Below are 72,089 nucleotides of genomic sequence, written 5' to 3' on the forward strand. Positions count from 1 at the left end.
TATCTCAACCGTTTGCGTGTTGGCCACCTATTGAAGGGTTCGGATCCTTTCAGCTGTAAGAGTTTTGGTGCAACGGCCATCCGTGGTGGGGCCCATTAGCCCACTTGCAGATTACAAATTGTAAAGCTGAGTAGCGTCAGAATGTAAATGGTGCCCTGATGGTTGCTTTCTGTGCTAGTAGATCCAAACCGTCAATATAATGTGTACACCGTTGATTGACTATATCACTTTTTTGTTTTCTTCTTCTTTGGATTGGATTATTGTGACTATCCGATCTGTGACCATTATATCGGACATCTCCTGAATCCGACGGTTATAAATTCTTCTAATTTGGAAATTTTAGACATCAGTCGTTGATCGTGGGTCCATCCGCACCAATGTCTCTGATCACCGTAATTTGTGTTCGACGTGCATTCTATCCTGGTATACCAGTTTCTGCAAATGCGGCCCTTCCAAAACGTTGATCTGATGGCGGGATACCATCTTGGATGGCGGATTGGGTGGTGACACCAACACCGATATCCCTGATGACCCGACACTGTGGGCCCACCGTGATGTGTGTGTTTTATCCACACCGTCCATCCGTTTCACCAGATAATTTTGGTATGTGGTCTCAAAATTGAAGCATATCCAAGGCTCATGTGGATCACACCACAGGAAATAGTGGGATAATGGTGTCCAACATTGAAGCTTTTTAGAGCATATTGTGATGTCTGTTTTCCATCTAACCCGTTCATAAGGTCACAAAAACCTGGATGAAGGGAAAAAAATAAATATCAGCTTGATCCAAAACTTTTGTAGCCCACAAGAATATTTCAATGGTAGGCGTTCATTTCCCACCTTTTCCTGCGGTGTGACCCATCAGATCTTTGGATATGCTTTAATTTTGGCCCCATCCCCTAAATTGAGCTATCAAAATAGATGGACGACATGGATAAAACACATACATCATGGTGGGCCCCACATAGTCCGGTCATCAGAGACATCGGTGGTGTAGTTGTGGTCACCACCCAATCGGTTTCCCTTGGTTGGGGGGATTCATGTAAAAAAAAAAAAAAGACCACAGGTTGGAAGATATTGACCCTCGAATCGGTGGCAGTAAAATACAGTTAGAGTGAAATGCACAACAAAGGCCAGAGAGCGGATATCCAGAGACTCCTGTCATGGAATATTCAGGAGCATCCGCTATTTGTGGTGGTGTTCATTAATTCAAAGGTTATTATTTGATGCATCACGACCCTATATTTCCTCTTTAGATGATCCCGCTCTCGAGTTGCTGACCTTAGAAATCAAACATGGTCAGATTGCAGCGGAAAATCTCTCTCAATCCCCAAGAGCTGATAAGCAAACTAATCACATTTCAACAGGTAATGCTGCAACTGATGTTTTAGAAGGCGTTGAATCACCTCCTCTTCTTCTTCTTTTTCTTCTTCTTTTTATTTTTATTTATTTATTTATTTATTATATGGCAGAAATTAACAACCGCCGAAGTCTCCAAATACGAAATATTAGTTATGAAGTTTGGAGGATTAGAGGCGCGGTTTGGGTAGATCTTTGAATCCATCGAGGTCGGTGGATTCTTAGCTGTGGGGCCACTGTGATGTATGTGACTTACATCCACACCGTCCATCTATTTTTACAACTCATTTTAGATCATGATTCCAAAAATGAAGCAGATTCAAATGTTAGGTGGACCATACCATAGGAAAAAGTCGTGATTGAATCCCCACCATTAAAAACTTCGTGGGGACACCGGAATGTTTATTGCCTGTTGATATGGTCACAAAGACCTGGATGAAAAGACCACACATATATCAGCTTGATTCAGAACTTTTGTGGCCCACAGGACGTTTTCAATGATTGATTACCAATGTTTCTTGTACTATGGTCCACTTGAGATTTAGATCTGCTTCAGTTTTAGAATCATACCTTAAAATGAGTTTTCGAAACGGATGGACAGCGTGGATATAAGGAAAATACATCACCGTTGGCCCACGGTAAAAGGAGCAGGGGAAGGCGGATTGGCCGATAGAGCGAAACAGAGAAAAAGAGAAACACTACAAGAGTGGAAGTGCTGTAGAAGCTCTGTTCAAAGGGTCCTTGAAGCCAACTTATCTGCGACACGTTCCTGCCTTTGCAAAAAGTACACGGTCAAATCCACTTCTACAAGAGGCTTTTCCCTGCCTATTAATATGTCCAAATAAAGTCAAAAGCCGAAAAGAAATACGGTAGATGATTAGTAGGGTTGGAATTCAGGACATTTAATTATTAATTTTGATATAAAAATGTGTCTAATTTTTTCCTTTCCTTCTTACATATCAAATTAAGAGGTATTTTACTCCGCATATACGCTACTCATCAACAATATCTACATCTAGAGCTGGGCATTAGACTGAGTCGGATCTGATTGGGTCTAATTCGACTTGGTCCGAAATTTACATGACCTGATCCGGACTCGGTCCGGATCATCTGACTCGAACCGATCAGAACCATCGCTGGCCTGATCCGATCCGAGTCTGACGCGATCAGGAAAATCGAGTCGGATCAAGTTCGGCAAGGTTCACATTCATTTTCAGTGAAAATTATTATCCTCGTTGCTATTTTCGGTGTGGTCCATTTGAGCTTTAAATATGATTCATTTTTTTTTAAATGCTGTAAAATAATCACGAAAAATGGATAAACGGTATGGATATAATAAATACATCATTGCGAGGCCCATGTAATCTTGATCTCATTTGACTCGTTTGTACAACTCGGAGCTTGAAGCGCGTCTCCTATCGTCTTTGCACGACATGTTACTGTGTTGATGTGTTGGCGTGTGGGCGCGGATTAGATACTGACAAGGTCAGTACCAAATTGCTAACGTCACCAAGCTCTGTGGACCCTACCATGATGCGTGTGTTGTATCCATACCGTCCAACCATTCGTAGAGATGGTTTTATGGCATGGGGAAAAAAATGAGATAGATCTAAAGTTCAAGTGGACCCACCACAGAAAACCATGGGATCAGTCACACCCACCATTGAAACATTTATAGGGCCTACCATGATGTATTTTTCAAATCCAACCTATTCATGAGTTAACATAGAGATAAATGAAGTGAAAACAAAAATATAAGCTTGAACGGAGACTTCTGTGGTACCTAAGAAGTTTTAAACTGTGGATGTCATTGTCCCCACTATTTTCTATGGTGGGGTCAACTTGAACTTTAGATCTATCTCATTATTTTTCTCATGCCATAAAACGATCTCTTCAAATGGATGAACAGTATGGATACAACACATGCATCATGGTGGGGTCCACAAAACTCGGTGACGTCACTACCGACTTTGTTAATATCTAATCTGCACGACACGTACGTACAAGCTAAGGCTACATGATACAATGTTAGTGGCGGTGAGGGAAACCATAGAAAGCAGGAAAGACACTAATGAGATGTCTGCTATTTATAGCTCAGATTAGACCTGTGTTAGTTTTACACCATTAAGAAAATGATGGTGATTATCTAGAGCTTAGCCAAGTGAACACGCTTGTGCAACAAAGCTCACCCCATATGTACTAGCATGACATGATAACTCCAAGATCTAGTCCATTCATCATAAAGGTATTGCTATATTGATGCCCCGGCCTAAGAATCATCTTAATCCAATCATCATGTGGGCCATGAATTGCAAAACAAAGATTTGGCTATGAAAATTAACCCATTGGCTTGTTTCCAATATTGGGCCCTCAAGTTGAGTGTTCCAAATTTATTTTTTTTGTGAAAACACAGACAAGGTTGGACCAACCTAATATACGGATTGGATCTTGGTGCCATGCTGGCACACGTGTGTCATCTAACACATGCCTCTACACTTAGCAAAACTAGACTATCCAACTGTACACATGGCACCGTTGTGAGGTAATCTAAACCATCAAAATGAAACTGTTGTGGATGGAGCATGACTGAATATTTGAAACGAAGGTAATGTCAACCATCAATTTGATAGATGTTAATTGGATGGTTAGAATAACTTGATTGGTGTGACTTCATAGATATGATAAGACCGACAATTTGGACAATGGGGATAGCTATGCATTAGTGTCACATGATATGAGATGAGTCACCATCACTTTTTAAACAGTGCAAAACTAAAATCAGAGTATTTCAAAACTAGTAAAAACATGCGAATTGTCTTTCACTGGTGTCCTGACGCTGATGGAATGGGATGGGATTGGGAGGATTTAGTGCTCGTCTTCGCACGACACATATCTACAGGCTACAACAGCTATATTATATAGCTAGTGTGTGGTACACCGGCCAATTTGTACTGAGTAAACTCTGTTGGGGCTCACCGTGAATGCATGTGTTTTATCCACGCCGTCCATTCGTTTTTCTATATCATTTTAGTGGTTGAACCCAAAATTGATGCATATCCAAAGCTCAAGTGGACCATACCAAAGGAAAAAGTGGAAGTATTCATAAGAATCACTTCGGATCGGATCGGTCCGGATCCATTCGGATCGGGTTTTTGGATCAGGTCAGTCCAGATTGACCATGACCCGATCTCAATTCGAAAAACTGTCGGATCTGGATGGCCTTACTTGATCCGCACTAATCAAGGCCGTCGGTTTAGTTTGAAACGAGTCGGATCGGGTCTGATTGGGTCAGATCTACCAGATCGGGTTAGACATGGACAACTATATCTACATCTACTCATATCTTTTATGTTTTCATTTCTTTAATTTTCACCTACCTAAGTCCTAAAAAACTTAGGTAGTATGTCTTAGTACTATCTATATATCATTATTGCTATTTTTTTGTACTTTATTTTACCTATCCTGACCTTACGGCCCAATATAATATGACTTAACTCTATTATATTGGAAGTTATTATAAATCTCAAAAAAAACCGTACAGTTTTATAAAGTAGAGACATGTTGTACGAATAGAAAATGGTACCTAACTTTTTTTTTTTTTTTTTTTGTTTTCCTATAACCGAGACCCTTACTCGAAATCTATAGTTGCATACGAATTACAGAAGTCACTTGAGTTGCAAAATTTTTTGATTCCTCACCTTTAAGCGATTCTGCAGTTTTTTTTGTTGGTCGTAAATACCAAACTTTTTTTGTAGTGATAGTCACTAAAAGTTGAACACACTTTTACGCCTGAGTCAAACTTGCATTTCAATTAAATCAAGTCAGATTCGACAAATGAAAAAAGCTAAAAACGTGTAGGGGCATTATTATGTGCCGCCTTTGCGGGAGGGCCTTCACAAATGACTGTAACGAGTCTTCATGTACAACTATAGCTAAGGTTAAGGCTAAAACTAAAAAGGGTTTCAATTCTATCTTGGTATCCATCCCCAGCCAGGGTGGCTAACAGTGAAGTGTGAATTGATAGTGGGGTATACTAACAAGCTAATTGAAGGCCTTCTTTTTTCTTTTTTTTTTAATCTCCTTAAAAGGTGAAGCGTTTTGAAAGAACAAGGAAGCGAGGGTTTAGTAGGAGGTGATGACATGTTGCTGATTTGGATAAAGGGTAGAGGTAAAATACGGCATGGCTTACTATGATTGACTTTTAGGGAGTGTTTATTTTCTTAATTACAATTGGCAATAAAAATAAATAAATAATCATTATTTTCCATGTGAAATACATGTTTGCCGACCATACACAGTGACCTTTGATTTGACTTGACACTAATACTAAGGAAAAAGTTCAAAATTTTGTGGGGCACACCATAATATATGTGTATGATCCAACCCTTCCATTCATTTTAACAACTCATTTTAGGGCATGAATTCAAAATTGAGGCAAATCCAAAGTGCAAGTAGACCACAATACAAGAAATAGCAGGATTAAACACCCACCATTAAAAACTTCTTGTGGGCCATAGAAGTTTTGCATCAAGTTGATATTTGTGTTTTTCCTTCATTTGTGTCTGTGTGATCATATGGTTAGGTTGGATCATATATACACATCAGTGTGAGACCCATGGATGGCTTCACATTTCAATGATGGACGTCAATGATATGCAGTGTGGTCTGCTTGAGTTTATAATCTACCTAATGTTGTTTGGCACAAGCCTTAAAATGATACGATAAAATAGATAGATGGTGTGGATCAATCACATATATCATGGTGGGACCCATAAATTTCACTCACTCGTTTCCATCTGCTTTTTTCAAAAAGTAAATTTATAAGAAGATGCCTAATTACCCTCTCTATTTCTCCTCTTCCAAACAATGGGAATAAGTTATAATTACTTATTTACCACCATTTACGGTGCTACATAAGAAAACAAACCGCCCAAGGCCCTAGTCACACATGTGATTTTCTCTTTGGTTAGCAAGGTTTGATAATATTGCATCCTACCCCACCCAGCTTTAAGTGGCTACGGTCATATATGAATCTTGTCAACACCCGTCATACATTTTTTTTCGTATCAATTTAGGGTAAAAATTCAAAACTAAGGCACATCCAAGTCTCAAATAGACCACACCATAGGGTAAAAATTCATAAAGTTACGTAGACATTGATGAAGAGAAACACGAACTTCAGCTCCATCTAAAACTTCTGTGCCCCAAAAAAGTTTTTCAACGGTAAGATTTTAATACCCGTTGTGTTGTCTACATTTGTCTGGGATCTACCTCAATTTTGGCTTATATCCTAAAATGATACGGGGAAAATGGATGGACGGTGTGGACAAGACACAAACAATCACGGTGACCACTCAAAACTCCTGTCGGTTCCCAGCTGGAGACGGGCAGGGGTAGGACGCAATCCGCGCGTTCCTTTTACTATTGGTGGGGCACAGATACACGGTAAAGAAGCGAAACAAATGAACGGTCTACATTCAACTGAAGAAAATCTAAAGATTTTGGGTTATGATCCATCTATGGAATGTCAGAGCGGACCAATAGTCCGGATTACTGAAAGATGGGCCCCATTTGTCAGAACTAAAAACCCGCGTATAATGTAGAAAGACTCGGGTCGCGTATCACGTAATTCCTCTTCGGCTCCGACCGAAGAACTGAGGCTAGCTTTTGTAGTTCAAAGCCCAAATGAGGGATATTTATGTAAATCTGATTTTCGAAAACCAAAGGGGTGACTTGCGTCGCGCTACTAAAAGAATCCAACTGCTCCCTGGATTCTTTCGTCGAACAGAGGCTGAAGGTTTCTGAGAATTGATTTCTTCTTTCTTTCTCCTCCGCTGCAACAGAGTAATCTCTCTCTCTCTCTCTCTCTCTCTCTCTCTCTTAGTGATCTCATTTTCGAAATTCAACCCACGTGAATACCAAAAAGAAGAGAAGATCATCCCATGAGTTTCTTGTGTGGGGAGGTAGAAATAGCTGTGATGAAACTAGCAATCGAAGCCTTTTCTTTTCTTCTTTAGATATTTTAATCGTAAGATGATTTTTTAGCCAAAAACAGCTTTGGAAGCTAATTTTGTTTAATGGGTGTTGGTTTTTTTTTTTTTTTTTTTATTATTATTAAATTGCTGATTAGAATCTTAGGTTTTATCAGATTTTATTTATTTATTATTATGGGTGCTGGTTTGGATGCTTGAATATGAAAAGAGGAATTTCATTGTGGATTTTTAATTAACTTTTTTTTTCCTTGGTTTTAACGTGGAATTGTCCGGAATTTCTAGATTTTTTTTAAATCTGGGGAAGCTATTTTTGGATTTTTATTTTTTATTTTTTAAAAAAAAGCAGCTTTGGTAGCTAATTTTGATTAATTGGTGTGTATTGTTGGATTAAGTCAGTGTTAGAATCTCGGGTTTATCATTGATTGCATGATAGTTGAAGTTAATTTGATCAGATTCTATCTTTTTTTGTTCTTCTTGTTGTATTTAGTGGTTTCGATGCTTGAATCTGAAGAAAGGAATTTCAATTTGGATTATCAATTTTAACTTTTATTCATTTATTTTGGTTCTTGGTTTTGATGGGAATTGTTTGGAATTTCTAGACTTTTTCTGTCTAATTTCTTGAGATTAAGAGTGTATTTATGAACTATGGTCTAACTGAAGGTATGGCCCTTGATAGAGTGGAATGGTGAAGAAGGATTCATGTAGCTGACCCCAATTAGTCCGGATAAGGCTTAGACGATGATGATGATGATGACTAAGGGCATGTTTGGTTGCACCAAACTAGATTGATGAATCATGAAATATCATGATATTTGGTTCAACCATACACGCCCTAATTAATGTCAATGGATTTTATTACTATGTGATCCATGAATCGAGTTATTATTATTATTATTTTTTAATTTACGGGGAATGGCTGAAAATTGTACCATGAATTTTAGGAAATGAATTTGCGATAGGGCCCTGCACTGACTGATAGATACCCCCATCCATTCGACATCTGGTTATATAATAGTACAAAAACTGTTCTGTTTTATAATCAAAACTTGAAAGGTTGGGTGAATTTTTGTGTCGTAGCTGGATTTGAATTTCACTTGGTATGCTTTACATCTCCCTGATTTTCTTGATACTAATTGGAGAATGAAAGATTGTAATTTATGAGTAGAGATTGATGGACTTACAAAGTATGATTGGAGAAAATCCCCCAATTCTTTTAATTGATTGAATACGTTGGCTGATCGAGCAACTTGATTGAATGTGCAGATAGAAACTAGCCTGGGAACAAGCTCAGAGATGGTGATGATTCGAGAAAGGGTTGCAAGATTGTTCTTTTGATTAGCCAATCGAAGATCATTGGCGTTTGTTCTCTCGCTCCTGATTCAGGAATTTGAGGTATTTGCTTGTAGTAGATGAGTCTGAAAAGTAGAAAATCTGATAGATCAGTTTAAGGACCCCTACTAATCTTATTTGATCCAGTAAGCTAAGGGGCGATTTACCCTTTGATTGGCCACATGGGTGATCAAACCCAGAAGAAACGGCAGCTATAGTTGGCATGTGGAGCTCGACACCTTTGTAAACCAATCAAATGGCGAGTTGGGCCCCTCTTTTCTTACTCAAGCAAGTAAGATTAGCATTAGATATTTCTTTTAAGCTACGGCGACTGCTTGAACATAACCATTACAACCACTTGAATTTTTATTTTATTTTTATAGCAGAAGAGCTGAGATCCAATAAAAAAACCTTTGTAAATGTACAATGTGCATCTAAGCATGTCTAAGTGCATCTAGGCACGTTTTAAGTGCGTCTGGATGTGTCTAAGTGACTCTTTAAGTATGTTGACAAATGCACTTAGACCACACTCAGACACAGTTAAATGCACTTAGATGCACTTAAAGACATTTCAATGCACTTAGACTCACTTCGTATGCATACAAAGCTTTGTATTGGATCCTGTCTCATAGTAGAGTAGAGGCTAAGGCAAGGTTCTCTTATACTATTTTCTTGCTTGCACCTTTGGTCCAATGACCTGTTGTGACATTCTATTTTCATTTCCTTTTCTTTTTTTTCAGATTGCTTTCTTGTTCCTGTGAAAGAGTCATATATCCCTAGTTCCATTGTGAACTGTAGAGTTTCATTCATGGGTTCATTAGAGGAGACGAGAACTGAAACAAGTAGCTCTAAACCCTACGGAATTCGCTTCTTAGAATATGTCAAAAACTCCACTCTCACATACAGAACATACCAAGCCATTGTCCTAATTGTAACATTTGTTGCATACGCAAGCTATCATGCCACCCGAAAAACCACAAGCATCGTCAAAAGCGCCCTTGATCCTGAGACAACTGAATTGAGCTTCTCCCCATGGTCCAGAACTCACTTGCTTAGATCAACCCCTCAGATGCAAGAGAAACGAGTCCTCAAGAGTGGATGGGCCCCATTTGATGGTTCAGATGGCACTGCCATGCTTGGAGAAATCGACGTGGCCTTCCTCTCTTTCTACTCAATTGGTATGTACTTTGCTGGGCATTTAGGTGACCGGTTGGATCTAAGAGTCTTCCTCACCATTGGAATGGTGGGGACGGGTCTGTTCACTGCACTCTTTGGTGCTGGTTACTGGTTAAACATCCATAGTTTCTACTACTTCTTGGTAATTCAGATGGTAGCCGGTCTATTTCAGTCAACCGGATGGCCGTCAGTGGTTGCAGTAGTCGGGAAATGGTTCGGTAAGAGGAAGAGGGGATTGATAATGGGAATTTGGAATGCCCATACTTCTATTGGGAATATCTCTGGTTCGCTGATTGCTTCGGCTTTACTGACGTATGGGTGGGGTTGGTCTTTTGCCGTTCCTGGTCTCCTTATTGCCTTTGTTGGGTTGATGGTGTTTCTTTTCTTGCCTGTTACTCCCGACAGCGTTGGAGTCGACAACGATGAAGATGAGTTGTTGAAGTCGCCCAAGAAGAATGAAATTACAGAGCCGCTTTTGGGGGGAGACCCGGTGGTTAAGGATAAAGCAGTGGGGTTCATTGAAGCATGGAAGATTCCCGGCGTCGCCCCTTTTGCTCTATGCCTGTTCTTCTCCAAATTGGTGGCTTATACCTTCCTCTATTGGCTTCCTTTCTACATTACCCATACAAGTACTCTCTCTCTCTCTCTCTCTCTCTCTCTCTCTCTCTCTCTCTCTCTCTCTCTCTCTCTCTCTCTCTCTCTCTCTCTCACACACACACACACACACACACACACACATTTAACGCTCATGGGCTTGTCATGAAAGCTTTGAAAACCAAAATACTACCAGATCCAATGGTGTTGATCTTGCGGATCTTCATAAGCCATTGTGATCTTTTGAGGCATGTCTACGTGATAGGTGTGTGCGCGCACAGAGGCACACAGAGACAAATAGACAGAAGTAGCTGATTACATCCCCACTAGATAGCCTGCAATATGTTTGAAGATGGAATAAGAACACTTGTACTTCTTCATTTTGTGTGTGTGTGTGTGTGTGTGTGTGTGTGTGTGTTTTCTTCATTAGATCTTTGGCAAGGAACCATTGTCGCATGGTAGCATTTGCACCAACCACTCGCAAGTCCACGTAAAAGAGGGTTGATGTCAGGTGGGCAGATGGTTAGCAAATTCTAGCTACCATGAGAAATAAGCTGCACACAAGTAGCTGGGACTTGGCTAGCAACTTCATAGTCGTTCCTTGGTCTACCTTGACCAAAGAGATCAATAAGAAGATTCATGGGGTGGAATCACAGTGAATTGGAATTGGTTCCACTTGATATATCCGGAATTTGTATTGTTATTTCGTGGCCCACTTGCATATAACCTGAAAATCGGCGCTGGTTCATAACCAATCTGCCATGTGCTTTGGGGTTGTCCTGGGAAACAGGAAGCACACCAGGCAGGTTCCAATTTTCATGTGAGATAAGAACAGATCTAAGCTGTTCTCAGCATTCTCATCTCACTTGAATTTTTTTAGTGAAACGTACTCATCCATTGAAAAACGGAAATTTTCCATCAAGCAAGGGAAAAGAAGTGCATTTGGACTCGTATTTTTGCAAACTCCAAGAAAATTTTAGTTGCTTATTTCTTTTCCTGTTCCTTCACTTTGGTAGCTGATACCCTTGCTGCTATTGTTGCTAATCATGCCACATTGTTATGTTGCAGAAATCGACGGTAAATATTTATCTGATGCAGCAGCTGGCAATCTATCAACCATGTTTGATGTTGGGGGTGTGATTGGTGGTATTCTTGCTGGTCATATCTCTGACCGACTCGACGCCAGAGCCATAACAGCAGCAAGCTTCATGTACTGTGCAATCCCAGCTCTCTTCTTCTACCGGATATATGGAGAAGTCTCCTTGTACGTGAATGTCGCGCTCATGATCGTTGCAGGCATGTTTGTTAACGGCCCATATGCGCTCATCACGACTGCAGTGTCAGCCGACTTGGGCACTCATGGCTCGTTGAATGGGAATTCACGGGCTTTGGCGACGGTAACAGCAATCATTGACGGAACAGGCTCTGTGGGTGCAGCCCTCGGCCCATTGCTGACAGGCTACATCTCTGCAAAGAGCTGGACTGGGGTGTTTACAATGCTGATGGTGGCAGCACTGATAGCTGGGTTGCTTTTGACTAGACTAGTAGTGGCTGAGGTGGCGGCGAAGATTGAGATGTCAAGGGCGCAAGCCGGAAATACGAATTCCCCAAGGCCACCAACAAGTCTTGAAGTGTGACATGTTTAGGGGGTGCTATGGAGGGAATCATGTTGTTGTTTTGATTTGGTGATCTGACTTCAAGGGGGTTTGGATTGAAATGGAAACATACCCTTCTCTCCATTTATTTAGAAGATGGGAGGAGAAGGTTTCCCAGCTGTTTTATACCTCTACTTGCTTTTGAGTTTGTGAGAGAGGGAAGCTTGAGGGAATTGTCTGTATGTACATTTTTTTGTAATTTTATCAGCTGAAGTTTGAATCAACTTTTTTTTTCCTTCTCTTTTTTTCCCCCTTAATAGCATTTGAGAGAGAATTGGGCCTGATAGATGTTGGGATTTAATTAAAATCAACGGCTGAGAAGGGTACCTTGATCACGTGTGGAAGTTAAGCAGCCCTTTTGAAGGTCAGCAATCAGATGGATAGGATTGTCTGGCCCACTTGCTGTAGGTTCGCAAGCGGGATGATCGCATGAAGAGTAAGAACAAATTCCCACAAGATGATAACAAATAGAAAACATGGATACATCCTGGTGTAAATCATCAAACCTTCTGAAACTGATTGCAAGCCATCTGTACATGAGCTTAACATACATCCCCTCCCATGGCCAACTTATCACTAAGGTAGGATATCTGAGACGTCCAAGGTGGGCCCTACAATGAAGATTGGGCAGGTTCGCTTAACAAGCGGGTCACACAAGTATGGTAGAATCAGACCATCAACAGGTTGAACTTAAAACCATCCATTGTTTCCGTCCAGGGTGGCCCATCTGATGATTGGACCCTTACTGAACTTTTTGCCGGGTGGTTGGGCAGCACAGCTGGGATGTCATGCACACATGAAATACTTTATTAATTTTGTTGGTTAAAAATGAAATTGAAGATGGATGCACGTTTTGTTAGTTTTGTTCGTTGAGTTAATTAAAAGGAATTTCTAAATCCCAGTTTCTCCACTTATTGATTAATGGATACTTGATTATTAAAAACCCAGACCATGGGCTACTTTTAATTTTAACCGTCCGTTAGATGTTCACCATATCTTCCAGTTAAGATATCAGTTCAGTACAATCTTTTTGCTTATCACCCATCTAAGGTGATTTGCACGATCTGGACAGTTTAATTTGAGATAAATGCATGCCAGGTGTTGGATTTATCAGTGCATGAGCATAAACACGGTTTCATTATTAGAATTTTCTACTTAGAAGAAGAAGAAGAAGAAGAAGACAGGGCCGCCTCCTATGTTTGTACAACTTTAGAAATGGTAGTGAGACATTGCAATGCCTATCGAATGGATGGTTAGGAGTATAACTAGTGTGGTACAAATTCGAAGGGAAAAATCAGATAGATTGTATGATCTTCCGAGCACAATTGCGATTTGGACAGTTCACATTGCAGTAGGCATGTGGACGGTTGAGGAGCCTCTCCCATTTCTTGAGTTGTGCAGAACATAGCACGCTAACCCAAGAAATTCATTTTGATCATTAATAAAGTAGGCCTGGCAATGGGCGGGCCTCAGTCCTACATTTTGACCTAGGCCGTATGGGCCTATTCAAAATATTGATTATGCTTGGACCAGCCCCATCCCATTGCCAGACCTACCATAAAGTAACCCAGCATTGTTGGTTACCTAGCTCATTGGTTAGGATTAAAAGAATGGCCCCTCGACTGACTCCTCAGGTCTCAAGTTGCATGGCAACTCCTGAGTCGGGTGAATTGCCGGACTTGCTCTAGTCACGGGGACTCATCTGGGTGACTCCTTGTATCAAACTGGATAGGTTCTGGTCAAGTCCAAGTCGATTTGTGTAAGTCACAGACTCACATAGGACTTGTCCATGTCTTAAAACAGGTAATCAGTAGTCCCTGGCCAAGTCGAGGTAAGCCCCTCCAGAAAATACAAGGCATAGCTCAGGCCCGGACTGAACTCGAAATGCACAAGTGCCTGAGCCCAATCTAATTAAAAGATCGTCAAGCCCAACTGAGCCCATTAAGCAATTTCTGCATGTTTATCAATGGAAAAAATAAATATTAATACATTCATATACTATATTGTTATGTGGACTGATCCCTTGTATACTGGATGAGGATTTATTTATTTTTTTCCAATAAGCAGTTGTAAAAAAGATGTTCAATGAGAACAATGCATAAGGGTTATACAGTCCTCATATACTATCAGAACCTTCAATAGCATACCGATGCACCCATTTTGTACAAGTGGGGTCCAAGGTTCGTTGATCCAGACCATTGACCTATGGGACCCGCCACAATATGGACCAACCCAAAACTCATCAATTGGAAAGATTATACATAAAATCATTGGCATTTTTTTGGACCACCGTTTTTTTTTCTCCTGTCTATTTGCAGGCCACTAATTGAAGGTTAAGAAATTCTAAATCTAGGAGATTTTGGGAGTTCCCCATCCACAGTAGTGCCCATAAGATCAACTGTCTGGGTCACCGAAGAATAAGATACCCCACTTGTACAGATTGGTGCATCAGGACACTTTCACATTGTGATGCATCACCTTATAACTCCTTTGTGACCAAAATAGCAGTGCCCCTGTAAATGTTAAGCCATAGAGAAGCACCATTCATCAGAAGATGAAATCACTGAGCTGGCCGGACAGGTCTTGTTGGCTATTTCTGCTGATAATATATCCACTGCCTTCTACATCTGCGCTCGGGCAATTCATTCCGTGCCTGCACACCATTCACATCACCAGCAACAGTGATTCATTCATTAGGATTACAGAAAATGCATCATAGTTACCAGAAGGCTGCAGAACGTACCAAGTGAAGTGCTCCTCGCAGCAAATGGAACCATAGATAATCGAGAGTGCAGCTCTTTTCCTGTGCCAAGAGACTTGTAATGGTTAAAGGAAAATCTTTCCCTCTTCCCCAAACATACACCATGGTATTTATTAGGACATGAAAGGGTATCAGATGTATCACATAGAAGACAATGTGAGTGGTTTGTCTACTCGTCCAACTGTACAAGCAAAAATCAGAAGAGCAAAAACTTGAAGCAAATTTAAGCAATTAAACTTGGCTATTAGTGCATACAAGCAAAAGCATAAACCAACAAAAACTAATGAAAGATTCTGTTCTGGTCACTAATGAGAGTGATTTGCTTCTTTGTTACGCGTATGAATGGAAGGGCAGAATTGAGCTTCTTGCTAAGTTGGCCGTGTTGTGTCATGATCAGGAGGTCGTGGGTTCAATCCACGACCACCAAACTATATATATATATATATATATATATAGGGAAATGCTCACCTGCACACCAGTTCGCACGGAACTGATGTGAACTTTTTTGAGAACCCATCATACGTGATGTGGATCCAAAATCTGAACCGTTCATGTGAAGCAGCACCTCGTGAAACCCCCCGGGCCCAAGTTTTACTTTCATCTAAAACTTTGATGGGCCATGAAAAATGAAAACAGTTTCCTCCCTTGATGTGCATTTCTCTTTGCTATGGCCCACCAGAATTTTAGATCAGGGTGAAAATTTGTCACACGGGGTTTCATGGGATTCCACATCACATGGCTGGGAATATTTTACAGAGCTTTATAAATATGAACTACCATAAAAGTTGCAGGGCTGGGAATATTTTACAGAGCTTTATAAATATGAACTGCATTTGGTGACCTTCAACAAACCATGCATGTTGTTGCTTGTTACTTGGGGCCCATTCATGTGCAGCAAATGTTTTTGCGGATAGCTATCTGGGAACGTGTACAATGGCATGTCTGGCACATGTGGGCCACTTCTAGATTGATGTGGCATATGTAGCGAAAGTGCACATTGACACAGTGGCACGTGTAGGATGCTTGAAGGTTGAATGTGGCATCAGTGGGGGGGTTGAAGGTTTACAGAGGCATGTGTACAAAACAACATACACCAGGATGTACCACAGTGAATTGTTATCCAATATATGTGATACCGCCTTTTTCTGAAGGATAGGCTATCCTTACTTTTTGGGATAAGCTATCCTCGTTTCCCTGGCAACTTTGCAAATAAGGGTGTTGACAAACTAGGGATAGAGCTAGTTGCGCCGTATAAGCTAAAAGGGATAGAAATTCTGCTGCATCTAAACGGGCCCTTACGAAATGGAGGCACCATAGTCTCTCCCCTAGAAACATTACCAATATTACAGCCCGCTTTTAAGAAACTTTTAGCATTTTAGAGTGTGTTTGTAAGTACCATCAAACCACATACCCATCAGAAATGTTTTGAGGCCACCTGCCATTTTTGACACACTGAATGCGTAGTGTGCTAAGCAAAAATCTGCATTAAGTGTCTTGAAATGGATGGACGATTAGTTTGGGAAAGAACATAATTCCACCCCTTGAGATATCCAAACACACCCTTGATCATTTCAAGACGCTTTAATATAGTTTGTCTGTGTGTGTGTGTGTGTGTGTGTGTTTTGTCCAAAATTGAGGGTGTTCGATTGTTTCTTAAAGTATGCACAAAAATCAGAAGGTATTTTTGAAACTTCCATTCAGCTCATAGCGAGTATACAAGGATTTCTCAGATGGAAGCCTTGGGCAGAAAAGACTGATTATCTGACCAGCATACATACCATGTGGCAGTGTACATATCATAGAACTTGTCAAACGCTTTATCAAAGCAATATTGGCAAGATAAAAGTTCCTTTATGTCGGTCACATTGCAAGTTGGTTTACAGCATTTCACCTGGACCAGAAAAAAATAGGCATATTTCAAACATGAGAGACAAAAATGAATAAACAGAATAAAGATTGCAAATGGAGTTCTATGTCAGGTGACAATCTCAAATTTTGAAGCTAGTTATCCTGCATCGTCTTCCCTCCTTCATCTTTCTTTCTGTCAAAATAAAGAAATGCCCTAAACAAGTGTCTCTTTTTTTTTGGTTCTTTCCTTTTCTTTTTTTCTTTTCCTTTCTTTCTTTCTTTCTTTCTTCCTTTTCTTTTTTTTTTTTCCCTTGAGCAAATGCCCTAAACAAATGTCTAGATTCTAGACCATCTCTTATTGTTGATAAAGGTCAATGGTCAACCCTATCATAGAAGTACTTTTCTTTTTCCTTCTTTAAACTAGTCATGTAGAAGCCACTAAAACTGCATACCAGACGCTTGAGCTTGTACGAATAGAATCGCCGATGGGAAGGGTGTGAATCAATATGCTGTTTCAAATGACCTGCACTGAGAAGGAATAATAATTCAATTCATCACCCAGTTGTAGTATTAAAATAATCCACGAGATCCATCACGAAATAATCACTACTGAATATTAAATATTGTTAACAATTGCAGCCACATACAACCTGTAATGAAGGCAGCAAGAGGTTCTGATGCTAATTAGTCACTTAATTTTCACATGACATTTGGACACACTGCAGTTAAAATATAACCATATTTAACCATTTAATCACTGTGTTTATTGCACAATGTTCAAGGGTCATCAGTTAAAATTAGCCTACAGCCACAAATCAACAATCCTGGCTCATACAACTAGGAAAGCTAATGAGAATCAACTGGTGACAAACAAAAGAATGTTAGACATTTGTCCAGTGTGAAGCCAAAAGTAGGAAAGGAAACGATGGTGCATGGTATAAGCATGTGGCAATTCAGAAATATCGATATATCAGAGGGAAAAGGTTCCAAGTACTGATTCTGCACAAAGTTGGTGCCCACATGTCTCCCTCCATCCAACACACGTGGATTGGAATCCATGGTTCTGAATATTGGTATCAGTGCCAAAACCGATACGATACGGCATTGTGTATCGGTATCGGGCCTGTATTGGCCTGTATCAGACAAATTTTTTAAAGCAAAATAAATATGGAAAAATATTAGAAAAATAGGGGGGGATATGAGATATGCAAGAATCTACACCTTTTTTTGTGTGTGTTTTGATCATATATTCAATGGTGTATCAGACCATTCTTTGGTAAGAATGTTGTACGTTGGATTGAAAAAAGAAATGAAAAAATAAATCTGAAATTTCAGAAAATTCGAGCATAAATAGGCAAAATTTTAGAAGAAAAAAAGAATCTCCGAACCAAGAAAAAATTTGTAGATCTATAGTACTAGAAAGGTATTCATGCACCATTACACCATTTGATTGAAAAAAGGAGAAAAAAAAAATCTGAAATTTTCAGAAAATTCGAGCATAAATAGGAAATAAAAAATAAAAATCATCAAATCTAGAAGAAATGGTATTCATGCATCATTACACCATTTGATTTTAAAAAATAAAAAATAAAAATCTGAAAATATTCAGAAAATTCAATAGGAAAAATAAAAAAAATAAATAAATCCCCAAATCAAAAAGAAATCAATATATCTATAGTATTAGGAGGGTATTCATGCATCACTACATTTGATTGAAAAGAAAGAAAATAAATAGATCTGAAACTTTCAGAAAATTCAAGCATAAATAGGAAAAAAAATCCCCAAATCGAGAAGAAATATGTAGATCTATAGTATTAGAAGGGTATCCATGCATCATTACACCATTTAAATGAAAAAGTAAAAAAACAAAAATAAAATAAAAATAAGAAAAACTGAAATTTTCTGAAATTTCCAATGTAAATAGGAACAAATTAAATAAAAATTCCCAATCCAGAAGAAATCAAGCATGATTCCTTCAATTTGAGTTTATACTCTAATTTTGACTCAATTTCAGAAATAATAAATGAAAAAATAGGTATTTTACATTTTTCCCCCAAACCGGGTACCACCTCTTCAATTTGTAAATTCAATCCTAGTGTTTTAAATAATGTGTAGCGTATAGCGTAGCGTTTGGCCCTCTATAGCGTGTAGCGTAAGTTACACAATACTTAATATCTTTTAATTAAAATAATGGAAAATTATGATAAATTTTACAAAATGCATAATTTCTATGAGTTCTTTACTACGAATCTGGATCATCAACCATATATTTCCATGCAAAATCTCTCTCTCTCTCTCTCTCTCTCTCTCTCTCTCTCTCTCTCTCTCTCTCCCTCCCTTTAGACATCTCTAAGTGTGACCTCTTTTTTATTTATTGAAACATCACAAATTCATTATATGGATCACAATTTGGATGGTCCGAATTAGTTTAATGTAGTGCCGCGTGTGATGGGGATAAGTCATCACCATTTTAAAATAGGTGTTAAAGTAACATAGAAAAAACACTTTAAAAAAGGAGATTTCAGGTAGCTTACACTATCTACACTACATGTAGCGTATGCTACGAGAACTACAGAAAACATTGTTCAATCCAAAAAGCCAAGTTTTGATCTTCAAAACTTGTGTAGATCCGGTCAAAAATGGATTTCAAACAATCCCTAAGGTGAAAAAGTTTGAAAGAAGTAGAGAAACAGTGGGCCAGTCCGTGCTTTTAATTTTACATCCATATCGGTCCGACCGATACGGGTACACTATCAGCGCTGATATAGCTTGTGTATCGTCTTGTGCCGATACGGTCATATCAGCTAATACAATACCGATATTCAGATCTATGTTGGAATCTTAACACGTGTTCAAAACGGACTCTTGAAGATTCAAATTTTGAAAGGTTTATAGCTTCCCACCATCTTTAAATGGTGGGAGATAATGAGCACTCCATCTGTCCGTGCTCCGTATTAGATAGTTAGATGCATCTTGTTAGATACATATAAACATGGTCCCAAGCTCAAGAAGCGATATCCCCACCCTTGCACCCACTCAATTCCATTTGCTTCCAAGGAAACACCTCCATATTCAAGCAAATAGACAACAATATCTTAGATTTGTATGTACCCAGCAATTTACAAGGAGTGGTTGGTTTAACTAAGGATGTGGTCCTCGATACAGTGGAATGGCAGCATAGGATTCGCGAAGCCGACCAAGTAGTTGGGATAAAGCTTAGATGATGATGATGATTTTATAGGGAGAGGTAACATAACCAATGATTTAAGCACATAATGTCGAAACTGAAGTTGTCTTTAACAGCAGCTTATCAACATGGAGGAAGAAATAGTCTCCAGGTTTAAGCAGTCTCTCAAATAGAGAAACTTCACAATAACCTACCAACAGGTTTTAGAGAAGCTGAAAGAACTTCGATAGGCAAGAGGTGTAAGCACCGCGAGGTGTGAAGCGATCTCATACTAAGCGAAACAACTTTCACTTTCCATAACCAAAATTCAAGAGAGTTGGGCAAGGGTATCCATGGATTTCATTGCAAGCTTGCCTAAGGTGGGGGAGGATGGACCACCTAGTAAAGGTTGTACTAGACATGAATTCTATGCCATCTTAACCCCAGCCCCTACTAACAGTACTGCAGAAGACAGTAGCCGGCTCCGCCGAAGATTCAGTAGCAAACTTCTGAGCAGTTTCGGTATTCAGCCCCAACTCTAAGAAAAGGTAGTGCCCGAAGGTTCCATTGAACTCGGGGGTTTACCATTTATCTATAGCCAAAGGTAGCTGAGATCTGTAGTCGTAAACGGGTGCAATTTCCATCAACCTAGATTCCCTCCGGTCGACGCATGTACACTTCTTCTTTCAAGTCCCCCCCTTATAGTCAGTTGAAACGCATTCTTCACGTCGAGTTGATGAAGACCCCATCCTTTCACAGCAGCAATAGACACGATGCATCTGACAGGCGTCGCGAGTGATGGAGGGTCTTGGGTGACGGAGTGAAGGTTGGAGGGGGGTGTTGGAATGGGAGTTGGGAGATTGGCGAAGAATGGGAGAGAGGGTTAGGAGTTGGGAGATTGGCGAAGAATGGGAGAGAGGGTTGGGAGTTTGGGTTTGTCAAGTTGGGGTTATCGGGAATGGGAAAGACAGTTGCAGGGGGGTTGTAGGGGGGTTAGGTTTGACTGGATTTGAAAAAAGGGAATGTTGGGTGGTGAGCAGAGTGTGCTCTCTGAACCGAACGTGAAAGTTGTTTTCCATCAGACGGTTGTTCCCGTAACTCCAATCTCGACTTGGATTATATATCCAAAAAGGTCTGCTCTCGGCCATTCCACACGTTGCCTAGCAGAGGCATGGTTATCTGAAGTGGATTCTTCTCTTTTATAGTAGATGTCGAACCTATTGCGCTTTCCGTGCACTACCTGTAGTCACGATGTCTTACGAGCAATCTTTCTCTTGCTTACGTTGCTACTGCAACCAATTTCAAGTGGGGGTGTCTCTACTGCACACGATCCGATTCAACGATGTTTCAGAATCAAGTACCCATTTGCTAAATATCCAACGTACAATCGAATTTGTGAAAGTTGTGAGTTTGGCAAACATCATCGGAATTCTTTGAAGGCTAGATCATGGAGAGCAAGTCAACCACTCGAGCTAGTGCATGCCGACATATGTGGTCCAATGCAAACGTTGTCTCTCAACAAAAGTCGTTCTCATCTTTATTGATGATTTAACTAGGCCCTAGCACATATGGAACCTGAGGCTCGCACTGACTTACCACTTGCTATATTGAGATAGGATAGACTCATTGCGCATCAGGTTCGCGGCTAGCTCTTCAGTTTCGGGAAGAAAGAAGCAAAAATCCGTTTGTTTTTTATTGGCCGACGAGGCGGCCCTTTCAAAATTTCGCATAAATCTTTCTCACTATCTATCACATACCTATATCTCCCATTGGGTGTTACGTTGAAGTGGAGGCCAACTTAAGTGGTAGCAAACCTATCATACTTGCCTCCTTGTGAGATTCCCCCTGTAATGTCCTCTGCTACAGTTTCAGGCTGCAAGAAGACTATACAGGGCTCCGCAGGAGAAGAAAGAAGCTCCAAGTCTACTTTAGAAGAAGCAAAGGTCCCCCCTATCTAGTAAAGTCGCTGCGAGAAAGGGTTGGTTAAGAACTCTTGACTGTAAACCATAGCAGTTACAGTCACTCAATGGAGATGTTCGCCTTTGGAATGAAGATGGATGAGCAGGCACTTGAGCTTGGAACTGAGCGTTTAAGGGTTGTTGGTGAAGGGTACCACCCTTCACGTAGTCTCTCAATAAATTCAAGTATCTTATCTTTCTTAGCCCTTTCTTACTACGTGTCCACTGACGATGGGGTTAGGGACGGTCAAGTCTTTTCGATCTAACCGACACCGCCTATCCGGAGTGGAGTGTGTTCGACGAAACGCCTAACCTTTCCTTTCAGTGACTCAACAATTGCACCGGGGGCCCGCCCAGGCTTATTATTTCGAAATCATACGGCCGAAAAGCTCACTTTGGCAAGAAGTCAGTCGCTGCTCTTTGCTGTCGAGGCCTAATCTCTCGATCCATGTCTTTCTCTTTCCGGTCACTATCAAATCCACTTCGACATGAACGTACGCCCTTACTCTCTCTCTATAAAAGTGGCCCCTTTCCCCTTTCTCTAATAATAAGGTAAGCTTGTTGGGGCAGAGTAGCAAGGAGAAGGGCTCTTCGGAATGGTTGGAGAGAGCCCCACCTCCTCTTGTCAGGCACCAGGCCCGAGGGTGATGAGACTACTTCCTGAAAGATCGTTTCGTTTTGGCCGGCAAGAGGGCCCCTAATCTATCAATAGAGGGAGCAAAAAAGGGGCTTTACTCCCCTTCACAATATTAAGAAAGAAATAAGGGTCGAAGTTTAGACCGCTCACACACACACACACACACACACACACACACAGACCAAGCAATACATCATTTAACCAGGCGTCGGCCCTAGCACGCACACACACACACACACAAGCAGGTTCTCATAGTTGAGCCAAGCAATACATCATTTAACTAGGGGTCGGCCCTAGCACATATTGTACCCATTATCGTGTGTGTGTGTGTGTGCACGCGCGCATGCGTGCGTGGGTGTGTGTGTGTGTGTGTGTGTGTGTGTGTGTGTGTGTGTGTGTGTGTCAGAACTAGAGGCAATTTGAATCAGAACCTCGTCCAAGAAGACAAGTTGAGCCAAGCAATACAGGTATGAGCCATGCTTTATACTGCAGCACAAATTCATCATTTAAGTTCAAATATATCTTAGAAAGAGTGAAGAATCCAACAACCAACTTCTAGTGCATAGTTTCATATTTTAACATCAGTTGAAGCCAATCAGCGTATGTATGCTAGTAAAAGAACAATAAAAAATGGAAAAAAAGAACTCTAAATATGTATTGTTGGAGCTGGAACTTAAACCTGTCACAAAGGATAGCACTACAATCGAGACACATTGACAAACTTGAAGAGCTACGGCAGGTATTACATTTTGCATATGACGAACTTTTTCCTATTTGGTGGCACCTGCACATAAGGAAAGACATCAAATAGGGCTAGAGGAAAATCCCTTATGGGCAAAAAAGAATAATAAGTGGCATGTAATGATGTGCATGGTTTTAAGCATGAATGGAAGAAATCATCCATCTAGAGTTCCAACAGCAATCAAAAGGCTTATGTAAGAGTTAGGAATGCTCGTGTAGCATACATGCCAAACAGAAGTCAAAAGATAATGGTGCAACATGTATCAGACATTACTTTTGCCGCTAATAGTTTGAGTTTTGATTTTGTAGCCTTACCATGCTAAACGTACTCAGAAATGGAGCGGCGATCCCAAGACTAAAGGGTCTCTTAGATGCATCCGATGTAGGATCATTGCAAAGGGACTTCACAATGAAGTGATAGGAAGCATGCTTTCACTAAATGAGGACTCACATTGCATTAAGTTCACTCTTGTACAATTTCTTCCTATGAAGGATCCACATGCTTAGAGAGAAAACACTTCAGTAACAAAGAACCTCCTGTCTGCGTGTCCAAAACAGAAGGAATAGCCTATGGTACCCAGATACTTCAAAATATGACACATCCAAGTCTAAATATCAAGACTGCAAGCAATGTTTATGTAGTGTCTGTAACATATCCCTGCTGTATATGGGTTACAGAAAAGAGAGTCTCGTCATGTCATTTGAGCTCCAGCCGTTTAAACTGCAGCTCTGGAGAACCTTCCGAACAAGGGAGCCTCTTCAACCATTCAATGACTGATACATTAAGATGTCAGGCAGAAAGTGGCAACGACCATTCTAGCAGACAGCAAATATAATGAACCAGGATGCTCGAATTGCTCAAGACCATTACCTCTGACCTCTTACCATCAAAGGAGATTCTTCCAATGCTGTTATGTGGGAAAAATCAACCAAGGGAAGTTGCAAACCTTATGGATGAATTTGACGACATTTGCAAAAACCATATCGTTGCATATTCCCACACGGGCTCATTTGGGAGCTTGTAAATGGAGGTAAATGGGAAATGGAATTGGAGGTAAATGAATTGGGAGTAAATGGCTTAACTCAATTTTGTTTGGATGAGAGTAAATGAAATACATTTGAAATCTAAATATTCTGTTTGGATGGGAGGAATTGGAATGCATTGGAATTTTTCGATATATTCACAGGAACATGTGGTATCCCAAATCAACTTTAACATATCAAATTAGTGTACATATGTGATATTTAACAAAATGATTGTAATAAGCCCATCGGAATATATACTTTAGACAAAAATGAGAAAATTTTGGGCTGGGTCACAAATACAATGTAAGGATCACGAACAAGCAACTTGCCAACGCTTTTTAACCGTCCATTTAGATGGCCAACCTTTGGACGGTTTGGATCATTCTATTGGTGTGATTTTAGTAACGTAGCCGGTAGTTGAATTGTTTTAGAGTATCACTAGCATGCCATGTGTATGGCGGACATGTGGGCAGCACCACCTTTGTTTACTTGTGTGACTCTCCAAGGGAGCTCAAAAAGGCATTTCACCCCCATTTACTTGCAAATCCTCTCTTGTAGAGAGGATTTCATTTACATGCTCATTTACTCTCATTTCATTTCTTTTACATGCATTTACTTCCCATCCAAACAGACCTCAAATACCATTTACCTTCATTTACTTCCAATTCCCACATTTACCTCCATTTACTCCCAATTCCCCCCATTTACCTCCATTTACTCCCATCCAAACGGAGTGTCAAATTATGAGGCAGACAGGTTGGCCAAAATGGGATTCTGAAGAAATGATCTTCTTATTTCCGCGAGAACCCCAAGTCATGAGTAGCAGGTGCTTGCTTGAGTTGGGTTAACGATTGTTGTTTCTTGGTGGTGTGTGTGCCGGGAAGTTGGCCAGCCTGTTGTATGCTGTTTGCTCTTCCTTTTTAATCAAATTTTCAAGATGGAATTTACTAAAAAAAAAAAGAGTTTGATAACAAAACACTGCATGTCCCAAGAAACTTAAATAAGATTTGGAAAAAAAAAAAAAAAAAACTACCAATCAAATCATAAAATAAATCAGTATGACCAAAGAGGCCTCATCAACACAAAACAATCAACATGATGTAACACTCGATCCAACTAATGCTACAATCTTTTGAAAATGTGAGAAAAGTCCCTTTTAAACTTCGTTTAGGCATCACTTGGTGCTTAAAGAGATGTTTATAGGAACATTTCGCAGCATGTGATACCTTTGGAGCTTATGGTGACCCAAGGAAAAAAAAAAGGACTCACGTTATAGATTTATGAGAATTGAAGGAACAAAACCAAAGGAACAAAGAAGCCACATTAAAATATTAAATAGGAGATACTTTATCAACTTGTAAGTTATAAGGAAGATAATTCGATGGGCAAGACACAGTTCATAAAAGTGTTTTTTCCTGATATCTGAGGCACACGGTTGCAGTTCTTCAGCAAGCATGGGATAACAAGTAACGTGCAGCACATAAGTAAGCATGCTAAGATAAATAGCATATGACAAAAATATAGAAGCACTGCACATAACCTTTTGTAGAGAGCAAGAATATCTTTAGATATAAAACCGGATTTATGGTCTCTCTTGGATACCTAAATAAAAGAAGAAAACACATTACTCTTACTAAAATATGAAGTACAACATCAGATGATGTTAACAACTTTAGAATTTTGGTTAAAATGAGAAAGGAGAAGTCGAACCGGGTCACATGATTGATTCGTGGAAAGGTGTGGTGAATGAAATGTCACTAAACAATCCTCAGCAAGGTGGCCAGGCTTCCGGCATTTCCAACTATAAAGGCAAATTTTATAATAACTATAAGAACGGTTTAACTTGGAATGTTGAGGGTGAAGAAATTAATATACCTATAAACAATTTTTTTCAGTAAAGCAAGTGCAAAAACAAGAATAAACTAGCACTTAAATAAAGTGTTCTCCTCAATAACAAGCCAAGATAGATCTTTGTAAAGTAAATTTTCATGGTAGGCTTTGTTTGGAAACCCTCAGAAGATACATCATGATGATGGAAACAGTCTGACAGAAGGCCCCCATACATGCCATGTAATCCACTGACATGGCATGGATAGAGGACTCCTGACAGAGAATGCCCAGTGTCGTGATACATCTTCCTAGGGGTTTCCTAACAAAGCCTTACCAATTTTCAGTAAAGCAAGTGTAAACAAGAATAAACCAGCACATAAATATAAAGATTCCTTAATTTCAGGCCAAGATATATTTTTCTCCGTTCTGTTAGAGAACCAAGCCTGCCTTGTTCCATTTAACCTATGGCACACACAAGTCAGGTTCACATAAGAAGTTTTGAGCTAGATTGGTAACATTTGCACAAGTTACAACTACAGCATTGGGGACAAGGTATTAAAAAACAGTTATGTAATGGTAATGGTGGGAACCATTACACATTACGGGGAAAAATGGTCCATTACAGGGCCAATCCAGGTTTCTTTCAGGAAAAAAAAAAAAGGCCTCACTGTTACCGTTATTAAATACCCTGTTTGGAGGTCTGTGTTATCCCTTTTCATTCCTAAAACTTTATAGTGCACTAAATTTTTTTATTACTTGCTCAACTGAGTGGTCCAAATTTAACCGGACCAGCAGCAATGGGCTCATATTTATAAAATGGACATAGATTGCAAGCCTTCATATGGACCATTGCCCAAGAATGTGGCCAATTGGCCATAAGTACATTCATGACCCATCAACCCACTTACGTATAACAGACAATGATGGCAGTTACAAACAATCAAGTTGAGGAGAGAGGTCTACAAGGGTGTATCCAGCAGTTCTCTCACATCAACTCGACTGTTCGTAATTGCTATCATTGTCTATATTATCAGAGAGAGGAAAACAAGAGAGGCCTACAGTCATGTGGAGAGGTCTCATTAGTGATCAGGATTAGAAAAGCTTTGCTCAAGACTGATTTTCCATTGCATATCTACTCTATAGTTGCACGAAGAGTGAAGCAAAGCAGCAACGGATTCGGGTGCAGGGAAGCATCTATTTCAAAGTGTTAGCAAGTATAAATGGCTAGGAAGCAGGAGTACAATTCTGAAGTGCGATTCGAAGCAGGAGTGGCACCAGATTAGAAGGATCGTGCAACTAATCTACTCCTGGCTAAGAAGAAATTGCATAGTATGAACTCTTCACCATTCCAGACTTGTCCATTTTCTCATCTATTAGCCATCATAATCCTGACTGGGAAGGGAGGAAAAAAGGAAGTTCAGGTATAATGTTGCTAACAACAAGCTAACGGTGTCACATCGACATCTAATTTTTCATCATTTAGAAATGGTCTGATCTCTAGTTGCATGAAGTGCGACACAAAGTGGAAAAAAGATTAGGGTACTGGAGTGGGGAAACATCGGTTTCAAAATGTTAGCAAGCATAAACAGGTGGAATTTGAAGCAGGAGCTGCAAAAAAAGGAAGCTCGGGTATAATGTTACTAACAACAAGCTAACAGTGTCACATCAATACCAAATGCTTCACCATTTAGAAATGGTCTGATCTATAGTTGCACGAAGTGTGAAACAAAGCGGAAAAAGATTAGGGTGCTAGGTGGGGAAACATCAGTTTCAAAATGTTAGCAAGTATAAACAGGCGTAATTTGAAGCGGGAGCTGCACATAGTTCGAAGGATCATGCAACTAACTGACATAACCCAGTGGATCAATCTCTGCCACTACTAGCTCCCACTGGTTCTATTTCCAAAGGAATCATTGCAGCAGATTCTGTGTACCTCATTAACTGCTCATTTTAGGCAGCTGTTTCTGTCCTCTCATTTAATACAAAATTTTACCGAGGTAACAGCAATAAAATGACTGGTCTGTAATCATATTTTGGAATCCGTCATCCCTTTGTATGTTTCTAACCTAGTCAACAGTTGATTTATGCTGACTAGGGTGACTTATAACTTAAAGTACTTAACGTTGGTTACAGAAGTGTTTTAAATAGTGAATAGCCTGTCGTGTAGCATTTAACCTTCTAAAGCATGAGGCATCAGCTACATAGCTTGTAGTGTAAGCAACGTGCTACTGTCATCATATTATAAGTCCATTCCATACCAGACCAGACCAGAATAGGGTTATGTACATTCTCATTATGAGAAGGGGTCATTCAAGCGTATGCTACATTTTTAATTAAGGTTGCACTTGGTTGCATCAAATATCATGAGATTTCATAATATTTTGCACTAAATTAGACTTACTAGTAATGGAATTTCATGATATTTGGTGCAACCAAACACAATATAAAATAATAGAAAAAATAGGGCAAAGATAAACTATAAAGATAAACCAAGAGCAACAGAATTGGTTTAATGCTGTTAGTTTTATTAATTTTACTAAGATCACTGAAAAGAAAAACTAATTTTTATTGAGAAATAGAAAAATGTAACAAATTGTTGAAAACATAATGATTTTTTTTTTAGTGAGAAATAGAAAAACGTAAAAAAATGATTTTTGTTTTAGTGAAAAATAGCTTGTAGTGTAAGCTACGTAGAATGTAGCATTAAGTGTATGCAAATTAGACTTAAGCTATTTTCGTGAGCTACGTAGTGTTAAGCCTAAGCTACAGTACGTAGCATAAGCTACATGCTACGTAGCATAGCTATTTAGAACACTGGGCTACAGTTAGGAGCTGAAGATCTGAATATATCAAGATGCTTCACCTGCTCCACTTTCATAACTATCTCAATGCTTCAATTATCGCCATGAATGCAGCTCTGCATACGTCAAACTTTTTAGAGGATTGATTATTCTATTTTAGATCATAAAGTTGAATGTTAAGGCATAGTTGAACTTCACAGTATAGCAACTAAGTCTTTTCATTACTGTTTTTCCATTGAGGATTGTTTTAGTCATATGCTGATATGCCCTTGGGAAATTCTTGAATATGCATATACATATATTGTACACAGAATATACCATTCATATGTACAGAAACTGGAATTTTTTTTGCTCCACCGGTGCCTGTCAAAATCCCAGATATCTTCCTTAAACTCGGGCATCTGCAGTGCATTCATCTTAAGCTCAGCCATCTGTAACACACCTTTAGGTCTTTCCAAGCAGACAAGAGAATCTTGGTGGCTTGAAGCTACCTGAGAAGTGTTGCACAAATAGCTTACACAATGCATTTCTTAAATTTTTGTCCAGTAGACAGGATCAAAATTGAAGAAGCAATATCAAAGTGAAAAGCTGACATGTAGGCAAGAAATACCTCGACCGGGTCAATATTTCGAAGTTTTGGCAGCTCAGCTTTGCAATTGATACTGCAGATATCCTCGCCTGTCTGTCAAAATGAACCATTATTCATTAAGTTGTATGGGGGTGAAGAGGAATATAATGGAAATGAATATCCAACAGTTTGCAGAACTGACCTCTTTACAAATATACTCCCCATATCTCCCACATACCACACAAACAGGCTCCCCAGGAGCAGCGAAACGCTGTTCACCTCTTTCCTTGATCCGATCACTTTCATCCACATGAACTGAAAAGGAGTTATGTAAGATTCAGGGAGTGAAATACATGACACACACAAAGCCACGTGCATACACACCCCAAAACGAAAAAAGAAAGAAAAAATCTAACTAAGAAAAAAGGAAGCATGCAATGTGTCCCTCTAAACATAAAAGAGTTTTCAACAATTCCTAGAACAGTAGTATGAATTAATACTTTTTCACAGTTCCAAGTTAAATACACCTTTCCACATCCATTCCCCTCCCCTGCATTCACATAGAGGTAATCAAAGTTTAGGAGAGGATCTAGAAACTAACCAGGACTTTTTCTATCCAGTTTTTCTTCACATTCTTCTGAGGAAGTACTTTCATCCCCTGAGATTCCATGACAGAAAACTATCAGTAGTCAGTACACTGCAAAAAGACATCCAGCTACGGCAGTATGTCCGATGCAGGCATTGAAGCTTTCAGGAAAGATTCAAAAAATTATAATAATAAAAAAAGGCATTGAAGCTTTCTACATTTAGTCCAGCTTTTTTCGCAGAGGAAATTGCAAAAATGAAACATCATCCAATGTCAATACTTCAAAAATAGACAAATCTGCCAACCCAACTATATCAAAAAGTTTCAGGAAAGATTCATAAAATTTCAAATAGTATGCACAGAAATGAAGAAAAAGTAAACGATAATACTGCATATATTTGGCTTTGATATTGAGCAAGCAAAAAATCTATTGGAAACACGAGAACTGGGTAAACAAGCACTCTTCAAACATAAGCTCTGCTTGGGTCTGCCTGAAATATATATACAAGCCATAAGCTATGAAATTATGGTAAACCAAAATCAAGTGAAACTATCTCTGAACAAAATCAGTCATTTAATTATTTGTGGTACACAATAACTCTATAAGCAAGAGCCTATGATGTAAGTGTTGCAATTCATTGTGGCAATTGTATCACAGGAAATTTCACTACTGAGCACAATCAGAACATTCAGTTGTAGGTTCTCAACCAAGGAATCAGAGGCTACCAATCTTGCATGAATATGAGGCAATGTCTCACAAAAATGAATCCACATCCTGTAAAAACCAACCAACCGACGAAATGAATAGAATCTAAGTCCATATTCAAGGAACAAATCACAACCTCTGAGACATTAATGGACTCTCCGGAAGCCAGATCACTTGTTGCAAATAAAGAACCTACTTACCTACCGTATCAACATCTTTCTAAAGTAGGCTGACAATGGTGATGGTTCAATTCCATTGTATAAACTGTGGCATCCTATCCATGGTACATGTGGCCCAACTTGTGTGAGCATCCAGACCATCCAAACATAGACTGATCATGGTATGCCAAAACAGTTACGTAATGGCCGTAAAGTGACAGTAACAGTGATAACAGTTACACACCATGAGGCCGTAATGGCAACGGTGGTAACTGTTACACGTCACGAGGCCATAACAGCCATTACAGAAAAAAGACCTATAAAGGTCCTGAAACTGATTTTTTTCAACAAAAAAAAAAAAAAAAAGAAAAGAAAAAAAAGAGAGAGTCTATAATTAATAGCCGTTACGAGGGCCATACCAGCGGTTATAGCCAGCATTGTAATGGTAATGGCGGTGGCTGTTACGGCTGCTATTACCGTTATGGAACGCCTTGAGACTGATAGACAACATAGTGGATGAACTATAGCCAAAATTCACCATGATTGAATGATCTTATTCTTAACCATCTGATTCCACTCAATGAACTCGACTAATGGCCATTATATCATAACCATCCATTTGATAACAACCATTTGGATGGTTTTGATCGTTCAACTAGTTTGCTCATTAATCCATGCGCCATCCAGAATGAGTCCTACAATTTATATGCTCCTTTGAGGAACATGTGTTTGAAGCAAGGTGTACCGTATGGTCGTTACGTAACGGTAACAGTAGCTATTACGTAATGGTAACTGTAGCAGCCATCTCATAACGGTAACTGCAGCAACATTATGCGTTATGGGGTCATAACGGCCGTTATGGAAAAAATGCCTTGAAACGGCCATCACAGCCCCCGTAATGGCCATAATGGTCTGTTACAAGGCCAATAAAGGTTTTTATTCAAAAAAAAAGAAAAAAGAAAAAAAGGACTGTAACGGTAACGGTGGCCGTAACAGAATACCATGGTTTGATCGTTACCATTACAGAATACCATGGTTTGATGTGTAGTTGATGAAACAACCTAAAAAGTCGTAGAGAACCATCATAGTGGTCTTTTCATTTCAAATAATTGTTCTATCCTTGTACGTACCAGCCGATTCATGGTTCAAGCTAATCCTCACCAGATATTGTTCTCTAAGAAATTCAACTTATAGAAATGACAAGTAACAATCCATCGAAAAAAACAAAAAACAAAAAACACAAACCAAAATAAACATTTCATTTATGTAAGAACCCACCTTGATAGTTCACCAAAGGTTCCAAACCCAAATTGGAAGTCCCCTACCAAAGAAATGAATAAAAAACTTGTCAAACTATTGAAAACCTTAACAACCACAGAACATCCGAACAATGCACGAAACATAGACCAAATCAACCGAGAGTAAAGAAACGTGATTACCAACACATCTGCAGTTAATTCCTGGTAAACATGAGAAGACCCAACTTCTTTCCTGCATATTACGATTTCAATAAAATTAAAAAAAAAAAAGCATTCAATTAAATTGAATTAGGGGTTTGTTTGGATGAACAGCTTAATTAAGCTGAATTGTGATTAGTAGTCAACCAATAAATTAACCAATTTGTAATTTCCTTCATTGGCATTCACATTGAGGTTATTGGCTCCAAATTCTGATTACGTTGCTTTCAAGTTGGACTGGAAGTAAACCTAACTGTAATCTGATGACTACTTCCGCAATTCATCTTGATTAAACCAAACATCCGCAGCACAATTCACCTGTGCATCCAAACGCAGCCTAGGTATTCAACAACTCTAAAATTCGAAGAGTCTGTCTAGTGATAAAACTTGAATACGAGAACAGAGATAAAGGAACGTATATTAATTACTGGATGAAAGAAAGAGATCGCTAGCTTGCCTTATCTTCTCGATGTAACTCTGGTGAGAGAAGACTGTGGTTTCTTCCGAAGTCCCCTCACTGTTCTCGTGGCACAGCCGCTTCCGCTTGTGATCTGGATCGCGTTTCAGAACCGTTTTCTCCTCGATGGAAGAAGGCGATTCTTCGACTGGAGGAGCGGTGCCGGTGGCAGCGTTGTATGCTGAGAGGAGAAGAAGAGGAAAAGAAAACTAGTAAAAAGAGAAATGAGGAAAGGGGAATTGGATAGGATTGCAAATACGGGAATGAGGAAACCTCTGAGGTTTTGGAGGACGGATGAGAGGTTGAAGTGTTTGTTGTAAGAGAAGGAGGGATTCTTGTAGAAATTCGTTCTCGTCGTCGACCCCATTCTTTCTACGATTTCTCTATTTCTTTCTCGAAAGAAACGGATTCCCGCTTTCTTTCTGCTGTGGAAGGAGTTCCAGGTAGGTTGCCAGATTCCGGTTATGGATGCGGACGAGGAACCGAAGTCGTGCAGAAAAAAATTTCATGCTCCGGCAGAGTGCGATGGATGATACGCGGGCACTTAGAAGTTCCGTACGGCCCAGAAGTTGTTTAAACCCATTTTCCGGGAATGACATGTGCCAATCAAAAGCTGCCACATGTCAACACTACAAAGCTACAACATGCTTAGGGCATACTCATGCCTAAGAATATCATATTCTTAGTTGAAGTCATCAATGAGACGAAGTAGTCAATATACTTATACGAGATCCCTGGAGATCAAATCTTATCACAAATTTGGTGATGATTCACTCAACAAGGTCCTCTCTCACAGTTTTTCCAAAATAAGAGATATTTTCAAAGATGTGCGTAAAGACTATAGCATTCAAGAATATTCTGAAGCTCTTAAGATCGAACTGATGTCTAAACAAATCCAACTGTAGCTTAGATCTGAATTCGGAGAAATTGATACCGTGTACAGCCGTCACAAGTTAAGCACAAAAGCAGTTTTAGAACGAATCAAACACGCGAATAAAAAAACGAAAATCAAGCAATCACAGAGATTTTGCGTTGAAAAATCTTTGCGGTAAAAAACTACGGCACCAAACGACAAACAATTAACTAGAATTAGAAAGTGACAAGAGATGAAACAACTTACATATTCGAAAGCCCGAGCTTTCTCCCCATGTAAAACCTTAGAAATCATGTAGGCTCTCTCTATAATGCACGGATTAACCCTTATCCTGTATTACAAAAGCTTATATATACTTCCATATGAAATTAGAAACAAAACCCGTACTTATGCAGAACTTGGGCATCCCGTTCGGTTGACCCCACCTAACCTTCAATCGATCAAAATCATCATAGAAATTCCGGGTCGACCGAAATCCAACCTTGGTCGACCAAGAACATTATAGGGAGGTTTGGTCAACCCTACTGGAATTCGGTCGATCAAACTCCATTGGACATATTAAAGGCACTTTGACAATAATAGATACATCATTTCGGGTGGGTACATCATGCTCCAGTTAGAATAAAAGAACTGGCAATGGGCTCGAAGAAGGATATGATGTGCTTGATATTGACAAGAGATGAAACAACTTACATATTCGAAAGCCCGAGCTTTCTCCCCATGTAAAACCTTAGAAATCATGTAGGCTCTCTATATAATTCGTGGATTAACCCTTATCCTATATTACAAAGGCTTATATATACTTCCATATGAAATTAGAAACAAAACTCGTACTTATGCAGAACTTGGGCATCTCGTTCGGTCGACCCCACCTAACCTTCGATCGATCAAAATCATCATAGAAACTCCGGGTCGACCGAAATCCAACCTCGGTCGACCAAGAACATTATAGGGAGGTTTGGGCAACCCTATTGGAGTTCGGTCGATCAAAATCCATTCGACATATTAAAGGCACTTTGACAATAATAGATACATCATTTCAGGTGGGTACATCATGCTCCAGTTAGAATAAAAGAACATGCAATGGGCTTGAAGAAGGATATGATGTGCTTGATAGCTTATCAGTATCAGGCGGATCAAGCCCATCGTTTGGGGCAGACCCATAGCAGGTGTCAAATCTCACTCTTTTAGTAAGGAATTGTGCGACATACATCAAATTACTTAGATGGGCGACTGTGATTAAGCGAAAGATGTTCCTGAAGAGTCCAATAAGGGAGCATATACGTGTAGGAGTTGAAATATGAGATCCAACGTCCTCATACTTTTTAGAGACCTTCTTGATTAAGAGTTTTCAAATTTTTGTAAGGAGACTTTCTTATCTAGAAAATCAATGACGTGGGCACAAAGGATCTAAAAGCAACAAGGAAGCCCTAACAAGGGTTTGACTGCCTCGACAATCTATAAAGGTAGCAATCAAAGTAGAGCTCGAAGCTCTACGCCAAACACATCAGTCTATCATTTTCTTCTTCTTATTTTCTTAGCTTAGTTTAGCTACTGCATATTGGTTCCTGCTGCATTACCTTAGGAGTAGAGTTAGATTAAATCGCGATTCTTCCAAGTTTCGATTTGGTTGATCATACCTGCGTTAATTTGTCTGTTTCGATAGACGTTTCACGTATTTATCCCTTTTTCGTTTTGTTTATTCATTGGTTGTCTCAGAAGTTGTCAATTATTATAAACATTATTTTACTTAATGAAATTAGCAATGTTTAGCCTTTATTTAATTTTAATGTGTATATTTATCCATTTGAAAAGTGTTTTAAACTTATAAGTGTTGGTGAAAAAATAAGTCCTTTAAGCTGTAGATCCACGTCTATTGTCACAAGGCAAAAAGAACTCTTTCGAAAGGATTAGCCTCCTTTCCTTTCTCCAATCGCCTGAGTGGAGCGCAATTTTGGTGGCCAAGAGGACTTTGGATCTTCGATCCCATTCTCCAATATGTTCGTCTTGGTGAAGGGGGCACCAACAATTCAATCAATCCCTTGAGTCATGAAGACTCTGACACGCCCATGCATCCTACTCACACACACGTGTATCCAATCTAGACCCTTGGTCATACGAGTTGTGCTTGTTTGATTGAATTGGAGCGTAACATTATTTTTTGCATGCCTAGTGGGACCTAGTGAAGTTTTTTACATTTTCAATAAAATAAGATGCCTCCCAAATTGAAAAGGGCTAGTTTTGTAGTCCATTTTATCGAAGAATAACTCGATGTGGAGTCATGAGAGACCATAATCAAAATTAAAGCAGAGTCATCTTTCTAGCATATCTCCGATGACTTTGCTACATTATTTGAGCAACTCACAGGATGTATACAATAGGTCGCCAATATGTGTATATCAAAGCAAGAGATGAGCAAGAAATCGGCCCAGAGTCTTATTGCAATGCTCGAAGTCATGGATAGACATCTCCTCTACTCCGTCCCGTTAGACGTGAGGAGGAACAACCTACTAAGCTCTCAACCAGAGCCAGTAGAGCTGGGCATCGGACCGAGTCGAATCGGATTCGGCCCAACTCGACCAGATCCGAGTTCTATATGGCCTAACCCGAACTCGGTCAGAACCGGGACCAAGTCTGGGTCCTCTAACCCAATCTGATCCTAAACCCTGCTGACCTGGACCGATCCGAGTCAGACTCGGTCAGGAAAACTGAGTCGGATCGGATTGGCCTAGGTTTGGATCGGGTTTCCTACAGAGAAGAAAAGGAAAAACAAGATCAAGATGTTTTCTTATGCCTGGCAAAAATGAACATCAAATTTACTCACTAACCTGGATAACAGTCTGATCTTCATTGTTGACGACAAAGCTATTAGCAAATGCACGAGGACTAACATGGAGAAGAACTCGGTCGAGCATCTGAAGTTCTGGGAGCAGCTGAAGCGACTTTGGAGAACAATATATGTATATACAAAGCTATGCATCATTCTTCCCATCCAGGCTATAGGATCTGTCATTTTGTATTTTGTAGTACCTCAAATAGTCATATTAATAAAAATATTTCTCAAAATGTTTAGCGATGTCTACAGGGGCATTGCTGTCTATAGTTAAGTGAAGATCTCAACTTTCCAATGGCTCAATGGTACACGCATGGCTTTCTTTATAAACAAAAAAAAAACAAAAAATAAAAAAACAAAAAATAAAAAAATGTAGTTTGAGTAAAAAATTTAATCCAAATTACTGTTATGTTGCAGAGATGCCGCATACTTTGGTGGAAATTTCAGATATAGGTCAAATCTCGATCTCCAATCTCCCTACTGACAACCTGGCCACAATTTTGTCCCTTCCAACAAATACCATTCTATGAAGGGATTCAGCAAAACTTCCATCCAATACAACCATCTTGGCTTAGAGAAGCTATGTTTCATGAATAGTTTTCGGGAAGCAACAGTCACTTTGCTAGCTGTTTTCAGCTCTATCATTGTATTGAATTGAAAAGCCAGTGTATAAATGAATGTTTAAGTAGAGGAAGAAATAGAGGTTGTATTTATTTAAAACAGATCTGTAGTCTAACTTTTATGCTTCTTACAAGTAATCAAATGTGTTTATATGCAATATTTAAGTTAAGGAGATGATTCTACTGAGACTGCGTTTGGAAACTGATAAAGACTCATCCAATCAATAAACCACCGTTTCTAACTACTTTTCTGAGTTTAGTTTGCTATCAATTCAATTCAGTACACTGATTCTCTAAGGATGCATTTGGAACTTCCGCTATTCAAGTAAGCACAATTGCAAACTACAGTTCCCAAATTGAAACTACAGTTTGTTTGCTTCCACTCTACTAAGTTATTAATGCAATTGACTCAAGTTAAACCACTTAAATTATACATTAACTCAAGTTAAACCGGATAAATTCTGAAATGAGTTGTCCAAACGTCACAATCTCAGGATCAGATTGGTTGAACAACTATACAAATATAAAAAAAATTGAGTTTTTGAAAGAATTGATGACTCATCTGTATTGGAAGGAGCTCTTCAAAATTTTTTTTAAAAAAGGTATTGGAATGATGATACACTGATTTATGATTTAATTGCACATCATTTTTTTTCCTTAAACTATTTTATTCAATTGAAAAAATCATATTCTGCCTGTATGCCAAGTTGCCAACTGCAAAGAAGATTATTCTGCCTGTATGCCAAGTTGCCAACTGCAAAGAAGATTATTCTGCCTGTATGCCAACTGCAAATAGCAGGCCAGGGCTATTCCCAAAAAAAAAAAAAAGAGGATAAACCCTCTTCCATAGAGCAAATAGTAGGGAAAAAAATAAAGAGGATAAACCCTCTTCCATAGAGCAAATGGTAGGGCTATTCCCAACACGAACTCACATCTGCCAAACGGCCAAACCCTCTTCCAAACAGAGGACCGCACGAGCAGCGAGCAGCGGGCCATGGCTGGCCTGACCGACGAGCCACGACCGCCCACACACTCACACAGCGAGCCATGGCTGGCCTGTGGGTCCCATTTCAATAAAATAAAAAATAAAATAAAAATTGGAGTGGCTGAAGACAAGCACTCAAGCAGGTAGGGTGGAGAAGACAGTCGTCACTCGTCAGTCGGGTAGGGACTAGAGATCTTCGGGTGCGAGACTGCGGGTAAGGTAGAGGAGATTTGGGGATTTTTAGGGTTCGGGCGGCGAGAGGGGAGATGCGGTTAGGGTAGGGTAAAAAAACAGTCGGGTAAAAAAGTAAAAAATTTATATATATACTAATATATACGGGTCGGGTCGGGTCTGTACGAGTCGGATCCTATCAGGTCGGATTCCGGGTCGGGTCGGGTCGGAACATGGTCTATCCGGAACCGACCCGAAAATATTTCGGATCTGGTTTCTGCTACCCGATCCTGCCCGATCTTGACCGTCGGTTCTGTTCGAATCGGGTCTGATCGGGTCGGATCCAGCGGTTCGGGTATGAAATGCCCACCTCTAAGAGCCAGTTAGATTGAACCACAAAGGTCACCATTTACTTCCTCCCATGGTGATTAGGAAAGACCAAGAAGGCCAATTGTATATTTAACTAGATTATCCCAACTGACAAAGTTATTACCTTCTGGGAATCAATACATGGCCAATTCAAGTAACTCAAGGGGGTAACCGATTAACTAGTCATCACCATATGGTGTTGTGGCCTATCCATTTGGGGTCTAATCTCATAACTGTCCCAGTCAATTACTATATAACCTAACGGCTAATTACCAGAGGGGGCAACCCCATACAAGGTCGACCTCATATCAAAGGGAAGATACGCCTGGGGGGCAACCTTTGACTGTGCACCCCTATTTTTATGGTTATCGAAGGGCCGAGCCACTTGGGGAGCAACCTCCCATCTTAACTCTGCCCTACCAAGGACAACACAAGATAAAGGCGCTCGAGGGGTAACCTTCAGTCATGCCACCACCCCATAACGGCTACCAAAGGTGTAACAACCCTAATTTTTGGTGCATTAAAAAAAAACTAAAATAAATATTTAAAGATTTTATTTTTAAATAAAAAATAAAAACAAGTCAATCGTTGAGTTAGTAGAGACATTCTTAGTTGAGAGAGAGAGGTTTAGGGATCAATTCTTAGAGTAGTAATAATAAATTTTTATCAAATGTCAAAAAAAAAAAATCAAATTCAGGATGTGCTTATCGTATAAGAAAAAAAAATGAAGCCCTAAACAAAAAAGGGAGATGAGATTTTACGAGGGCTTGATCAAGTAAGTTTCAACCCTTAGATCTTTTTAATTTTTTATTATCTTTTTAATTTCTTCTTGATCTATACAATGGATGGTGTGGATCATCCACACGATTATTGTATAGATGTGTAGAGACAATTTTAACAAAGTGATACTTTATAATTTCAGATCTGTTCAGTAATATTTTAGGAATAAATTTAATAGGTGCAATCTGATTATTTTAACATAGATCTGAATGATTCATTTAATCATAAACACTAAAAGATAACAGTGCCTTGAATTTCAGATTGATCTGACCATCGGATGGGTCATACTAGTCAGATCTATGAATGTTTAATAAGGAAAGTTGAGATTTCTGCACAACTAATTGGTATCACTTAGCGCAGTAGGTCGAGATAGGCTGTTGGTATATGTATGGTTAGATCCACACCATTCATCTAATGTGTAGAGGCAAAATATACCAAGACCTCAAGAATCTAAATGATTTAATCATCCGGTGAGCCGCCTCGATTAATTATTTGACATTCAATTTTAGGATCTTAAAAAGAAAATTTAAATCTTGATAATTAAATTTAATAAATATATAATTTTAATTATTTGATCATTTAGAATTTGGCCATCTAGGATGTTAATCAAATGTGGGCCCCACCATGTAATAAAAATAGATGAATAATAATATCGTTGATATAATTGATATGACCTCGAAATTCAAACTAACCTAATTACCTTGCGCAGTCTATACTACCAGACTCAGGCAAGTAACCCAACTTGTCTCATGATTCATTAAAATTAAAATAAATCGTCTGTGATTGTTTGATTGATTACTATACTGATTTGAGTATTTTATTATAATAATTGTACTTTAAATTTATATGTGAATATTCCGATCAAGATAACTATGCCAAATATGAAAATATATGTATTACATATCATCCATCATTCATTGCATTTGCATAATGCATGGTCGATCCTAGGGGCTCTCCCTGGAAGAAATGTCGATCCTAGTAGAGTGTTACCAGATGCAGGTTATGCCCAAGCCTATCGAAAGGTGAAAGCCTACCCAACGGGTGGATGCGGGTTGACGACCTCAAACCCAAGCAGATGGACGATCATCCCATCTGATGCATTCATACACAATTTGTATCCATATCATTATACATATATTTTTATGTTATTTTAATTGCTATGATTATGAATCATGTTGGGTTATTTTACTAAGCCTGACCAACTTACCTTTTTATTGATGAAAAAACCGTACATAGGAGCCATTATCAGATGATGTGATTCAAGAACCGGAAGAATTTACTGCACCCGAATACGACCCCATGTGAAACGTGACCATACTTATCTGAAGATGAAGTGGTGGCATTAGACCATTTTTAATTATGTGATTTATTTACTAGTATAGTTTGATTAACGTATAATACATATCGGTATTGATTTTGAGATTTTAAGAAATTATTTAGATTTCTTTCATTGAAACAATGTTAGTATGGAATAAACATATTTATAGTATGATGATATAATAAATGAATGATTTTTAAGATTTATATTATTTTAAGGGTCATCAAGATTTATATATGTCTGGTTGATTGGTGCTAAGTGTTATGTTTGTGTGATTGGAGTTGGGGTGAAACTTAGACCGAACGTAATTATCGCCTCTAATTAAACTGATTAAGGAATTGAGTTAGTACACTTTGTATACGAGTTACAACTCGAAACTTGAGTCTGAGGGTGCACACTCTGTACTCGAATTTCGAGGCGTGACAAAAGGGTAGAAGCGCTTGGGGGCAACTTCTAACTGCACCATATCCGACGGCCATTGGTAATGTGTCTGTAAACCCGAATGTTGGACAACTGCACAAATGTCCCGATCATGAAGACCTGCTTGGCCCTCAAAGGTCTCTTAGTCAAGACAATATTATAAATCTCATTCAGGAGTACGACATGCAACCCAACGGCCAACATATTGCATGGTCGACCCATAGGAAATTGTACCCTGAATGAATCAATCAAAACTATGAATTTCCTAGAGGTTTCAAGTTCCCAGAGTTCACCCTATTTTTTAGAGACAGCGAGACCTCCACCATAAAATATATTGGCCGCTTCACCATGTAGCGCGGTTAAGCGGTCCATAACGATGATATGAAACTCAAGTTATTTAAAATTCTTTGATAAGAATGACCTTTACATAGTATATTAACCTATTAGTTAATTTGGTCCAGAATTGACCCAATATGGAAGAGAAATTCCATATGCAGATTCATTGCACTTAACTAGAAGTATATATGGCCAACCTCTCCATGTCGAGGCAACTCCTAAAGGAGTCGGCCAAACAGTTCATTGCCTGATTTAAGGGCAAGAGGAACCAATGTCTGGTGATCCTCTCAGAGGTTAAATTCACTAGATTAACCCTAAAAGGCATGGGTTTAGAGGTTCACAAGAAGTTTGAAAGTGTGTACTTCGGTGACGTGTTCAATTTATCAACTAGAGCTACTAGGTATGAGTGAATCCTCCGAGAGGAGTAACAAGAGATAAGCATGTTTAAGGGGGGCACGTTTTCTAGTGACCCAAACTACGAGTTGGTTGTGGCAAACATCATACTTATACAGCTGGGCGAGGACTATAATGCCTCTTTTGAGGTGGTCATTGTTGAGATAGTCGATCGGTACATGGCCATGTGAATGTCCAACCTTAAAGAGGGTCAAATGCAAGGTTTTGGGTGTGCCAAACTTGAAAAGGGGCTCTCCTGAGGCCGCACGGATTTATACCTTCGACATTTCCAAGGCTAAGCATATTTTCGAAACCTTGCTTCAGTGCAATTTTATCAAAATCCCTGCACTCTAGAAACCATTGACTGATGACATCAAAAGTAAAAATTATTGTAAATGGCATGATATTAAGAAATATTTCAATTATGTTATTTTTGGAAACCTAGTGCAGGATAACATTGACAAAGGATCTCTTATCTTTCCAAAGATGGAGCAACAAGTGATGAGAGTCGACATCACACTCACTTTTGAAACAGTCGAGGTCAACATTATCCAGACTGACATTGCGACGATCGACTAACAAAAAGGAAAATACATGGATGAACCCCCAGAATCATGCTAGAATCCCTACGTGCAAAAACTCAGCCAGAGGCAATTGAATCACGCGAGTTGTCATTCCCAACTGATGAGACTTTTGACAAACTACTAGTTGTCACTGCTGAAAAAAGCTCATCCTCGAATACACTGTCGGAAGGGAAAGCCGAGTCGGCTGGAAGCATGGCTAATATGAAGAGGGGGCCATAAAGACAAATGAAATGCCCAAATTGAATACTAAGATTCTAAAAATTTGGAGTCTATCAAGACTGAAGACGGGCCTTACGCTTATATCTGCCACAAGTTCCAGAAGAAGATGCTCAATCGCCCAAATCACAGCATAAACTAGGTGCAGCACAAGCCTCAGGCATCCCCAACTCATGAGAAACCATAACACTAGTAGGAGTTGTCACATCGATGGGGCCAACCCGCAACGAGAAACACTAGCTTTAGTGGGGATGCGTAGGACTGTCACTAACAGGACTAAGGGACTTTGGCCCACCAGAACCTTTGTCAACGACAACATGGAGGTTACTAATTCGCTCCTCCTTTAGCAACCTTGACATGCAACCAATTGGCAAAAGCGTCCTGCCAAGATTTTCAAGGCAAGTTGCTCAAACCCTAACAACAACCAACTGAGAGATATCCAGTCAGGCCAAGGCCTAACGAGGGGACTTGGTTTGTGGTCAACCAAGGGGAAGTTGTGGAACATTTTAGTCTAGGTCTCTCAAAGCCTAAGGTATTACGAATACGTGTGATGCATCTTGGACATCGTCAACCCTGGACTAACGAATGGTTACCAAGGATGTTATCAAGAGGAATAGCTAGGTAAAGGATTATCTGAGAATGGGAAGAGATGCCCTTGGAAGAAGAGTTTCGCCCTGAGGAACTGAAGCAAATCAAGGCACACCGCACCAGGTTGCCATCTTCATCCCAAGGCTTATCATCTTGCAAGGAAGGTGCCAACTTTAGAATAATGCTTCTAGGAAGGTTGGAACTAAAAACCTCAAAGTCGTCTCTACGAACAGACCAGGGGAAAAGCAAGTAGGATCGAAGACATCAGCCGCATCTGTATAATTTCTTTTAGGACTCAAGAATAAAAGAGATTGTGCGGACGACCTGAAAATCCAAATTATATGGTATCACGTAGTTTAGGATTTTCTCTCCAACACAAACTTTATGACCAACTGGCCCTTCGACAGCTGTAACCAAGCAAGTAGGTTGTTCAGCAGGCAATGCTGGAACAGTTGCCGAAGTAAGAGCTTTTTGGAGAGAAGGAGCATTGGTTTACATGCTCATTGATGCCTTTTTTGGAGTCCCGTCCTCTTTTTAAGGATACTACTAAAAGGGTATGCGAACTATTGATCGGCCAAAATGCAATACTCTTCTAAAGGATCAAGAGATCGACTAGGATCACCTCCAGCCTAGTAGGGGAGAATAAATGATGAATAGGTGGTAGATCAACTTGTGAAATGCGGTGTCGTTTTGCCGAAGGCCAAACCTCCTCTTCTACCGTGCTCAGCTCTACATGAAGGTAAAGGCAGTAGATAATATTAGGTAAAAGAATGTGACAATTGAAGCAAAAGACTTATTCGATTAGATACCTTTGCTAAAGGAAAAGTCAGTCACACCTTTGCAAGATAAAGTGAAGGGAGAAGTTGGGCATCCGACAATCTCTAGCTCAACGTTCGAAGTAGGTTGCTAATCCCTAATAGAGATACTGCATGGAGGACAGGCCTGCTTGATCGTAATATTACCAACATTAGAAGAAGGCGCCTCGATTTGTGTAACACTCTGAATTTTTAGGGGCCATGTAGGAACTCGGGTCCTAAATTTTCAAGTGCCATGGGTGCCCTAATGGGCTTCAAATTTTAATTACATTAGGATGATCTCATAAACAATGGAGAGTTTAGCAAGCCATGCAGCGTAAGTAAATCATAAAGCAGTATCGAGTGCCACTAAATATAAAAGTATCTAAACCACAAATCTCAAGTCATCTAAGTAGGGAACTAATCCCATCCATACATGACCCAAAGCAACTAGAGCCCTGCTCATACCCCACGGTAGCCCGAACTCAAACTAAAAGGATTCGTCAAAAGTCTGAAAGCAGGGAAGCTCCTCCTCCCTATCCATGCTCACCTCGCTCGGCTCATCGAGCTCCGCCTCACTTGCATCTAGTAATGGGGATGGTTGGTGTTTTAAAACACTATCCCAGAGTGGAAGTGAGTAGCTAACTCAGTGGTTACTATTAACCTTAAGTTACAACAAGCATTAATTATATAATGAATTTAATAAAAGACATACATTCATAAATCCCTAACTAATCTTGTTAATGAATATGTATGTATTATGATATGATGTATGCCCTCACAACAACACTCCCTCAAGCGACTTCGTCTAACGATCGCGCATGACCAACCATCCTCATTGCGACCTCATTTGCCGAGTCGTCAAATCTTAACTAATGCGATGCATGAATAATGTTAGCTGAGTATTTAGTTAATTCCGTTCATCTAGTAAATTAGAAAAACTGGTACACCCCACGTATCATTGCCCTCAACTGGTTGCGAGGCCAAGGTCCTTCAACGTGCGAGGCCAGGACCCTGCGATCCTTGATCCCATCGGGTTCTCCATCCCCGATTTCAAGCACATGGGGAGTGTTGAGAAGAGGGATCGCTCGCGGTCACTACGGGGAGGCTCATCACCTCAGCGTAGGCCGGCAGCTCGGACACATTGTCCCATTCTGCCATGCCCGGCTCTCGAGTCAGTGGATCGATTTCAAATGGTTATTAATGGGCTTCAAGGGTTGAAGGGTGTTCTAGGTTCCATACAGGCGTGACCAGACAGGGTTAACAAACATGGTTGGTTAGTAAGTGGACCAGACCGTGCAAATTTAAGCGATTACGTGACGGACGACATCGAGTACAAGCGACCCATGTAGTCCAACTACTGTCACTCGTTTGCATCTGCTCAAATCCGTTGGTTCAGCCTTAGGACAGTCCTACCAATGGGACCGCCTTCTCTCACCTCAATTTCCTGACCAACCTAGGGATTTGATGGTATTCAATAGCACTTCAACAAGTTAGGAAATATCATCTTATACAAGTGATGTCGTGTAGTCACGCATTAAACATATAAATTAAGAATTTGCTATAAATGTAAACTACTAATAATATTACGAAATAAATGTGCATGTGTGTTGTATGGGTTAGTGAGGAAGCCGAGAATTTCACATATCTCATAATACAAAAATGCACAAGGGTTAATGCATCATACACGCTATAAGAAAATATTGTAAAAGAATCAAACAAGACATGAATATATAATCATCGAATTCATACCCAATCATGTGAGAGACAACAAACATTTCATAACCATTCCATATTGATTGAGAGGATCAAAGGTGTAGTCTTTCCTAGATTTTCTCTAGATTATCCAAATACATCACCCACACATTCATAATCATTAGATTCATACTAAAATTTGTGCTAAGCCACCTAAGAGTAATATCCGCACCTTTAAGAAGGAATCTCCGATTTTGAGCTCCTAGGGTTAGGTTTTTAGAGAAAATTGTTGAAAGACCTAAACAAACATATAAGCTCATGAGATTTGGGATAAACAACTATTGAAACCCTAAATTATATTTGAGATTCAACACTTACCTCTAACCATTGTTGGGAAAGCTCCAACGACGACTCTGGCTATAGCGAGGCGGCCAAAGAGGGGATGAGAGGGCGGAGGTGCACCAACACCCACACCCCAATGTCTTTATTTTCTCCTTTCTCCTCTTTTTCTTCTCCCTTTCTCCTTTTTTTTCTCTTGCTCTAGGAAAAATTCGTATGGGGAGAGGGGGTGCCCAAATGAGGCCTTTTTATAATGCCAGATTTGGTGCAAATGGCCCCAAGGGTTGGGTTTTTACTATACTAGACCTATGGGAGGATTTTTCTAGTCTCTAGGGCCCAAATGGTGTGTACATATTGATATACACCGTAGGATAGTTAGCCCTAATGATGATCTACGTATGGATATGTTCGGCCCAACATTTGGATGCGCCGATCAACAGATATGATTAGAAGTGTGTTCAACGGTCACCGATGATCGATCGGGGTCGCGGCTATACGGATGTGAGCAGAAAAATATCCTTACTCCACGTGTGAATTTTGGTCGTAAACCGACGGTCCGAAATTCTCAACTTTGTATAAGAGTGGATGACCCAATCCACTTAAGTTTCAGCTTATTCCTTTAGGGTATTTGCACTTCTCATGCAATCGTCCTTTGACTCAAGTTAAGCGATTCTGGATAGTACACAGCTCTGACTTCCGCGATGGACGTCAAGCCCAGTAAGATGGACATTATTTTATAGTTTTGAAACTAGTGGCCCACCAACGAGCTGTCCAGAGCTTGTTCAAAAAATCGGGGCATTTCTGGAATGAATTAGGTATTGAGATTTCTCATGGGTAATGATTGGGATTTGGATTAATTATGTTCATAGTGTGACCCACTTATAACTAGTGAAAGTGGAGATTTGGTCATGATTACTCTAAACCGTCGGTTTTAAGCTAAAAGTGTAACGGGGTTGATTTGGTCTATTAGTCAAGATCTGGGTCTTATCTGACTTGGCTTCGATTAGATCTTTAATTCAGTTATGATTGTCTTGATTAGTTAGCGATGGGTTGGTTAGATTTTAGGCCCTATGTGAGTAAATCATGGGACTAAACTTGATGTTCAAGTGATCGGGCGGATTCGTTGGCTTCCTACGATTGATTAATCGGACTTGTGCGGTTCCTTACTGGTATCACACGTGTATAAACTAACATTAAGTATCAATTGTCAGTAAGTGATAATATAAGTTAATTACATAAAAAAAAATTTTAAAGAATTTTTGAAAATCCAAAATAGTGAAAATTCAGGATGTTATAATCTACCTCCCTTAAAAATAATTTAGTCCCTAAAATTGCCTAAGGGTAATAAGTAAAGATTTTATTATTTCATTTGCCTAAGTTTTATTGATTTCAAGTTTATATGTGTGGTAGAGTGTATACTATCTATGTTAGTTTGGTTCATTTTAGTCTACCCCCCTTAAAACTTTTTTACCCTGATGGTTTATTATAATTGTTTTATTTATCTATTTATTTTTAAAGATTTGGATTCATGATGGCGATTTCCCTCTATGTAGAGTAAAAATATTTATTTTCAATGTTCGACCAACACGGAGAGACGGTTGTAGTGGGCTTGAACCCGATACGTTGATCATCTACCTGACCAGAGTAGAAGGCTCATCATATCTCTTCTTCGTCCTAGTAGATCCTGGTCTTTTGCTCGGTCAAAGTAGTGAGTCCATTGGTAGTCGCCCAGGATTGAGAATTAGGTCAAGCCGCGAATGCTTCGCAGGTGTATACTTCCGTAATTCTGTAGTCCGATCAATCTAAATGTTTAGGGAATGACCATCATTGAAAAGTTTAAATCTCCTATTTATAAGGTTGTCTTTTGGGTCTTGGTTTAAGAGAGTCCTCATTTTAATTTATGTCCAAATTGGGGTTAATAAATCTCTCAATATGCCTATGGTCAAATATCATCCTAAAAAGTTTCTTAAGGCATAAAATTTTATATGAATCACTATTTCAATCTTATGGCTGGTGAGTTATGAGCAGACTACACTTTGGTTTCATAAATTTTAAGAATGAATGAATAGTCAAAAGTTTTAAGGTATTCTGGAGGTTTGGAGTGCTAATAACGCTAATAAAGACGCAGAAAGGCAAATATGAAGGATATTATCTTTTCGATGTTGTTTGAACCTTGAGTCCATAAGAGAATAGGAAAACTTAATATATTTTGCTGTAGTCTACCTCTAACATGAGCTTACAGAGTATTAAATTATGAAACTCAATCCTCCTTAAGGGTCCTAACTTAATTACACAAAAACAACTTAAACAAATACCTATATGTAATCAAATTTAATCACGAGATGATTCGTAACACAATTATAAATAATTCCTAAATAGACACCCAATGCTAAACTTTAATATGAAAAGACATGACTAGTCTATTGGCAACTTGAAGTTACAGAAATTTTTGTTTTCAACTCTTCTATTATTTGCAACATATTTGTCACTTTTGGTTATGAAAAGGCCAAGCTATATGTCCTAGAGGGGGGGGGGGGGGGGGGTGAATAGGACAATGCCAAATAAAACTTATAACAGCAGAAATAAAAAGAAAATGATAGCCAAAGTAAATCACAAAGCAGTAAATAAAAATAACCTCAAAATTCAGATCTTGAGAGGTTGATACAAACGTTGTTCTAAGGACAACCTTACACCAAAAACCAGAGTTTATGGTAGGACAACCTTATTTCTAGAAAGATCTTTGTATCAAATCTCAAATCGAAGAGGAATACAGAATTAAATACAAACTGAATAAATTGTAATTAAAAATGTATTGTTCTAGGGACAGCCATACACCATAAAAATGGCAAGGCAACCTTGCTGGAACAACTTTCAAATGAAATTGAAAATCAAGCTGATAAAGGAATAGCAGAAAATAAATTCTAAGCTATTACAACATTCTCACAAAGCTTGAATTAAATAATTACAACATTCACCACCATACATACATCCCACAAAAATTAATTAAAGATTAGAAGAATAAATCAATCAACCACAACACAAGGGTTTATAGTGGTTCGCCTGTGTGTTCACCAACTGTTATACAACAGCCACACAAAATGCTACTCCACTCCTAATATCCTCACACAGGGGATATTAGCGTTCACTAAAAATAGGTTTTCCCAGGTTCACCCAAAACCTTTACAATTGTGTTTTTGTCTGTGGGCTTACACAATTAAAAAAACCCCACTTCTGAGTTTTCCTGGCTCTCCTCAGAAAACCAATACAACAAGATTTTTTTGGCAAATCTTGAAAGAAACCAAAATAGAAAGGGATTTACAATTAAATGTAAAATACCTGATTATCTCCTTCGTTGTAGCAGCCCGGTAGAACCAAATCAGAGTAGATGATTGAATGTCCAAGTTCAATGTCCAGTACTCGATTACAATGGTTCTAATTCTAATAGATTTTAAATTAAACCAAATAGGGCTTGCCTTAATTGATTTTGATTCTAAAGAAAGGGAATAATAATTCCTCTTATCAAATCAGATTGGAATAGCAGAAACAAAATCAATTAAATAAAGCTAAGGAAAGAGAATATTAAATAAGCACACTTAGCTTAGATGGAGCACAGAATTATCTCTCAGAAGTTCGACGAAGATTGGCTTGAATGAATTAATTAAATCGATAATTTCTTCTGAGATTCGTGCACTATTTATAAGTGAGAAGATCGTGTCTTCGACTGATCTAGAGTGCTCTTCGACTAGTCAAAGCAACAACAGATATTTGAAAAATCCGGCGGGATATGCTCTGACCGTTCTACGACTAGTCGAAGCTCTCCTACGACTGGTCGTAGGTCCTGAAAAACTTCGCTGGAATTCGAGTCGAAGATGTTTGACTGGTCGAAGATGCAGTCGACACTGTTCCTGCGACTGGTCGAACAGATTCTTGGACTAGTCGAAGCCTAACAGATTTCATCCGGAATTTGTAATAAACTCATGACTGATCGAGGAATTTCTTAGACTGGTCGAAGCAAGTCTAGGACTAGTCGAAGAAGTTCTAGGACTAGTCGAAGAACAGACCAAACTCATGTAAAATAAACATTCGGTTTATGTATCCGAAATGACCTACTTCTAAGGTCAACCTATGGTCAGTCAAACCTCAATCATGAAGTAAAGGACATTGAAACATTCGGAACAAGTGACCTTGAAGTATGAGCCTTGAAGTCTTGATGAGATCAATCTTGAAATCTTCATGTACCTCAATCTTGAAAATGTACAAACTGCCTTGAACTCTTCAGCTTGAGTCTTGTCTTGTGAGCTTTGCTTGTTGTGAGCTTAGCTTGTTCATGAATGTTGATCCTTGAGAGAGCTTCACTTATGCAAGTTATATATAACATAACAGTGATTTTGGCACCACAAATTTGACAACAGACAGGGATATAAACTATAGCACTTACAATCTCCCCCTTTGTCAAATTAGTGACAAAACACATAACCAAGATAAACAAAAGTAAAACAACCGGTTAATACATGCAAATCAACATTCAACCAGTTTCAACCAGTTTCAACATTCAACCATTTTCAACATTTAACCATTTTCATTCAACAAGATGAAACATATACTCAAGATCAAACATATACTCCCCTTGACTCCCCCTGAGTAACATAACCAATGCTACTCCTCTCATAATCACATTAAGAACAAACCATTCTCCCCCTTTTTGTCACAATATGACAAAGGAGAACTAAATAAAGGAATTCATGAGAGTAAACATGAGGAGGTAAGCATAAAACATGAGTATAGCAAAAGAGTGATAGCATCACATAGAATAAATATCCAGCATAAAATATAAATAGAATCCAACTCTAAATCAGCCAAGTGCTAAGTTATAAAGTTATTACAGACCAGAAGTCTCATAAAAACTACTCAGAACTAGAACTTGATGACGGAGCAGGAATAGAGGGATCAAGTTGGTGCATGCCTTTGTTCAAGCACCTAAGATATTTGCGCATGTACTTGAATTGCAAATCATGAGCAACAGACATGTTTTCCAACTTTACATTAATATTTTCAACTTTACCCTCTAAAGCACTCAGACGTGCATCAACATCAGATGGTACAAAATCTGGATCATTTGCTGAGTCAGAATCCAGTTCCTCAAAAATGTCATCCATATTAATGTCAACACCAGCTTCTTCAGGACCACCACCACCTTGTTTAGGAAGCAGATCCAACTTCATCTTATTGATATTAGTATTGTTGAAGATCAGATGATGGATTGGTGCCTCATCAACAGGCATATCGACTAACATATGAGTAGCCAATACAGACATTAAATAGGCAAATGGAATGTCACTATGACCAGGATGGAGTCGAAACTGAAGAATGAAATGACAGATTAAGGATGACAAACAAATTTGAGTACCATTTAAAATAGCATGGATAACACGAATCATAAACGAAGTCAAATCAGATTTATTACCCGAACGAGGATACAGATTAGACACAGATTCTGTGGAGAATTCTGTATTTGGGTAACAAATACCTTGTGGGGAGCGCATTCCCTTTTTGAGTCCATTGAACATCCATGTTGCACAAGTCTCTAGTGAGCATGCATTTTTCAGACATTGAGGGTTTATCAGTTAAGTTATGAATTGGAATACCCTCATCATTCACAGGAATTTTCATAAGGGCTGAAATTAGATGACGATCAATGTCAAAAGGCCCTTCTCTAGTGGATATTTGGAAAGTTAAATTATCCTGTGAAAATGCACTAATACATGTAAACATGGATTGGGTAATGGACCGGTATGCAGGCCCACCCCAATGCAATAAGTTAATCCAACCTACAGCTTCAAGCAAAGGAAGGATGTCAAAAGGTGCAATATGATTGACATCAACAGGATGTTCAACAATAACATTACGTGATCTAATGTCCCTAACATATGATGGATCATCATTGGGAACAAGAAGATGACGTTTAGAGATAGCGGTCGATCTGGAGGAAGAAGAAGGACCACGGGAAGTAGTTTTTCTACATCTAGAAGCCATTTGCAACAAGGATTTCAAAAAAAAAGGAAGTTGCAAAGGATTGAGAAGTGGGTTTAATCAAAACAGATTTTTCACAATCCAAACCCCAAATCTCAATGATTTTCAAAATAGAAAGCTTCAAGAGAGAAAAGGAAACAATCTTGACACAAATCTGCAAGAAAAATGGGATTTGGAACACTAACCTTGAAGAACTTGAAGGATGGGTTCGACAAGTTGAAGTTCGGCTCCAAGGAGAAGAAAGAAGAAATGAGGAAGAAAGTGAAAAATCCTCAATTTAAGTGAAACTCGTGTTCCACGACTGGTCGTGGGTATCTACGACCGGTCGTAGGACGACTGGTCGTGTATACTCACGACTGGTCGAATAAACCCCAAAAATTTAAATTACTTGCAATTTAAACAAAAAATGGAATTCAATCTAGCAAATATATACACTATGATACAAGTAGGCATAAATAATCAATTTAAAATGCACATGCCAAGATCAAATTTCATCTTATTGAACCTGCTTTTATCGAGAGGTTTTGTGAAAATGTCAGCTCGTTGATCTTCAGTAGGAATATATTCTAGAGATATAACTTTTTCTTCTACTAATTCCCTTATATAATGAAATCTAATGTCAATGTGCTTAGTACGAGAATGCTGAATAGGATTTTTTGAAATATTTATCGCACTGAAATTATCACAATGTAATAACATAGAATCCTGTTTAATTCCATAATCACTTAGCATTCGTTGCATCCAAACAAGCTGTGTACATGCATTACCAGCTGCGATATACTCAGCTTCAGCTGTTGAAAGTGATATAGAATTTTGTTTCTTACTAAACCAGGAAACTAGATAATTTCCAATGTAAAAACAACCACCACTGGTTGATTTTCTATCATCTAGATTACCAGCCCAGTCAGCATCCGAGTACCCAGCTAATTGAACATTGGTTTCATGAGGATACCAGAGACCAAGATTTACAGTACTTGCGACATATCTAATAATTCGCTTGACAGCAATCAAGTGAGATTCTTTTGGATCAGATTGATATCTTGCGTAAATACCAACACTTAGAGAAATATTAGGTCTACTAGCAGTTAAATATAACAAACTACCAATCATACTCCGATAAAGTTTTGAGTCAACATTTTTACCATTAGAGTCTTTTGATAGTTTCAGGGTAGTACTCATAGGAGTATCGAAATTCTTGTCATTCTCAAATCCAAATCTCTTGATTAGATTCAAGGTATACTTAGATTGAGAAATGAATATTCTTTCAGATTGTTGCTTTACTTGCAATCCAAGGAAATAAGTCAATTCCCCAACCATGCTTATTTCGAATTGTGATTTCATCAAATCTGCAAACTCAGTAGTCAAGTCAGTACAAGTTGATCCATAAATGATATCATCAACATAAATTTGCACCATTAAGATATGATCATTATGTTTCTTAACAAACAGAGTTTTATCAACAGATCCCATTTGAAATTTATGACTTAAAAGAAATTTTGTTAGTTTCTCATACCATGCCCTAGGTGCTTGTTTTAATCCATAAAGTTCCTTTTTAAGCCGATATACATGATCAATATTTTTGGAATCTTCAAAACCCATTGGCTATTCAACATAGACTTCTTCATGTAAATCGCCATTTAGAAAAGTACTTTTTACATCCATCTGATAGATCTTTATCTTTCTAAAACATGTAATGGATATAAATAGTCTGATAGATTCAAGACGTGCTACTGATGTAAAAGTTTCATCGAAATCAATCCCTTCAATTTGAGTATAATCTTGTACCACTAGTCTAGCCTTGTTTCTAATTATATTTCCACACTCGTCAGACTTATTTTTGAAAATCCATTTTGTTCCAATGATGTGTTTATCTTTAGGTCTTGGTACGAGATACCAAACATCATTTCTTACGAATTGGTTGAGTTCATCTTGCATCGCAACAATCCAGTTCTCATCAGCAAGAGCTTCTTTTACGTTAGATGGTTCAATTTGGGATGTAAAACATACATAATTACATATATCCTTAAGTTGTCTACGGGTGCGAACACCGGTGAAAGGGTTTCCAAGAATTTGTGTGGTTGGATGATCTTTAACAGTCCTCAACTCAGAATCAGTCTGATTCGATGAAGTAAAGGGTTTATCTATGATTAGTACTTCATTATTATCTGAATTTAAAATTGGTGTGTTTAAGTGATCATCAATAACAACATTAATGGATTCTTGAATCACACCAGTCCTTTTGTTCAGAACTCTATAAGCTCGACTGTTTAAAGAATATCCTAGAAAAATACCTTCATCACTCTTCGTATCGAATTTTTCCAAATTTTCACGATCACGTAAAATATAGCACTTGCTGCCAAAAACTCGAAAGTATTTAACAGTAGGCTTTTTATTGAACCATAATTCGTAAGCCGTTTTATTATTATCTTTGCTAGTGTATACTCGGTTAATAATATAACAAGCTGTGTTGACTGCTTCAGCCCAAAGATTTTTAGAGAGCTTCATGCTATTCAACATGACATTAGCCATTTCTTGAAGCACCCTATTCTTTCTTTCAATAATTCCATTTTGTTGTAGAGTTTTGGGAGCAGAGAATTCATGTAATATTCCTTGGTCGGTACAGAATTTCTCAAAATTGCTATTCTCAAATTCAGATCCATGATCACTACGAATTTTACTGATTTGAGAAGATTTTTCAGTTTGAATCCTTTTGAGAACTTTTCTTACTTCTTCAAGGGTTTCAGATTTATCCCTCAAAAAGACTACCCAAGTGTATCTGGTAAAGTCATCAACTATTACCAAGATATACTTTTTCCCACCACGACTTTCTGTTCTGGTAGGTCCTATCAGATCCATGTGGAGAAGTTCGAGTGGTCTTGATGTGGTATTTGAATTCACCTTTTTGTGTGAATTCCTTGTTTGTTTGCCTATCTGGCACTCACCACATATTTTATCTAATTTCTGAAGTTTAGGTAAACCTCTTATAAGTTCTCGTTTGCTCAATCTATATAAATTTCGATAATGTACATGTCCAAGACGTTTGTGCCATAAATCAGTCTCGTCTGTATAGACCATGTAACATGTTTGATTAGATGAGCTGGATTCGCTAATAATATAACAATTTTCAGACGTTCTACGTCCAGTTAATATTACAGAACCCTTATTATTTAGTATCTCACAGCTTTGATTAGAAAACTGAACACTATGGTTATTATCACATATTTGAGATATACTAAGCAAGTTATGTTTTAAGCCTTCAACATATAAAACATTTTTAAATACAGGAAGATTAAAAAGTTGAACCGTACCTTGGCCTATAATCTTGCAGTTGCTACCATCACCAAATGTGACTGAACCATCAGTCATATCTTTCAAATCCGTGAATAAAGCTTTGTCACCTGTCATATGCCTGGAGCATCCACTGTCTAGGTACCACTTTGAATGACTTGTTGCTTTGAAAGTAGTGTGAGCAACCAAGCAGGTAACTTTAGGAACCCATTTCATAACTGTTTTGGGTTTAGGAACATAGTTGGTCTTCTTTTGTGTATACTTGTAGGAATGACCTATAGAGTTAGATTTTAAGAGCTCCTTGAGTAAATCAACTATCTTTTCAGCTAGTGGATTTCGTTTCTGATTAAAGTTGACATGGCTGTTTATAGGTTTTTGAATTTTTAGAAAAATCTTGATAAGTACTTTTCCCTTTTGAGTTTGAGGATTCTCTTTTAACAAATATAGGAGGAGTATACTTTTGTTTAGGAGGTAGATTTTTATCATAGCCCAACCCGGATCGATCGCCACATTTTCTAGATCCGGATAAAAGTTTCTCTAACTTTGGATCACCTTGGGCATATTTCCATGTGTCCTTTAAACTCAGAAGAGAAGATACTTCTGTTTTAAGTTTCTTAATTTCAGATTTTAAATCAATAATTAGGGAGTTTTTGAATTCCAAATCGCATTTTGATTTTTCAAAACAATCTGAAATTTGTGATTTTTCTAAGACAAGTGAATCAAAATAATTTTTGAGTTTTGAAAACTTTTCTTTTTGAAGTTTAAGTTTGACAGCAATTTTACAACTTTCCTTATATAGGGCATTGTAAGCGTCTTGAAGATCATCTTCATTTTCACATTCACTATTCAGATTTTCTTCACTTGTAGAGTCATTATCTGAAAATGTGAATTTGGCTAGAGTCATAAGAGCTTTAACCTCATTGCCCGACTCAGTTTCAGAATCTTCTGATTCAGAAGTACCTTCAGAATCAGATGATTCATCCCATGTAGCCAACATACCCTTCTTCTTGGGTTTGTCCCTTTTAGGACATCTATTTGCTAAGTGCCCATATTCTTGGCAGTTGTAACATTGACTATCTTTCAAAGATTTTCTAGATTTGAGTCTAAACTTCTTTTTATCATTTGATTTTTGAAAATCAACCCTTTTCTTGCTTTTGAAAATCTTGTAAAATTTTTTAGCTAAAAGAGCCATATCATTTTCTGAATCAGAATTTTCTTCTGAATTACATTTAGAAGATTTTAGTGCGATAGATTTACCTTTAGGAGCTTTAAAGTTTAACTCGTAGGTTTGTAGAGAACCAACTAGTTCTTCTACCCTCATATTATCCGTATCACGAAGTTCCTGGATCGCGGTTACTTTAGAATTGAACCGTTCAGGAAGTGAGCGTAGTATTTTTGCACACACTTTACTTTCTGGGATTTTATTGCCAAGACCCCACATTGAGTTTATAATGTCATTCAATCTATTGTAAAAGTCCATAAACATTTCATTTTCCTCCATATGAATTTCTTCAAATCTGGTTGTGAGGAGTTGGACTTTAGATTTTTTGACAATTGTAGTACCCTCGTGTGTCATTTCTAATATATCCCAAGCTTGCTTTGCAGTATCACAGGAAATGATTCTTTTGAACTCATCCGGTGATAGTGCGCAAGTAATTGCATTTAGTGCTTTAGCAGTTGCACTACTCTCACTTTTTCAAGAGTGGTCCATTGGTAATATGGTGTGACTTTCATAGATTTTGAACCATCAACCCCAATAACTTCCATGATAGGAGGATTCCATTCAGTCACTGTGGCTTGCCACACATTTTCATCCATTGATTTGATTGGCCGAATTGGTTGAAGGATCCTCAGCCATTATTTTTTCAGGTGTTAGAGCGTACTCCTCTCTTCGGCTTATTCATAGTTCGTTTGAGTAAGACGAATATGGCACTTTTATTTGTGTTGATCGAGAGGTGGCATTGAAAAGGCCAAGCGATCTGTCCTAGAGGGGGGGGAGGGGGGGGGAAGAGGACCATGCCAAATAAAACTTATAACAGCGGAATTAAATAGAATATGATAGCCAAAGTAAATCACAAAGCAGTAAATTAAAATAACCTCAAAATTCAGATCTTGAGAGGTTGATACAAACGTTGTTCTAAGGACAACCTTACACCAAAAACCAGAGTTTATGGTAGGACAACCTTATTTCTAGAAAGATCTTTGTATCAAATCTCAAATCGAAGAGGAATACAGAATTAAATACAAACTGAATAAATTGTAATTAAAAATGTATTGTTCTAGGGACAGCCATACACCATAAAAATGGCAGGGCAACCTTGCTGGAACAACTTTCAAAAGAAATTGAAAATCAAGCTGATAAAGGAATAGCAGAAAATAAATTCTAAGCTATTACAACATTCTCACAAAGCTTGAATTAAATAATTACAACATTCACCACCATACATACATCCCACAAAAATTAATTAAAGATTAGAAGAATAAATCAATCAACCACAACACAAGGGTTTATAGTAGTTCCCCTGTGTGTTCACCAACTGTTATACAACAGCCACACAAAATGCTACTCCACTCCTAATATCCTCACACAGGGGATATTAGCGTTCACTAAAAATAGGTTTTCCCAGGTTCACCCAAAACCTTTACAATTGTGTCTTTGTCTGTGGGCTTACACAATTAAAAAACCCCACTTACGAGTTTTCCTGGCTCTCCTCAAAAAACCAATACAACAAGATTTTTCTGGCAAATCTTGAAAGAAACCAAAATAGAAAGGAATTTACAATTAAATGTAAAATACCTGAATATCTCCTTCGTTGTAGCAGCCCGGTAGAACCAAATTAGAGTAGATGATTGAATGTCCAAGTTCAATGTCCAGTACTCGATTACAATGGTTCTAATTCTAATAGATTTTAAATTAAACCAAATAGGGCTTGCCTTAATTGATTTTGATTCTAAAGAAAGGGAATAATAATTCCTCTTATCAAATCAGATTGGAATAGCAGAAACAAAATCAATTAAATAAAGCTAAGGAAAGAGAATATTAAATAAGCACACTTAGCTTAGATGGAGCACAGAATTATCTCTCAGAAGTTCGACGAAGATTGGCTTGAATGAATTAATTAAATCGATAATTTCTTTTGAGATTCGTGCACTATTTATAAGTGAGAAGATCGTGTCTTCGACTGGTCTAGAGTGCTCTTCGACTAGTCGAAGCAACAACAAATATTTGAAAAATCCGGCAGGATATGCTCTGACCGTTCTACGACTGGTTGAAGCTCTCCTACGACTGGTCGTAGGTCACCTACGACTGGTTGTAGGTCTCCTTCGACTGGTCGTAGTCGCTGGAATTCGAGTCGAAGATTTTCGACTGGTCGAAGATGCAGTCGACACTGTTCCTACGACTGGTCGAACAGATTCCTGGACTGGTCGAAGCCTAACAGATTTCATCCGGAATTTGTAATAAACTCACGACTGATTGAGGAATTTCTTAGACTGGTCGAAGCAAGTCTAGGACTAGTCGAAGAAGTTCTAGGACTAGTCGAAGAACAGACCAAACTCATGTAAAATAAACACTCGGTTTATGTATCCGAAATGACCTACTTCTAAGGTCAACCTATGGTCAGTCAAACCTCAATCATGAAGTAAAGGACATTGAAACATTTGGAACAAGTGACCTTGAAGTATGAGCCTTGAAGTCTTGATGAGATCAATCTTGAAATCTTCATGTACCTCAATCTTGAAAATGTACAAACTGCCTTGAACTCTTCAGCTTGAGTCTTGTCTTGTGAGCTTTGCTTGTTGTGAGCTTAGCTTGTTCATGAATGTTGATCCTTGAGAGAGCTTCACTTATGCAAGTTATATATAACATAACAGTGATTTTGTCACCACAAATTTGACAACAGACAAGGATATAAACTATAGCACTTACAGGTTACTATATTATTCTTAAATTTTATAGTAATCCATCATTAAGCTTACTTTTATTTCATAAAATTTCATTTCATTTGAAGTTCCACAAAAATTATAAAAATTCAGAAAGTGCTAGTTGTCCCAAACTAATGATTTTCTGTCTGTTTCTAAAATACCTCTACTGCTTGTAACGTTTTTCATACTTAAATTAACTAAATTATTTTCTAAATTTTTATAATGAGTTGTTAGTAAGTTTATCCTCATATTAAAAAATTTCATCTCATTTTAAGTTGTATAAAAATTATTAAAATTCTAGAAGTGACAGTTGTTTAAAAATAATGATATTTTTTTTTTTGTATGATTACAAAATGTCTCTATTTCTTATAAGGTTTCTTATACTTTTGGTAACTGAATTATTTTTAAAATTTTTATAATATTTCATCATTAAGTTTAAAGTTATACCACAAAATTTCATCTCATTTGGATTGTAGATAAATTATTAAAATTCTAGGAGTAGCAGCTATCTGAAATTAGTAATTTTTGAATAGTTAGTAAAACATTTTAAAATTAACTATATTACAATTTTTATTTTATTTTTTTCTTATTTTTATATAAAACTGGACTCATCAAGCTTCAGTCTGGCTTTTAAATCACTTAAATTAGATTGTAACGAAGAAAATATGAATTTTTGAAGTCGACCTAAAATTGTAGAAAATTCTGAAGGGGTAACACCGAAAACTGCTCCCCGTGCGGGGGCCACGCAGGCCGGCGAGGGCCCCGCCGAAATTGTCTCCCCAGCTATCGAGATCTTTCGACGCTCATATCTTGCAAACCAGGAGTTATTCGACATGTTATATATGAATTTGGGGTAGGAGAAGCTAATCTATCCAAATAACCTGGTTATTTCACAAGATTTCATTGGTTTAATGGTCAAAAATCCATTGTACTTATATTTTTACAATTTATAATAAAATTTTGTTTAATTATAGTTCTTCATTCTTGAACTTTAGGATTTGTGTATAAATGAAGGTACATAAAAAAAATTAGAAGATTAAAGGGGTGGAAGGTGAGATTTTTTAAGAAAATGGGTTGAAAGGGGAGATTTTAAAGGTTAATAGGCCTGGGAGGAAATGAGATTTGAAATATTAGCTTAAAGAGGGGATTTCTCGTGGAAAAAGAACGGATTTGGAAGAGAGAGTTGACAGTGGCCCTTTTTGGATTCAAGTGGCTGTTCACTTGGTGGTCTAGGTAGGTCAGAAGTCTCTCAAGTTCAAGGCGGAGACGACTCGGCCCATTAAAATCGAAATGGGAGTATGTCCTACCTCGGATCGCATTATCGGATGTGCAAAGCACGTGTCTAGGGCAACGCGTGTTACTTCAGCCGCTTGACTCCTTGACATTGAGTTGTATTGCCTCCAATCTTCAAATTCTTAACTATAAGTGATTTAGATAATTGCTTATGACCTAAGTCCTTTCTTTACCTGAACCCTAGGCTGTAACTTCAGTGCTCAGATTAGCTAAATGGCTTGGTCCTAGGGTCTTGTAAGTGTCGCTAAGTTCGATCGCTCCCTCCCTCCTACATCAGCGAATGTGTTATGACGAGTTTATAATCCACAGCCCAATTTAATCCAAACCATTGCTCTGATACCATCTGTAACACCCCGGATTTTCAGGGGCCGTGTAGAAACTCAACTCCTAAATTCCCAGGTACCATGGGTGCCCTAATGGGCTTCAAATTTTAATTACATTTGGATAATCTCACAAACAATGAAGAGTTTAGCAAGCCATACAGTGTAAGTAAATCATAAAGCAGTATCGAGTGCCATTAAATATAAAAGTATCTAAACCACAAATCTCAAGTTATCTAAGTAGGGAACTAGTCCCACCCATACATGACCCAAAGCGACTAGAGCCCTGGCCCATACCCCGCGGTAGCCTGAACTCAAACTAAAAGGATCTACTGAAAGTCTGGAAGCAGGGAAGCTCCTCCTCTCTATCCATGCTCACCTCGCTCGACTCGTCAAGCTCCGCCTTACCCGCATCTAGTAAAGGGGCTGGTTAGTATTTTAAAACACCGTCCCAGAGTGGGAGTGAGTAGCTAACTCAGTGGTTACTATTAGCCTTAAGTTATAACAAGCATTAATTATATAATGAATTTAATAAAAGGCATACATTCAAAGATCCCTAACTAATCTTGTTAATGCATATGCATGTATTATGATATGATGTATGTCCTCATAACAATACTCGCTCGAGCGACTTCGTCTAACGATCGCGCATGACCAACTACCCTTATTGCGACTTCAACTGCTGAGTCAACAAATCCTAACAAATGCGATGCATGGATAATGTTAGCCTAGTATTTAGTTAATTTCATTCATCCAGCAGATTGGAGAAATTGGTACACCCTACGTATCATTGCCCTCAACTGGTTGCGAGGCCAAGACCCGCGATCCTTGATCCCATCGGGTTCCTCATCCTCGATTTCAAGCACATGAGGAGTGCTGAGAAGAGGGATCGCTCGTGGTCACTACAGGGAGGCTCGTCACCCCAGCGTAGGCCGACAGCTCGGACAAAGTGTCCCATTTCACCATGCCTGGCTCTCGAGTTAGTGAATCAGTTTCAAATGATTATCAATAGGCTTCAAGGGTTGAAGGGTGTTCCAAGTTCCATACAGGCGTGAGTAGACAGGGTTAACAAACATGGTTGGTTAGTAAGTGGACCAGACCGTGAAAATTTAGGCGAATACGTGACAGACGACATTGGGTACAAGCGACCCATGTAGTCCAACTACTGTTACCCGTTCGCATCCGCCCAAATTCATTGGTTCAGCCTTAAGATAGTCCTACCAATGGGACCACCTTCTCTTACCTCAGTTTCCTGACCAACCTAGGAATTTGATGGCATTCAATAGCACTTCAACAAGTTAGGAAATATCATCTTATACAAGTGATGTCGTGTAATTACATATTAAACATATAAATTTAGAATTTGCTATAAATATAAACTACTAACAATATTATGAAATAAATGTGCATGTGTGTTATGTGGGTTAATGAGGAAGCTGAGAATTTTATATATCTCATAATACGAAAATGCACAAGGGTTAATGCATCATACATGCTATAAGGAAACATTGTACAGGAATCAAACAAGACATGAACATACAATCATCAAATTCATACCCAATCATGTGAGAGACAACAGACATTCCATAACCATTCCATGTTGATTGAGAGGATCAAAGGTGTGGTCTTTCCTAGGTTTTCTCTAGATTATTCATATACATCACCCACACATTCATAATCATTAGATTCATACTAAAATTGGTGCTAGGCCACCTAAGAGTAATAGTCTGCACCTTTAAGAAGGAATCTCCGATTTTAAGCTCTTAGGGTTAGGTTTTTAGAGAAAATTGTTGAAAGACCTAAACAAACATACAAGCTTATGAGATTTGGGATAAACAACTATTGAAACCCTAAATTATATTTGAGATTCAATACTTACCTCCAACCATTATTGGGAAAGTTCCAACAACGACTCCGGCTACGACAAGGTAGCTAAAGAGGAGATGAGAGGGCGGAGGTGCACCAACACCCACACCCTAAAGTCTCTCTCTTCTCCTTTCTCCTCTTTTCTTCTCCCTTTCTCATTTTTTTCCCTCTTACTCTAGGGTAAATTCGTATGGGGAGAGGGGGTGCCCAAATGAGGCCCTTTTATAATGCCAGATTTGGTGCGAATGGCTCCAAGGGTTATGTTTTACTATACTAGACCTATGGGAGAATTTTTCTAGTCTCTAGGGCCTACTATGGAGTATACATATTGATATACACCATAGGATAGTTAGTCCTAATGATGATTTACGTATAGACATGTTCGGCCCACCATTTGGATGCACCGATCGACAGATATGATTAGAAATGTGTTCAACGGTCACCGATGGTCGATTGGGGCCGCGACTATACAGATATGAGCATGCAAATATCCTTACTCCACATGTGAAGTTTGCTCGTAAACCGACGGTCCGAAATCCTCAATTTTGCATAAGAGTGGATGACCCAATCCACTTAAGTTTCGGCTTCTTCCTTTAGGGTATTTGCTCTTTTCGTGCACTCGTCCTTTGACTCAAGTTGAGTAGTTCTGGATAGTACCTAGGTTCGACTCCCGCGATGGATGTCAAGCCTAGTAAGACGGACATTATTCTATAGTTTTGAAACTAGTGACCCACCAACGAGCGGTCTAGAGCTTGTTCGGAAGATCGGGGCATTTTTATAATGAATTAGGTATTGAGATTTCTCGTGGGCAATGATTGGGGTTTGGATTAACTATGTTCATAGTGTGGCCCATTTATAACTAGTGAAAGTGGAGATTTGGTCATGATTACTCTAAACCGTCGGTTTTAGACTAAAAGTGTAACGGGGTTGATTTGGTCTATTAGTCAAGATCCGGGCCTGATCTAACTCGGCTTCGGTTAGATCTTTAATTTAGTTATGATTGTCTTGATTAGTTAGCGATGGGTCGGTTAAATTTTAGGCCCTATGTGAATAAATCATTGGGTTAAACTTGATGTTCAAGTGATCGGGCAGATTTGTTGGCTTCCTATGGTTGATTAATCGGACTTGTGTGGTTCTTTACTGGTATCACACGTGTATAAACTAACATTGAGTACCAATGGTCAGTAAGTGATATTATAAGTTAATTACATAAAAAAAATTAAATTTTTTTTTTTGGAAATCCAAAACGGTGAAAATCCATGATGTTACAATTGACCATTTCCCTTTCTTGGCCCTTGCCATCAAAATGGAAGTCAACTAGGAAACATGACTGTTTAGGGATGGAACATCACAATCTATTGAAGCTGAGGCGACCGAGATGCCCTAAGGCTGGCAGAGCTTACAGAGGATGAGACATCTGAGTGATCACAACAAGAGAACGATGACTTTTAACGATCGACCGAAAGGTAGAGCTCGAACCCTGATCGGAGGAAGCAGTTGTCTTTACTCGATGAGGAAGGGGTGGAAAAAGGCAGTTACTCTCAACTGTGATCGATGAATAGGGGTGTACACGAATCGAGCTAGCTCGGTTAACTCGCTCAACTCGGCTCGAAAAAGCTCGAATCAGCTTGGTTCGAAGCTGAGTTCGATCTGAGTCGAGCTGGTTTTTAGAGCTCGAAAATGAGTTTTAGCTGAGTTTGAGTGGGCCCCAACTCGACTCAACTCGGTTCGATATATAGCTCGAACCCGGCTCGACTCAGATCGGCTTGGGTATTCTCTGATGTTGCTTACCAAGTGTTTGATGAAATGACTCAACGAAGTGTCGGCTGGTGGCAAGGAAGGTATGTTTCATCAAACAAATCTCCTTTTTTCTTGATTTTGATGTTGCTTACAAGGTGTTTAATGAAATTCTTGTAAAGCCGCTGCTGGTGTTTTACATTCAGTGAGAATCTGAAGGTGCAGTCCATGTGTTTGTAAAAATGATGCATAGGTGAACTCGACTCGATCTTGGCTCGAATTCGGCTCAAACTGGCCCGAGCTGCTGACTGAACCGAGCCAAGCTGGCCAGTCAGGCTCGAGGACTGAGCCGAGCTGAGTTCGAGTTGAGGTCGGCTAGTGGCCGAGCTGAGTTGAGTTGAGGCCAGCTCGACTCGATGTACACCCCTATCGATGAAGGATATCTTCTCCAATACGTTTTCCACCAATCCCAACATTAAGGAATGGTGTGAGGGTTGAAAAAAAGCGTAGGATGGAAGGATATGTGACGAATTGAGTCTTTAAAACCAGCCCAAATAGGCACTTATCCTTCGGCTGAACGAAGTTGTATCCTTGATGGAGTGCGTTCCTCGAGAAGACACAGGGGAGAGAGGAAGGCCTTGAATTAATCCAAATTGCCAAGCATACAAGAAGGATGGGTAAAATTCCATCTGGTCTTTACATTCAAACCACGAACCGGGAAGACACCACTGTTAGGAAGGTCTGGACCAAAGGTCGTATACATGTTGAGCGCCTTCACTTTCAATGGGACAATGTTGCGTGCGACGTAACAAAGTGGGTCAACGAGACATCTCAAGGAACAGGAAAAAGCTCACATTAGGGATGTCCTCAACCCAACAAGAAAGAATTCCAGACAGTCACAAAAAGTACGCTCTATAATGCCGAAATGGGCTAACCTACAATAACCATAGGTTGGGGAACGAGTTGGAAGAGTATTAGTCACGGTGGAAAGTAAGAAATGAAAATACTCACACAATCACAATTGAAGAAACCGCAGTAGACCCCCACAGCCATGAAGATCCTCATTAGCGAGTAGGAAAATGGACCAATACAAATGTGAAAGCATAAAAACTACAAGTGCGAGTTGTTAACCAAGAGCCAGTGCTTTAGCCAAATCACTATATTCCTTGGTTATCTGTCCAACTCTCACACAGAAAATAAAATGGCAGAGCCACTGGTACGCGCTATAATAAAACCATCACCATTTTGGTTGTTGAACTCGCTAGAATACAAAGAGTTTGGAACGTTCAACATATTCCCCTTTGGTAGGTAATCTAGTGAGGGTGGAAACATCAAGAAGGGAAAGGGTGACTAAACGCACATTAGCTAGACTTTATTTAGCTAGTTTATCCAATCAGAAAATGGATTGAGCAAGAATCGAATCCTCCATCCAGCAGTCGGCCAACGACCCTTCATCCAAGCCTGTTTGGCTTATCAACAGGTTGGATGGAAAATAAATATTTCAGTGGGCTCAGGTGGGCCCTAGGTAGCTTTTAATGGTGGACATTCAATTGCCATTGTTTTCCGTGATGTGATCCACCTGATATTTGGATTTCCTTGAGTTTTGGAGCAACATCCTAAAATAATATGGGAAAATGTACGAAGGTATATATAACACATTCATCACGGACGAGAATTGTAACGTTGTACTCGGATAACATCTAATCCACTCTTTTAACTTTAACCTAAGAATTTTTTATTTTCTTACCCAACTGTCGTTTTGCTGGAACATCTATATCCTTGAAATGGAAAGACCATTCCAAGGAGATTACTTAGGAGTGGAAATTGGAACGGTCCACTCATCAGATGGGCCAGATAAATATATTGGACCTGATCATCGGCTTTAGAAGATGTTAGGAAGGAGGTTCCTTTCGCTGCTCTTGGAGTTCCCAACGAGTCGTTTGCTAGGAAGGAACCATATTTATGATGATTGAAGAAATATCTGATAACTCATGAGTCATGTCATGACTTTCGTGGATAACTTTTACCGACGACAGTCGTCCCTTGTCTTCTTGACTCGATTGCTTATTGAAGAAGAAAGCACCTTCCTTGGTACCTTCCACGGTAGAAAATGACTGTGGTCACTAAGATGATGTATGTATTATATCCGCTCCATCCATTCATATTGTCGGGCCATTTTAGGGCACTAACCTAAAAATGAGTCAGATTCAAAGCTCAAGGGAACCACACAATTTGAAACCTTTTTAGAGCCCACCATGTTGTTGATTTTACATCAACCTGTTTACAAGGTCACATAAAACCTGGACGAAGGAAAACCATAAAAATCAGTTTGATCCAAAACTTCTATGACTCCCCGGGAAAAGTTTTTAATAGTACGAGTTCAATCCCCACTGTTTTCTCTAAGACGTTAGGCACAGGGTATTATATGGGATTAGGAGGGAGATGATGGGAAAGGTTGGGATTAGTTGGGATGAAATTGTATTTGGTATCATGTAAGATTTACATGCATCTTGAAATTCACTATATGTGGGCCCCACATTGATGCATGCATTTATCCATGCCATCCATCTATATACACTGTTTACATGTCACGTTTTGATTATATACATGTACAAGTGAACCACATCTGTTGTGAATTTGCTCTGTTAATTTGTATTCCATAGTCCAAACATGATTTTACTTAATCTAGTGTTTTCTTGTCACAAAATTTTTATCCCAAACATGGGGATTGGATGGCCACAATACCATGGTATTTTTGGAAGCTGATTGGCAGGTGTACCTCGCACTATTCATTAGCTGCTGTATTGACATCAACAAGTTATTTGGATTTGAAGATAAGACATGTGTTATATTCAAATTATCCATCCATTTGGCGAGCTCATCCTAAAGCTTGAAATGAAAAATAAGACGAAACTAACTATTAAGGGGACCATATTGAAAAAAGCAGTGGAAGGATTGAACGTCTACCATTGAAACCCTTTTTGGGGTCACTAACGTTTTGGATCAATATAAAATTTGTTTTTCCTCTTCATTCAGGTCTTTGTGACCTTATGAACTGATTGGATGGAAAATAAACATTATGGCGGGCCCTACGAATTGTTTAACGGCAAAAATTATTATCTTCGCCGTTATTTGAGGTGTGGTCCAGATGATCTTTGGATATGATTTATTTTTTGGATAATGCTCTAAAATGATCTCTAACAATAAATGAATGGTGTAAATATAATAAATACATCACCCATGGGGCCACGTAACTTTGATCTACTTTGACCCACCGTCCCTGCAACTCAGAGACTGAGGAGCGTCGGTGCTCGTCTTCGCAGGACACGTACCTACAGCAGTTATATAACTGGTGTGTGGTGCACCGGCCAACTGAGGAGCGTTGTTTCGCAGGACACATACCTACAGCAGTTATATAACTGGTGTGTGGTACACCGGCCAATCTGCTTCCGTTATTTTCAGACATTCAATCATTGTACAATAATGATATTTAATCATCTAAAACAGTTCAATTCCACGGACCAAATACGCCCCTAGTGTGGTCGTTAGTTTTTTTTATTCATTTTTTTAAATGATTTACAACGGAAAGAGTGGATAAAACCGTACATCATCGTGGAGTTACAAGGCTTTTATGCATGTAGACACTACCGTGGGAGCAGTGTTCTACACCACGCAATACAGCCGCCCCGATCATGATGCCTGGTCCGAACTATTCGACTCTTCACCTAGAAGCTTCCCTAACGTACGGAAAGAATCTCGCTTTACTCAGCAGAGAATCATTATAATCATGTAAAGGCGAATAGAAAGGACGGATGTGCTTTCGCAGGTTACCAGGTATTAAAGCTTTGTAGGGCCCACCGCGATATATTTATTTGTACCATCAACATTTGATGCCACTAGCCAAAAAATGAGGTAGGTGCAAACTTAAGATGAGCCCGCCATAGGAATTGAATGCTTATTGTTGAAAATTGATTAAAGTGGGAGTTTGGAAAGGAGCTGATATTTGTAGTATCTATTCATCTAGATCTGTTTGACCTTACCAACAGATCTGGCAAATACATATTATAATAGCCTTGTGAAGATTTTAATGATGGCCATTTAATTAACATTGTTTTTGTTTGACAGTGTCGTCCACCATGTATCATTTTTATGCTCATGCTCCGAATTGAGTTAGTAAAATGGATGGACGGCACGGATAAAACACATGCATTATCATGGGGCCATGAAACTTTGACACAAGCAAGCTGGTGGGGTCACCTATCCACGCCTTTCATCCATTTTACCTGCTCGTTTTAGAAATGAGCTAAGAAATGAGATCCGTCTAGATCTCATGTGGGCCATGACACATGAAATGATGAATGCCATCATTAAAATTTTCTAAGGCCCATCGTGATGTTTATTTGCCATCCATTGTTTTGATTAGGCTGGAAATACTAATATAATCTTGGGATGCTATTTGACTTGTGGCCCCTACACCAGCAGTAACTGGTGTCAAGCACCATGGCCCTACTATGATGTATGTGTTTTGTCTGCACCATATAACTCATTTTATGGCATGAGCTAAAGCATGAGATGACTTCAAAGCCCAAATAAACCACTACACAAGAAAAAGTGGAGGATTGTATGCTTACCAATGAAAACTTCTTAAGGATCCTTACTCTTGCTCAGGTGGTAGACTCTCGGGAGTTTCAACACCCGGTCAAGGGTTCGAGCATCCATGGTGGTGAAATTCCACTAGCGTGAGTGCGTGGGGGTGTGTGTGCGCGTGTGTAAAACAAAAAAATAAAATAAAATGAAAACTTCTTAAAGACCACTGCAGTGGTTATTTGCCACCTAACCTGTTCAAAAGGTCACCTAATCCTAGATGAAGGGAAAACACATATATCAACTGAAATTCTCAAAACTTTTAACTTCCGTGGCTTCCAAGAAATTCTCAATGATAAATATTTTATCCCCACTATTTCATAGGTATGGCCCACTTTAACTTTGGACCTGCTTCATTTTTTACTCATATCTTAAAATAAGCTAGCAAAATAAATGGATGACATGAATAAAACACATATCATGGTGGGGCTCATAGAGTGGGGTCACTAGCCAAATTGCATCCATCATCTTGATCCCAAACTTTTGTGGTCCCCATGGAGTTTTTAATCATGGGTATTTAATTATAACTATTTCATTCGGTGTAGTCCAGCTGAGATATGGATATGCCTTAATTTTGTGCTCATGCCTTAAAATAAGTTGGTAAAATGGATGGATGTCATAGATAAAACACATTCATCATGGTGGGGCCTATAGAGCTTTTCCGCCACTGACCAGTACCAACGTGGGGTTCCCGAGGGGTCACTGCAAAATCCAAATCCATTAAAACGCACCCATTGTCCTATGAGGTAGATCAAAAACTCTAGTGGGCCACGTGACACGAAATGGTTTAGAACAGCTATCAACTATGGGTGCAAATTGCCTAGCACCCTTGACGGCATGAAGTTCCTGTGGTGAGAAGCTGGGCGGGGCCCACGTAACTATGTCAAAATGCTAAAATCAGATCGGTTGAACAATCTTAGCCTCTGATTTCTGCACACTTGCTTGCTGACATAAAACTACAGTGTGATTTTATTTTCAAATGCCCATAAATGTTCCCAATTGGAAAGTTTCAATGGTTGGCATTTTCCTTCCCAATTCTTTCTGTCATGTGGCCCACTTAAGTATTAGATCTACCTTTGTTATAGCTAAATATCCTAACATGAGCTGGCAAAATGAATAGATAAGCCCTAACATGAGCCGACAAAATGAATAAATGAGGGGTTGTTTGGATGCATGTAATATTTTTAGTTGTAAACATGTTACACCTAAAGGGCAATCCAAAATCCATAAATCACTTAATGGGGACTTGATTTTTTTAAGGCCCTAAGAAAACATTAAAGTGTCTACGTACTAAATGCTTTGGATGTCTTCCAACTATCATGATGGCCCCAAATGTAATCTAGAAGTTTTTAAAGGTGAACCTCTCATCCCTCCTTCATGTGGTCCATTTGACAATGGACAAGTTGCTTTTTTATGACCACATGAGAGCATCAAAGGAAGTACGTGCATGGTGGTTGGATTAGATATACCATACATATTACAATGGAAGTATCATGAGTGTACATTAATCATTGTGTTTTAATATATATAATACCTTTTTAGCCATAAATATATATAATCTAAAACATGACTCGTTACTAAGTTTCAGGTTACAACTAAAGCTTATAATCTGCTTACCACTTATAAAGCTTTTATAGGTAAATACATATATCCAAACAGCCCGGCTAATCAGATTGCCTGTAATCCTTTTAAAACTTGAAAGACTATACAAGCATCCAAACCACCTCCAGGGTACTTTTCTCACAAATACCACGGTGGCCCCACTTAGCTTCCCACACTGCTGGAAGGTTCGGTTGCAGGCAATCCATAACCAATAAATATGTACATTTTACACGTAAAAAGAAAAAGAAAAAGAAATAAAAGCAGTTCCAAAACTTAGGTGGGCCCCACCACGTCAACGCATATGTCTTTAGCCGTGATTGTACATCTCTAGCTGTGGCTGTGGTGCATGATCCCCACTCTAGTTTTGGACTAGGAAAATTCCAGGATGTCGCCTGAACATGAAGAGGCACACTGTATTCAGAGTTTACAGATGGGCCCACACGTAATTTGACTGATTGCAACTTTTTGGGTTGATTGTGGATTGCTGTATTTTTTCCTTACCGTCGATAGTTGTGGGCCATTGATTGACAGGGGCGGCTCAAAGGGGTAGGCAGGTGAGGCAATCGCCTAAGCCCCTTATCTGATTGAAATCGGATTGCGTATTGAGTTACTCGGTACTGAGTAAACTCAGTTGGGCCCACTGTGAATGTATTTGTCTTATCCACTCCATCCATCCATTTTTTCAGATCATTTTAGTGGTTGAGCCCAAATTTGAGGTATGTCTAAAGCTTAAGTGGACCATACCGCAGGAAACCGTGGAAATAATGATTTTCACCGTTGAAACCTTTCTATGGACCACAGTGATATTTATTTGTCATCCAACCTTTTCATAATATCACAAAGACATGGATGAAGTGAAAAAAAAATATCAGATTGATCTAAAAATTTCATGGCCCCCACGAAAATTTCAATGGTAGATGTTCAATTCACACTTTTTCCGGTGGTGTGGTCCATTTGACCATAGGATATGCTTCATTTTTGGGCTAATGACCTACACTTATCTGCTAAAATGTATGGACGGAGTGGATAAAATGCATGAATGATTGTGGGACCCATAGTTTACTCGGTACACTAATTATACTGAGTTACTCGGTACGCACTCTGTTTCCCCCTTAATTTATATTATAGCAAAATTAAAATTCTTAATTATGAAGGTCCCAAAATTAAAATTAAGAAGAAGAAAAAAGCTAAAATTTTTGAAATAAAATTTATTAAAAAACCTAAAAAATAGAAACATCTAAAAATTAGTTTACAAATTTGAAAT

At 38.9% G+C, this 72,089-nt stretch overlaps 2 protein-coding genes across 7 annotated transcripts; one reads left to right on the forward strand and one right to left on the reverse strand.

Moving 5' to 3' along the window:
• Nucleotides 1-7,046: 7,046 nt before the first annotated feature.
• On the forward strand, nt 7,047-12,330 carry LOC131248304 (putative glycerol-3-phosphate transporter 1). 2 transcript variants are annotated; one of them, XM_058248536.1, is made up of 4 exons: nt 7,047-7,203; nt 8,616-8,744; nt 9,422-10,486; nt 11,520-12,330. In XM_058248536.1, exons 3-4 carry the CDS (start codon nt 9,490-9,492, stop codon nt 12,086-12,088), a joined length of 1,566 nt encoding a protein of 521 aa, XP_058104519.1. In that variant the 5' UTR covers nt 7,047-7,203; nt 8,616-8,744; nt 9,422-9,489; the 3' UTR covers nt 12,089-12,330. The 2 variants fall into 2 exon arrangements, with proteins under 2 accessions (XP_058104519.1, XP_058104520.1); XM_058248537.1 differs by lacking the exons at nt 7,047-7,203; nt 8,616-8,744 and adding an exon at nt 8,783-8,973.
• Nucleotides 12,331-14,151: 1,821 nt separating this feature from the next.
• LOC131248305 (uncharacterized) lies at nt 14,152-33,399 on the reverse strand. 5 transcript variants are annotated; one of them, XM_058248538.1, is made up of 15 exons: nt 33,080-33,366; nt 32,807-32,987; nt 32,332-32,383; nt 32,171-32,213; nt 30,044-30,100; nt 29,645-29,757; nt 29,485-29,556; nt 29,193-29,365; nt 25,954-26,044; nt 25,784-25,845; nt 23,156-23,260; nt 17,168-17,243; nt 16,646-16,758; nt 14,850-14,909; nt 14,152-14,759 (listed from the first exon to the last, which is right to left on the reverse strand). In XM_058248538.1, the coding sequence occupies exons 1-15, from the start codon at nt 33,171-33,173 to the stop codon at nt 14,654-14,656; spliced, it is 1,398 nt and encodes a 465-aa protein (XP_058104521.1). In that variant the 5' UTR covers nt 33,174-33,366; the 3' UTR covers nt 14,152-14,653. The 5 variants fall into 5 exon arrangements, 4 of the variants coding, with proteins under 4 accessions (XP_058104521.1, XP_058104522.1, XP_058104525.1 ...); XM_058248539.1 differs by lacking the exons at nt 14,152-14,759; nt 14,850-14,909 and adding an exon at nt 22,908-22,962 and having other exon boundaries at nt 33,080-33,398; XR_009172202.1 differs by lacking the exons at nt 14,152-14,759; nt 14,850-14,909 and adding an exon at nt 22,908-22,962 and having other exon boundaries at nt 16,681-16,758; nt 17,168-17,238; nt 33,080-33,398.
• Between the last annotated feature and the right edge of the window lie 38,690 nt (nt 33,400-72,089).

This window comes from Magnolia sinica, chromosome 6, assembly GCF_029962835.1.
Source record: "Magnolia sinica isolate HGM2019 chromosome 6, MsV1, whole genome shotgun sequence".
Taxonomy (NCBI): domain Eukaryota; kingdom Viridiplantae; phylum Streptophyta; class Magnoliopsida; order Magnoliales; family Magnoliaceae; genus Magnolia; species Magnolia sinica.

Bases quoted from the DNA above. Each gene is read 5' to 3' on its own strand.
- LOC131248304 (XM_058248536.1), top strand. From the start codon at position 9,490: ATGGGTTCATTAGAGGAGACGAGAACTGAAACAAGTAGCTCTAAACCC. The intron at 10,487-11,519 runs GTACTCTCTCTC...GTTATGTTGCAG, and splicing joins TTTCTACATTACCCATACAA to AAATCGACGGTAAATATTTA.
- LOC131248305 (XM_058248538.1), bottom strand. From the start codon at position 33,173: ATGGGGTCGACGACGAGAACGAATTTCTACAAGAATCCCTCCTTCTCT. The intron at 30,101-32,170 runs GTGGGTTCTTAC...ATGGAATCTCAG, and splicing joins ACCTTTGGTGAACTATCAAG to GGGATGAAAGTACTTCCTCA. The intron at 25,846-25,953 runs GTTCGACTTCTC...TCTTTTATTTAG, and splicing joins CGAATCAATCATGTGACCCG to GTATCCAAGAGAGACCATAA.